The sequence below is a fragment of the Cyanistes caeruleus genome, chromosome 26 (genome assembly GCF_971803275.1).
Source record: "Cyanistes caeruleus chromosome 26, bCyaCae1.hap1.1, whole genome shotgun sequence".
NCBI classification, from domain to species: Eukaryota; Metazoa; Chordata; class Aves; order Passeriformes; family Paridae; genus Cyanistes; species Cyanistes caeruleus.
This window is the reverse complement of record NC_141726.1, coordinates 5,298,266-5,359,213: the sequence shown is the minus strand read 5'-3', so window position 1 is coordinate 5,359,213 and position 60,948 is coordinate 5,298,266. Positions and strand designations below refer to the sequence as shown.

At 46.6% G+C, this 60,948-nt stretch overlaps 5 protein-coding genes across 12 annotated transcripts; 2 read left to right on the top strand and 3 right to left on the bottom strand.

Moving 5' to 3' along the window:
• Positions 1 to 1,610: 1,610 nt before the first annotated feature.
• MACO1 (macoilin 1) lies at positions 1,611 to 26,617 on the bottom strand. Its single transcript, XM_086863613.1, has 11 exons — positions 26,285 to 26,617; positions 19,637 to 19,778; positions 18,138 to 18,264; positions 16,861 to 16,984; positions 16,319 to 16,497; positions 15,337 to 15,835; positions 8,120 to 8,278; positions 6,235 to 6,417; positions 5,061 to 5,181; positions 4,059 to 4,233; positions 1,611 to 2,418 (listed from the first exon to the last, which is right to left on the bottom strand). Exons 1-11 carry the CDS (start codon positions 26,362 to 26,364, stop codon positions 2,216 to 2,218), a joined length of 1,992 nt encoding a protein of 663 aa, XP_086719739.1. The 5' UTR covers positions 26,365 to 26,617; the 3' UTR covers positions 1,611 to 2,215.
• A 226-nt stretch (positions 26,618 to 26,843) lies between these two features.
• On the top strand, positions 26,844 to 36,148 carry RHCE (Rh blood group CcEe antigens). 6 transcript variants are annotated; one of them, XM_086863618.1, is made up of 11 exons: positions 26,844 to 26,983; positions 29,793 to 29,831; positions 30,254 to 30,440; positions 30,628 to 30,778; positions 30,912 to 31,053; positions 32,485 to 32,642; positions 33,088 to 33,225; positions 33,450 to 33,595; positions 33,898 to 33,977; positions 34,968 to 35,041; positions 35,328 to 36,148. In XM_086863618.1, exons 3-11 carry the CDS (start codon positions 30,274 to 30,276, stop codon positions 35,352 to 35,354), a joined length of 1,083 nt encoding a protein of 360 aa, XP_086719744.1. In that variant the 5' UTR covers positions 26,844 to 26,983; positions 29,793 to 29,831; positions 30,254 to 30,273; the 3' UTR covers positions 35,355 to 36,148. The 6 variants fall into 6 exon arrangements, with proteins under 6 accessions (XP_086719744.1, XP_086719743.1, XP_023796931.1 ...); XM_086863617.1 differs by having other exon boundaries at positions 26,878 to 27,056; XM_023941163.2 differs by lacking the exon at positions 26,844 to 26,983 and adding an exon at positions 27,341 to 28,078.
• A 346-nt stretch (positions 36,149 to 36,494) lies between these two features.
• TMEM50A (transmembrane protein 50A) lies at positions 36,495 to 39,430 on the bottom strand. 2 transcript variants are annotated; one of them, XM_086863622.1, is made up of 7 exons: positions 39,339 to 39,430; positions 38,780 to 38,891; positions 38,078 to 38,190; positions 37,918 to 37,985; positions 37,745 to 37,837; positions 37,171 to 37,231; positions 36,495 to 36,941 (listed from the first exon to the last, which is right to left on the bottom strand). In XM_086863622.1, the coding sequence occupies exons 2-7, from the start codon at positions 38,870 to 38,872 to the stop codon at positions 36,896 to 36,898; spliced, it is 474 nt and encodes a 157-aa protein (XP_086719748.1). In that variant the 5' UTR covers positions 38,873 to 38,891; positions 39,339 to 39,430; the 3' UTR covers positions 36,495 to 36,895. The 2 variants fall into 2 exon arrangements, with proteins under 2 accessions (XP_086719748.1, XP_086719747.1); XM_086863621.1 differs by having other exon boundaries at positions 39,302 to 39,403.
• RSRP1 (arginine and serine rich protein 1) lies at positions 39,423 to 44,444 on the top strand. Of its 2 annotated transcripts, XM_086863614.1 has the most exons (6): positions 39,423 to 39,713; positions 39,837 to 39,892; positions 40,899 to 41,489; positions 41,788 to 41,942; positions 43,040 to 43,123; positions 43,921 to 44,444. In XM_086863614.1, exons 1-6 carry the CDS (start codon positions 39,457 to 39,459, stop codon positions 44,107 to 44,109), a joined length of 1,332 nt encoding a protein of 443 aa, XP_086719740.1. In that variant the 5' UTR covers positions 39,423 to 39,456; the 3' UTR covers positions 44,110 to 44,444. The 2 variants fall into 2 exon arrangements, with proteins under 2 accessions (XP_086719740.1, XP_086719741.1); XM_086863615.1 differs by lacking the exon at positions 43,040 to 43,123.
• Positions 44,445 to 45,064: 620 nt separating this feature from the next.
• On the bottom strand, positions 45,065 to 47,446 carry SYF2 (SYF2 pre-mRNA splicing factor). Its single transcript, XM_086863620.1, has 7 exons — positions 47,353 to 47,446; positions 47,160 to 47,273; positions 46,930 to 47,055; positions 46,610 to 46,727; positions 46,426 to 46,516; positions 45,656 to 45,754; positions 45,065 to 45,576 (listed from the first exon to the last, which is right to left on the bottom strand). Exons 1-7 carry the CDS (start codon positions 47,407 to 47,409, stop codon positions 45,411 to 45,413), a joined length of 771 nt encoding a protein of 256 aa, XP_086719746.1. The 5' UTR covers positions 47,410 to 47,446; the 3' UTR covers positions 45,065 to 45,410.
• Between the last annotated feature and the right edge of the window lie 13,502 nt (positions 47,447 to 60,948).

Genomic DNA, 60,948 nt, shown 5'->3' with positions numbered 1-60,948 from the left:
AATAATAAATATAATCATATAGATAATCATAAAGATAATTATTAAATAATTAATAATATATAAAGATAATTAATAATGCATATAATAGGAATATAATAAATAATAAAGAGAATAAATATTAATAAAGATAATAAATATAATAATAAATATAATAATAAATATAATAATATAATAAAAATAAAGATAATAAATATATTAATAAATATGAAAATAAATATAATTAATAATAAATATAATAAATATATTAATAGTAAGTATAATAATGAATATAATAAATATATTAATAGTAAATAAAATAAATAATAAAGATAACAATAAATATAATTAATAATAAAGATTCCTCAGGGAAGTTTTGGCAGGATCCTGGGGCAGAGGAGGTTGGAATTTCCTGGTACCTGAAGGATTTTACCTGCAGGCCCAAAATCCCAGGAGCCAAGGCCAGGAGGGAAATCCCAGATCTTTCACCCCAAATCCAACTGCAGAATTCCCAAGAAATGATTTTATAACAGAGAATTGGGCAGAAACACAAAACCAGGGAGAAGCTGCTCCTCCTTTGTGTTTGGAAAAGGACAAAGGCCAAACTTAGAGAGTTCTGCAAGTCCCAAGAAATTTAAATTTACCTTTTTTCCCCATTTTTCCAGCCCACAGACAGGGGAAATTGCTAATTTTATACAGGACCCCCCCCCAGAAAGCTGCTCCTCCTTCTGCTTCACAAGATAAAACTTACCTGGGCATTTAAAAAGGCAAAAAAAAACCAAATTAAAAAAAAATTAAAATTATTTCTTTTATCTGCAAGAAAATGTTTTATTCTTTCTAAACCCCACAGAAAAAAAGAAAAATAAAGATGCAGCCAAAACCAAGCAATTTGGATTTTTCTATTGACTAATAGCCCTACTCCTTTTTGTTGGTGTTGTTACATGTCAATTAACATTATAATTAGAAAAAAACCCCAAAATTATTTCTTTTTTTCAGGTTTTCCAGAGTCCACTGCAGGTTTGTAAAATCCTAAAGCTGGGGTTGGATTTTTTTCTTGGCCTCCCACCCTTCCCAAATCCCAACCCACTGCAGAAATTACCAGTTCAAACACATTTTCTACCTGTGTAAAAATGTGTTAAAAACCCATTTTTAACTTTGTGCAATTGCTGAAACTCCTTAATAAAATAAAAACCAACCCAAACTCGTTGGCAGCGGGGCTGGGAGACATCAGAGGAGATAAAAAAATGTAAAAATCACAGCTGAATAAAATAAAATAATAAAAAAAACCACCCCAGAACTGCAGCTTTTATTAGGCAGCTTTACAGTCTCTGGTGTACAGAACATTTTTTCGCTCTCCTGGAGGGATCTGCTGCAGAACCACCGAGCACAGAACAACTGCTGAGCTTGGACCAAAAGAAACAAGAGGTTGGAGAGACCCAAATTACCACGATTTGCAGCAGGCTCTGTCGTGAGTTTTGATACAGAAGCTGACAGTGAAGTGTGGGGGGGATAAAAATAATTTATAAACCAAGTTTCCTCTTGAAATGTCTTTTCCCAAGGCACTGTGAACAAGACTGTTTAGCAGTTAAAAAAAACACCAATGGGGATAGAAATATTTCACACAACAACCACCATCACATCATCAGCTATTCTTTATTCCTTCCCTTAAACAACGCCCCTGGAATTTGTTTGGTCCTTTGAAAAGGGGGGGAAAAAAAAAAATAAATCAAATTATCTTCTGCAACATACCACGTGTTTGTATTTAATACATCCAGAAATCAAAGCTTTGTTGGATTGTTTAACCCTTTCACTGGGAAAACTCCAGGGTTTTCCTCACTGGATGAATCTGCAAATCCAATTTGATCATTAAATAAAAAAACTGAAGGAGAAAGGGTTTAAAACCAAGCAAAGCCCTGTGGTTTGTTTTGTTTGTTTGTTTTTCAAGAGGAAACCATGCAAGAGTACATAAAAAGGCAAAATTGGCTACTTGAAAACCAAGAATCGTTTTTAATGCGTTGGCCGAGGAAAATAAATCGCAAAGTTCCGTGAGGTTTCTCGAAAAATTTACAAGAAAAAAAAAACCCAAAAAACCTGATGGGCAGCTCTAGTCAACGCTCTTTTCTCCTGCTGGAAATGACAACAAACACAGTCCCACACGAAACAATTTCATCTTGACTGCAAGAGACCCCCCCTGGGAGCTCGTGCAGCCCCCAGGGCAGAGGGAAACCTTGGCATTTATTCATTTCTTCAGGGGTTGGTAGACAGAGGCGTTGGGGTCGAGTCCAGAGGGGCTGGGCTCCACGAATTTGGAAGAATAATGTGGGGACACGGGGCTCAGAGTGCTGGTGGCTGCGGTGTAGGTGATGCTGGGCATCACTGCCATCACCTCTGCGATCTTCTGTTTGAGCTCCTTGATTTCCTGATCCTTCTGCAGGATCTGCCCTGTGAACAGCAAAGGACAGAGCTCAGGAGGGGTTTGGGTTCAAAATCTTCCCTTCTGCAGGCTGAAATCAGCACTTGGTTCGTTGGCAGAGCTGTCTCCAATTGCCAGAGAACAAAACTCAGGGCTCCTGTTATCATTTTGAATTATTTGGAGTCACAGCTGCAGCAGCCCCAGAGATTATTTCTATTTAATCTCATTTTTCTGCCCTTTTCCATTCCCCTGCTCCAAACCCCTCACAAAAGCCAAAGTATTTTGGTCGTAAAATCTGTTAATTTTCCAAATTGTCCCATTCCCATCATTTCTTCTCAGCAATTCCTGAAACCAGGTGCCAAAAAAACCCCAAACCAAAACAGTTTCTCCCTCTAATTAAGTATTCCTGCAATCAAAGAACCCTCTGCAGGGAAATTCAACTGGTGTTAAATTCAAACTTATTGAATTTTGTTTTTGCACAGCTGCACCAAGCCTGGGCTGGGTTTTATGTTGGTTTTCTGCTCCCTCTGGTGGCATCACACTCCCCTCACCTGCTGAGGGTTAAAACAGGTTGGGTTCTACCCAAATGTAGCTTTTATTTACTTCAGGAGCAATAAATAATAATAATAATAATAATAATAATAATAATAATAATAATAATAATAATAATAATAATAATATAATCATCATCATCATCATCATCATCATTATCATTACCATTATTATTATTACCATTATTTATTATTATTATTATTATTATTATTACTACTATTATTACTATTATTATTATTATTAGACAGCAGCTAAGTAACAGGCTTAATTTAATTAATTAATATATTTTAAAAAAAAGAGTTTTTTCAGAGCTTTAAAAGACCTCCAGCTCCTTGTAATAGTTTATAAAATAAATAAATAAAATGTATAAAAAATAATTTTTATAAATTTATTAAGTTTATTGATTTAGATAATATTATTTATATAATATTGGTTTATATTTATATATATTATTAATATGGTTTATTGGTTTATATCATAATATAATATATTGATTTATATAATTTTATATATTGATTTTATATTGCTTTCTCTATTATTTATATATTGATTTATATATTATTTATATTATTTATATATTAATTTATTGATTTATATTATTATAATATATTGATTTATATAATTTTATATGTTGATTTTATATAGATTTATATATTATTTATAATATATTGATTTATATGTTCTTATTTAGAAATATTAAGTTGTCTTTTTATATTATTTATATAATTCATATATTAATTTATTGATTTATATTATGATATAACATATGGATTTATATAATTTTATGTATTGATTTTATATTTATTTATATATATACATATATATACACATATATATACACATATATATATACACATATGTACACATATGTACACATATATACACACATATATATATAAATACAATTATTTCTATAAAATAAATTATCCAGAAAACAATCCTGAATTAATTTAAACACCTATTTTAATGTTTATTTTCAGTCTGATGGGCTGGGAAGGTGAGACCAGACGATTCAACCTCCACACTCCCAGAGCCAGAAACACCAAATTCCCTCTGAGAACCACAAAATTCCAGGATTTTCCCCCTCAGTGGAGGTGGAATGGGAGCTCTTGGTTACCTTGGGCAATCTCCAGCTGCCTTTTTGCATCTCCCAGGGCAGAGAACAGGTCCAGCTTGATCCTGGTCTCTGCACTCAGGCTGTTCTCCAGGTGTTGTGTCTTGTCCTGCATGGCTGACAGCGCTGACATCAACACCTCCGTGTCCTTCTCGTTCTCCTTGTACTTCCTCAGCTCCTGCAGGGAAAATCGGGATGAGGATGCCTCCAGGAACATGCTGGGGGGTGGAAAATGTCAGCCTGGGTGGGGGGAATGGCATCTTGGGGTGGAAAAATGGCATCTCTGGGGACAAAAATGGCATCCTGAGGGGCAAAAATCCCACCCTGGGGGAAAAAATGGAATCATGGGAGATAAAAATACCATCCTAAGGACAAAAATGGCATCCCTGGGGACAAAAATGGTACCCTAAGGACAAAAATGCATGGAATGGTTTGGATGGAGCCCCTGGATGTTCCTGAGGATGGAATGGTTTGGATGGAGGCTCTTGATGTTGGTTTGGAATGGTTTGGATGGTTTGGAATGGTCTGGAATGGTTTGGAATGGTTTGGATGGTTTGGATGGTTTGGATGGAGCCCCTGGATGTTGGTTTGGAATGGTTTGGAATGGTCTGGAATGGGTTGGATGGTTTAGAATGGTCTGGATTGTTTGGAATGGTTTGGATGGTTTGGAATGGTCTGGAATGGTTTGGAATGGTTTGGATGGAGCCCCTGGACGTTGGTTTGGAATGTTTTGAATGGTTTGGAATGGTCTGGAATGGTCTGGAATGGTCTGGATGGAGCCCCTGGATGTTGGTTTGGAATGGTTTGGAATGTTTTGAATGGTTTGGAATGGTCTGGATGGTTTGGAATGGTTTGGAATGTTTTGAATGGTTTGGAATGGTTTGGAATGGTCTGGAATGGTCTGGATGGAGCCCCTGGATGTCCCTCCTGCCCAGGCTGTGCTCCCTGGGTGTTGTTCTCCCACAGATCCAGGGATTTGGAGCTCTCCTGGAGCTCTGGCCTTACCTGAACTTTCATTTCCAGCTCTCTGATCTGATCCTCTTTCAGTTTGATGTCGATTGTTAATTTCTTGCACTCTGTCTCCAGCTCCCGGATGCGATTCCGAAGGCTTTCGGTGCATTCCCCCCTGCAGGGAAACAGCACAAGGAGAAAATAAAAATTAAAATAAAAATGAAAGAAATTAAAAGGAATTAAATTAAAAATTGAAAATAAGAAATTGAAATAAAAAATCGAGATAATAAAAAATAAACCAAAAATATTAAAATAAAGAAATTTTTAAAAATTACAATAAAGAAATTAAAATAAAAATTGAAAATAAGAAATTGAAATAAAAAATAAAAAATAAAACCAAAAATATTAAAATAAAGAAATTTTTAAAAATTACAATAAAGAAATTAAAATAAAAATTGAAAATAAGAAATTGAAATAAAAAATAAAAAATAAACCAAAAATATTAAAATAAAGAAATTTTTAAAAATTACAATAAAGAAATTAAAATAAAAATTGAAAATAAGAAATTGAAATAAAAAATAAAAAATAAACCAAAAAGATTAAAATAAAGAAATTTTTAAAAATTACAATAAAGAAATTAAAATAAAAATTGAAAATAAGAAATTGAAATAAAAAATAAAAAATAAAACAAAAAGATTAAAATAAAGAAATGAAAAGAAATTACAATAAAGAAATTAAAATAAAAATTGAAAATAAGAAATTGAAATAAAAAATAAAAAATAAAACAAAAAGATTAAAATAAAGAAATGAAAAGAAATTACAATAAAGAAATTAAAAGAATAAAAGAATAAAAAATAATAAAATAATAAAATAATAAAAGAATTAAATTAAAAATTGAAAATAAGAAATTGAAATAAAAAATCGAAATAATAAAAAATAAAACAAAAAGATTAAAATAAAGTAAAATAAAGAAATTAAAGAAATTAAAAGAAAAATTAAAAGAAAGAAATTAAAAGAAAGAAATTAAAAGAAAGAAATTAAAAGAAAGAAATTAAAATAAATAAAAATTAAAATAAAAATATTAAAATAAAATATTAAAATAAATTAATTAAAACAATGAATTAAAACAATAAATTAAAATAAAAATAAATAAATATTTTTTTTTAAAAAAAAAAATAAAAGCACAGGCTCCTCCCTCCTGCCCCAAAGGCTCCCCAGGGCAGAGCACCTGGTGGCAGCAGCAAAGGCCACAGCTCGTGCAGCAGTTGCTTCTTCCAACTTCTTCCTTTTCTTCTCCTCCATTAATTGCTTTTCTACAAAGGTCCGTGCCTCCTGCTCTGCCTTCAGCTTCTTCTCCAGCTGGCTGATGGTCTGTTTGTCCTTCTGCTTCATCTGTACAGCGTTGTGCAACCTGCAGGGGACAGCGGGCACTGAGCGTCCCTGATTTAACACAGCAACCCCCCCTGCAGCCCCCAGGACAGGTAGGGTTATTGATAAAAAATGCACAGAAAAATATAGATATCAATCAGGAGAAATGAAGATGGAAAATTGATAGAAATGACAATGTGGCTGGTTCATTTATATGTATATAAGTAAATAATTGATAGCAATATTGATAGCAATTGGATAGAAAAATGTAAATATCAGTAGAAATTAATATGGAAAATTGATAGAAATCAGTAGAAATTAATATGAAAAATTGATAGAAATGACAATGTGGCTGGTTCATTTATATATATATAAGTAAATAATTGATAGCAATTTGATATAAAAATGTAAATATCAATCAGTAGAAATGAATATGAAAAATTGATAGAAATGACAATGTGGCTGGTTCATTTATATGTATATAAGTAAATAATTGATAGCAATATTGATAGCAATTGGATAGAAAAATGTAAATATCAGTAGAAATGAAGATGGAAAATTGATGTAAATGACATTGATAGCAATATTGATAGCAATTGAACAGAAAAATGTAAATATCAGTAGAAATTAATATGAAAAATTGATAGAAATGACAATGTAGCTGGTTCATTTATATGTATATAAGTAAATAATTGATAGCAATATTGATAGCAATTGGATAGAAAAATGTAAATATCAGTAGAAATGAAGATGGAAAATTGATGTAAATGACATTGATAGCAATATTGATAGCAATTGAACAGAAAAATGTAAATATCAGTAGAAATTAATATGAAAAATTGATAGAAATCAGTAGAAATTAATATGAAAAACTGATAGAAATCAGTAGAAATTAATATGAAAAATTAATAGAAATGACAATGTAGCTGGTTCATTTATATGTATATAAGTAAATAATTGATAGCAATATTGATAGCAATTGGATAGAAATATGTAAATATCAGGAGAAATGAATACGGAAAACTGATGTAAATGACAATGTGGTTGGTTCATTTATATGTATATAAGTAAATAATTAAAAAGGCAAATAATAAATGGCAAATAAGAAATAAAAAATACCAAAGAAATAAGCAAGAAGAAATAAGAAAAAAAAGAAAATAAGAAGAAATAAGAAGAAATAAGAAAGAAATAAGAAAGAAATAAGTAGTAAGGAATAAGTTAGAAATAAGTATGAAATAAATACGAAATAAATACGAAATAAGTTAGAAATAAGTAAGAAATAAGTAAGAAAAAAGTAAGAAAAAAGTAAGAAATAAATATAAAATAAATACGAAATAAATCATCCATAAATCATCGACAAATCATCGATAAATCATCGACAAATCATCGATAAATCACCGATAAATCAGCAACAAATCAGCAACAAATCAGCAACAAATCAGCAACAAATCAGCAATAAATCAGCAATAAATCACCAATAAATCACCAATAAATCACCAATAAATCAGCAATAAATCATCAATAAGTCAGCAATAAGTAAGCAATAAATCACTAATAAATCACCAATAAATCACCAATAAATCACCAATAGATCACCAATAGATCACCAATAAATCACCAATAAATCACCAATAAATCAGCAATAAATCAGCAATAAATCAGCAATAAATCAGCAATAAATCAGCAATAAATCAGCAATAAATCAGCAATAAATCAGCCATAAGCAGCTGTGTGCTGGGACGTACTTGTTCTGCAGCAGCTCGTTCTCCTGCCGGAGCTGGCCCATCTCGGCGCGGCTGCCGCGCTCGGCGGAGCTCAGCGAGCTCACCTGGCTGCGCAGCTCCTGCTCCACCTGCCTGCTGGCCTGCAGGTCAGCCTTTAGCTTCTTGATGTCCTGCTCCAACCTGCAAACGACAATTCCAGAGGGCACCTTCAGCTTCCAAAAACCAGCAATGACCTCGTGCCACCAGCCAGAACCTCAGAGCTTCAGCCTCACCTCTGAATGGGTCCTAAATTGAGTTTTAATTGCTCTTTGTTATAAATTGATACCATATTTTATTGGCTTTTTGTAAATGTTATAATGAATGTTATGTGTATAAGATTAGAAAATTTACCTGTATTAATATAGTTTATTTCTGTTATTGATGAAACTTAGAAATAGTGGTATAATATATATATATATATATATATATATATATATATATATATATATATGTGTGTGTTAATCTATGGCATAGTATGAAAATAAAAACTGCTTTTGAGACTGAAAAAGATATTTAGAGACCCCCCTGCATTCATAAATTCTCTTATCCAGATAAAGACAGCAGTGACCAGAGTTCTGGGGAAGGAATTTATTGGGATGGGAAATCTCAATGGCACCAAGAGGATTGATCTATTGGAAAGGGGGCAAGAGAAAATTAAACAGAAGAACCCCAAAAATCTTAAGAATGTCTGAATATGTGTGAGAATTTATGGATATGTAGTAGGATTCTGTTTTTAAGAGACAATCCTTTCTCAGTGAGGTGAATGCAGAGACACCCAGCTGTATCTGGATATTTTTTATCTCCTAATTGTCTTTTTATTAAACTTTTAAATTCTGTAAGAAAAACATGTGAACCTCGTTTTTCACGCTCTTGAACAGAGCCCATCTGCTCCACGCTTCAAACTGCAGCTTTGGAAAGTTAATGAAGATTTGTGTAATCTTATTAATTAAAGTATTGTTAAATAAAACACACTTTTCAGATGAGAGGCTCTCAGCTCACTTTGATTTCGCTCCCCACAAATAAAGTTATTGATTTTTTAGAATAAAAATACATCACAGGTGAATAATCAACCTTTCTAAACTCTGTTACACACTTATTTAAAGCAAATACACCCCAGCCATTCTCACACAATCTTCCTTTGCTCTGCCAGCTATTGATTTGAGAGTTTTTAAATGCCCATAAAAGTGGTTTTATTTCCTAGGGCTGCATTCTGAATTAGTGGGACACTGAGATGAGGAGAACAAATCACAAAAAGCCAGAAAGAGCTTTTGCAGCAGATGAATGGCTGGAGCTTTCCTCATTCCTTAATGGAACATTTTTGGGCTTCAGTGCAGGGAAATCTCAGCCTAAAAGGCACTGAGAGATGAGCAGTGAGAACATCCTGTGCCACTGGATCCAGAGGGGAAGGGAATCTGTGCAAATCCATGGAATTGAGAGGATGAGAGGGTGGATGAAGAGCCAGGAGCAGCCTCTAAAGGAGCTGTGGATGGGCTGGGACACCTCCCACAACTCCAGCCTCAGCCCCCTCCTGCCTCTCCAACCCTCCTGGGAAGATGAATTCCTTCAGTGCACTAGAAATGCTCAAAAACACCCTTAAACAGGAAAAAAAAATAAATCAATTTACAGGCAAATAGTAACAGCACAAAGCAAATACCCACCTCAAAGGGAAGTGCACAAATCACTTCAACGCCTGGGGCTCTGCTGAGGGAAAGAATTTACAAACCTGACCAAATATCCCAAATATCAGCCCCAAAATAGCAACACCAGGAGCTGGTGGTGCCACCAATGCAGCGTTAAATGATGGTCAGGGCAGCTGTTGGGCAAAGAAATCAGAGTTTTGTTTCATCTGCCAAAAAAAAGCAGCAGCCCAGCGTTGGAGATGTTTTAATTAAAGAGAGTAAGAAGCTGTAGGAGCCACTACCAGACTGGGGTGTGCCAAGAGCTGATTGGTTTTATTCCATGCTTTCAAAAATAGGTGGAAAAATGCTGTTTCAACAGAGAAACACACCTGAATCCCACTGTACACATAAATAATTTCCATATCCGTGGCTCCAGTGAAGTGATAACTGAAGTGCTGTAAATAGCTTTTACCTATGCCAAACTAAGATAGTCCAGGATTTATTTTTGGGTGTTGAGTATTCCAGGAAAAGAAGCCCTGAGCACACAGAGCCTCAACAGCTCAGAGGTGCTGGCACAGGATGGGCTGAATTTGTGTTTTTTGGCAAGGGGGAACTGATGTGAGTTCAGGGTTGTGGAGCCATTCCTGCACCTGAGTGTTCCCAGGGCTGCTCCAGGAAAACTGCTTTTTCCTTCTGTGTGGATGGAATTGGTGGGATCTGGGCTCAGGGAGGGTGGAAAATCCATGAGACATTGCTCCAAAGGGGCCAGAAAAAAAATGAACAGAGAAAATTCCTCTCCTTCCAGTCAATGCCACACAAAACCACTGGAAATTGGGAATGGGCTTGTTTGGAATGAGGAAGATTTCAGCAGGTTTTAATCAGCCCTTTCCATTACATTGAAGGTTTTGCTCCAGCTTTAAACACCTGAATTTTCTGCCAATTATGGAGCAAATCCAGGCTCCTGTCTCTCTAAAACCAGTGAGGAAGATCAAGATCATCATCATCATCATAATCCAAAGGTTTCCTGTGTGGTTTCTGTCCCAGACCTGCCCCAATTAGGCAGAGACACAACTTCATTAAGGAGAAAACCAGAAGGGAGTTACCCCTTAGAGCCAGGCTTGCACTGTCACACAAGGACATCTACACTGCTCCAAAATAAAATCACATCAAGGTAAATCAATAAAAAGCCATAAAAATATCCCTGCTGCAAGCAGGGAGCTGGGCCTCCTCCCCTCTGGAGCAGGCTGCACTGCTGGGACCATGATAAATGACCCCCAAAACCGGCATTTTTCAGATTATTTTTATTCTTATTCTGATTTCATTTGCTGCTTAAGTCTCTTATTTCCAAGTTTATTGGAGAAAATTATTTCCAGAGGAGGGGGAACAAAGAAAAGTTCTGGAAGATGTTTTTCCCTGCACACAGCAGCACTCACTGTGACACAAAACTGCTTTTTAAATGAGGCTTTAGTTGCAGATTATGTTGTGCTGTTTATACAAGAGAGGTCAATTCCTTGGGTTTGTCATTGCTCTAGCTGCAGATTTACCCATTTCCTCTGCTGAGCACCACCTCCTGTCACTCCTGGTAAGGAGAATTCATCAGGGATCATCTCTGAGAGGGACAATTCTCCCAAATGCCTCGGGGGAGACTGATGGAGGAACTTAAAGACAACTCAATTCCGCTTTAATGTTCACCAGTATTGACATCCAGGTGCTCAGTTTACTCCATCCCATAATCACCTCGTGATTGCACTCAAGTGAAACACAGTTTATATCAAAATTATCACTTTGAAGCACCCACAAGGCCCTGAGGTGCTGTGGAAGAGCCCCAGCTCTGCCTTTGTCCTGCTCTGGGCACAAGCAGCCCCTGCAGTGGAGCTGCTCCTGTGCTCCTGCAGCCCTGAGCTGCTCCTGCTGGAGCTCAGAGGCTCTGAGGAGCATCCTGCATTCCCAGAGAATTCCAGGATCCACAGAAAGCCAGGATCCACAGAAAGCCAGGATCCTCTCCTTTGCAGCATCCTGCATTCCCAAACAGCCAGGATCCACAGAAATCCAAGATCCACAGAAATCCAGGATCCACAGAAAGCCAGGATCCACAGAAAGCCAGGATCCACAGAAAGCCAGAATCCTGCTTTGCAGCATCCTGCATTCCCAAACAGCCAGGATCCACAGAAATCCAAGATCCACAGAAATCCAGGATCCACAGAAAGCCAGGATCCACAGAAAGCCAGGATCCTGCTTTGCAGCATCCTGCATTCCCAAACAGCCAGGGATCCACAGAAAGCCAGGATCCTCCTTTCCCTGCTGGAACTCACAGGCCCTGAGGAACAACCTGCATTCTCAAACAGCCAGGATCCACAGAAATCCAAGATCCACAGAAATCCAGGATCCACAGAAATCCAGGATCCTCCTCTCCCTGCTCAGCACTGCTCCAAGCAGCTGCCAGCTCCAAAGGTCGCTCAGTTTCGAGCATTCTGCTGCCTGGGGAAGGAGGGATTGGCTCCCACATTCCTCATTTCCATTCCCAATCCTGATTTTCTGTTCTGTGCTTGCTTTCCTAGGGCAGGAAAGCCTGGCCATCACCTCCCTGCAGCTGACACAGGAAACCTTCTGCTGCTTTAACGCCACTCCAGGCAGGGGGTGAACAGGAGGCACCAACCCCTCTCTGCCCATCAGTGAGGCCACCAAATTTTATGATAATAGCACCAAATAGGCCATAAATTCATAAATTCACATTAAAACCTTCCAGTCTGTCTCTGCAGGTAAAGCCATTTTAGGAAAGCGAAATAAGCTGTGGCAGAGCAGCTTTTGCTTCAGCAAGAATTTTCCCAGCTCGACTGCCAGAAGATGTCCTCGTTATCTGTGGGAATAATTAGTACAGGAGACAGCTTGTTCATCACCTCGTGTGCCAAAGGCAGGACCTCTATGGATACAGAGAGTTCTGCCAAGCTGCACTGCCAGGTTTTTTTTGTGCGGTTTTAGTGCAGGGACTTTAAGGGTGCTAAAAGCCAGGGGCAGGTCATGGGTTTTGCCACGTAATGTGCAATAAACAGCCACAAAGTAATAATTCTGCAGCAATTACAGCTTGGAATTGTTCCATATATTGAGGCTCTAAATCTGTTTCACCTCAGGAAAGAGTGAAATGGTAAAAAATGAATTTTCTCTGTGCCTCCTGACAAACAGCAAAGTGCAAAGGGACTGATCCCAAATGGATCTGGAGACCAGAGAGCTGGGAAAGCGCTCAGAGCACAGAGATTCAGTGATGAAGGGTTTGACAAGCACCAGCAGACGTCTCAGGAAAGCCCAAAGGTTCCTGAACCTCTGGGATCCCTCAGCTCTGGCCAGCAAGAATGGAACAATTCCCAGGAATGGGCATCAGGAAGCTCCTCACCACAAAACCAAGCAGTCAGGCCCTGATGTTCCACCAGACAGAGCAAAAAGAAAAGCTTAGCTCCAAATAACAGCAGTATTTTATGCATAAAATAGATATATAAACCTTAACAAGCAGATTCCAGATAGATCATGTCAAGTGTTTCAAAGTAAAACTCCTGGCCTCCAAATCCTCCTGATCTTGACTGTCTCCAGCCCTGTTAACCCCAAGTCCCCAGCAGCAGAAGGAATATTTCACATTTATTTCTGCTTACTCAGGGCCATCATGTGTGGACACAAAAGGAAAGCAGCTCGGGGCTGCCACCCTGCAGCTGGACACCGAGTAGGAAAAAACAGCTTTATTTGGAAGCTGAGCAGATCTGACCTGAGTCTGAACAAATGCAGGACTTCACTCAGCCCTTTCCAGGCTCCAGCAGCAATGCAGACTGAAAGTTTAATAACAGGAATGAGTAACACTCCTGGAAGTGGAAAAGATGATGAACAAATGCCTGGCACTCCAGGGATGGGATAATTGACAAGGTTAAAATAAAAAAAAGCACCATGAATTTTTAAATTTAAGTGCATCCATCTAATCCAATTTGTCAGGTGAGTTTATGCTCCCACTGGTGTGGGAGCTACACGGGCAGGCTGAGCAGAAACGAGATTTCATGAATGATTTCAGGCAGAATTCTGGGCTCTGGTGTTCCCCTGCTCCTGGGCTGCCTGCACAGGGACATCACGGACAAGAAACAGCTCCAGGGATTTGTAGCACAACTCCACACCCACACATCCCAAAAAATACTTGCTTGAAGAAGTTCAACTCCCTCTCAGGGCAGAGTCAGGCATTTTCAGAGTGGAGCTGTGTCCTCTGTCCTTCCCCAGCGAGCTGGAATTCCCTAATCTGGAATTCCTGATCTGTTTTGCTGCAAGATTCATTTCTGTTATCCAAAACTCACCCTGGGCAATTGATGACCCCTGCTCTAAGCTCCCACATGAGGATTTCAACATGGAATTTAAGCTTTAAACACACCAGGATGACAGTCCCTGTCACAGCCACACAATTCTCAGGCTGGCAGGTCATTCCTAAAGGCTTTCCCTCTTCTCAAGGCTTAGGAATGTTTGGAATTGCAGCAAACTGAGCTGACCCTTCTCTCCCAACCTTAAAAAGAGTGCAGAGCTGCCAGCTGAGGATGGGAACCCCCAGGTTTTTGCTGAAGGCAGAGCCATCAATCCTGGATTCACAGATCAGATTGATTGCTGCTTTCTCATTTGCCTCACACAAGCTCTCTACAGACATTAGGTATCAATTAGTCCGGGTGTTTAATTGGCAGGGCTATGTCAATCAGGGGCAGAGCGATTATCAGAGGTGAAAAATAGTATTTCCACTGAAGTAATTGTGTTGCCACAGCACAAATCCTCAGAGACAAAAGCCCAATTATCAAAGGTACCTGCAGGGAAAACAAGCTTGATCTGCCAATTAAGTTAGCCAACAGTGATTTGGTGGAATAAGGAAGAAAAGAGGCATGAGCCAGGTGGAAAATGCTGGAGGAGAATTGTGGAACAGTTTTTGTTCCTGACATCTCTCCGTGCACAGTCACACCGCTTTCCTCACTGCTGCACATGACAACACCATCTGTCTTGGGGTGAGCTGCTGCACCTCACAAATCCATCTCCCTCTCCACTTCCCAGGAGCAGATGGATTTTTCCATGGGGCTTTTCCATGCTGACAGGTTCCCAAACCAATCCCTGTGAGCTGTGGCTGAACTCAGCTCTCTGCACTCGCTGCCTCCACACTGGGAATTACGGATTAAAGCAGAAGCTGAACACACAAAAGGAAAAACAAAACCTGCTCAGGCACCAAGAAACCCCAGTGAACCCCCAGAGAGGCAAAGGTCGCTCCACAGAAGAGCTGGCAAGGACAGATGAGCTGATTTTCTCCATGTTTCTCTTGCTTTCTAGCAGAGCATTGATGGTGCCTCACAAGAGCCCTGTGAGGTAGGGGAGCAGCAGATCCTGAGCCAGAAATGATCTGCTCCAGGCTGCACATCAAACAAAAACCAGGAATTGGATCTCCTGGAGATCTTACCCCACACACCCCTACACAATTCTGTCTTCTCCACGTGATCAGAAATGACATTTTTGATAATAAAAAGCAAACCCCCCTGAGTCCTGATGGACCAAGGGAGGATGAGACAAGGCTCAGGCCCAACTTACCTTACCAGTGCATCTGGTTTGCTTAGCTGGTTATTAGGAATACAATTTTCCATTAAGTCCTTATGTGTGCTCGGGCTCTTGCTGGCACATTTCTGTTTTTTCTCATTTTTTGAGGATGAGGAAGGGATGCTCCCGTTGGTTGCACTGTGGCTGCGGGGTGAGGAGTTCACAACCCCACTGACATTTTTGTAATTTTTGGACGAGGCAGTGCATGAGTCCTCTTTTAAGAGGTTTTCTGTACTTCCTACAAGATCATTATTTAATCTTTTACTATTGATATGGTTTTCCATATATTCAATTTCTTGTATTTTAGAGTCTACAGGTTGCAAAATGTTGTTGTTTATTCCAAGGTTGTGTTTCTTTGCATCCTTGTCCTTTTCTTTCCCTTTTTCTCGATATTCCAGCTCTGGCAACGTTGCAGAGATTTTTTTATTGGCTGGAATGCCTCCATTGTGCTGCAGGAGCATTGAGGAATCCATATCAGATAATCCTTTGGCTGCTGCAACACCAAAGTGAAAACAAAAAACCCAACTTAGTTCATTAAATCCATCAATACCGTGCCACAGAAAGAAAAGTCATTATGGACACATCCATCATTCCTGCAGGAAACAATCAGTATTGGAGACTCTCTAGAAAAGAGAACCTTTTTCTCCAAAGTCACCTATTTTAAGGCATTTTTGCCTCATTCCAGGCAGGAAACAGGAATTTAATAAGATAGTATTTATTATTATTGTTAATATAGTATTTATTTGTTTTTTTATTTATTATTATTGAGCTTCACCCAACTCTGACTGACCAGATGGATGCAACTGCTAATGAAGAACTGAGCAGATAATTCACTTTTCCTGTCACATTAACCACTCCAAACTGATTTCATTTCTGCCCCTCTGAGCTCACCACCAAACCAAGCTGGGCTGAAACAGCTCCTGAGGGTCTGGGGCTGGTTTTTCCTTGGAAAACAACACAAGAAGGAATAACTTGCCTTCCTCTGCCTCCCTCTCTTGCCTTTGCAGCATCTGCTGCTCTGGGGGCAGTGCCTGCTGCAGGAGCTGCATGTAGAACTCGTTCTCCTTCTGCACCTCTTTCTGCTTCCTCAAACGCATCTTGTAGCTGACGTAACTTTTAAAGCCAAAGCCCAAAGTCACAACAGGGTAGCCAATGCTAAGGAGAAAATAAAATAAAATAAAAAAAAGCAGTGTTATTAATCAAATTATAGCCTTGATAGAGAGTTAATCAAGTGTGTACACCTGGGAACAACTTCCATAGAAGATGATCTATAAAGTGGTTTTTGCTGCTCCACAGGAGGTTTCCAGCAATGTTTGGAATATCCACACTCCAAATTCCTCACAGCACACACAGGTGGGACTTGTTTACACTCATTTCTCGTGGAATATTGGAATATTTCATGGCAGAAGTGTGAGGGAAAAACTGAACAGCCGAGCCCTGAACCCAAATAAAAAGGCCTGATTGTTCATTTTCCTGGTGAAATGAAGGTTAACAGGGAAAGGACAGAGAAGAACTCACCAGTGCGCTGCAAACGGACGACAAAGGTCCACGTGGAAGTTTTTTAAATCTTTAAATCTAATGGCTGCTTCAATATAAACAAAAAGTATCCACAGTGATACTGTTGGTAAGCACACACCTCTTTCTGTGGAGAGAAGGGAAACAGAGGCACCTCAGGGGCAGAGTACAGGCAGCAAGGATTTGAAAGTTCTTTTTAGAACATTTCAGGAGTCTAAGGAAAGGTTTCACCCCAAAAAGATCATAACTTAGAAAAAAAAAAGCAAGTTCCCATCAACTTGGATGAGCACTGAAAATGAGTAAGTCCTGAGGTTGCCATGAATTAAAATATTAAATCAGCTCAATAGCTACAGCTAAAACTGGCCCATCAGGTTCCTCCTTCTAAGCACCAACCCTGAACAACTTCAGATAAGGCTTTAACATATTAATACAGCTCTAAAAATAACCCCAGATTCTGCAGGTATTTGAAATTGGGCAGCAAGTGGCTCACAGCATCTGCCATCAGCTCCCACACTGCTGCTATTAGCAATGACTAAGTTGTCACAGAGCTGAGTGAGGGATGATCAAACCCCTGGGATCACAAAATGTTCCACAAATCCCAAGAATCTGGGGAGCAAAAGATCACCACTAAAAAAAACCAAAACAACTTAAATCAAATTTTAATCCTAAAATGTTTTGATTGAGGGAAGGAACTAAATCATCTCTCCCCAGCTCCGCTGCTTCATCCAAACCCAGGGATTTATGAGAACAAACCCAAACAACTCGGGGAGAAAAGGGCAGCAGAGGGGGACAAAAATTCTCCATATAAGTCTCAAACTGTCAGGAAAACCTCTGGTATCACCAGCTCAGAAACTGGATCCAGCTTTGCTAAAACAGAATTTAACTCTGCCCACTGAAATAACTGAAATCTGAATATTATTATCTAAATTTGAGTGGGGAAGAACAGAGCACTGTCACAAACTTTTCCTGTGCGCTCTGTATTTGTTGAATTGCTGCAGGAGAGTTTTAAAGTCAGGAAATTAATCTTCTTTTTACTACTCTGGAATTCCTGTTTATTCCCCTCCAGTTCCTGCTTACTTGAGATGCACCCCAAGTGCAAAACCAAAAAACAAACCAACATTTTTAGCTCGAAAAAAATTGCATTAAGTGAGGTAACAGCAGGGGGGTTTTATTCCTAAAAGATGTGAGAGAAATTCTGAGCCCTGGAAGCTGTCAATAAAGAAGAGTTGTAAATAAAGAAGTAATAAATGAGTCTTTGCAAATAAAGAATAATGCCCCACCTGTGTGCCACACATACTGTACCCACACGTAGGTGCTGGCAGCAAAGAACAGCCACTGGATTGGGATGAAGAGCAGACAGATGATGTTGGAGGTAAATGCTACACACACAAAAAATACTGAGAAGGCCTGAAAGAAAGGAGGCAGGGGGATAAAGAAGAGAAAAAATAACCAAAATAGTTTTTTATATATATTAAAATATGTATAATACATTTTAGATAAAAAATCTAATAGCTATACTTTTATAACACACCAATATTTATAATATTCCATGATTATTTAATTTTAATCTAACATATTAGAAATATTTTTCTACAAGCTATTTATTTATATTTATATATAATCTATTTATAAATAAAAATTTTATATTTATATAATTTTATATAAAATATTTATCTATTTATATATAAAATTTTAATATAAAATTATATTTATATATTTATATTTATATATATTTATAGATATTTATATCTATTTATCTACATTTATCTATCTATATAATAGATATTTAAATCTATTTACATATAGATAGCATATGCCTATATACACACATACTTATATAAATATAAAAACTCTATATAACAGGGTTTTCATTAAAATAATAAAGTCTTGCCTGTTTACATATATATATAAGGTTATACACATATAATAATATATTATTAATAAATATAAATATAAATATAAATATAAAATTATAAATATGTATATATAAAATATAATTCTGTTTAATTCAAACCCAGCTCAGCAATTGAAACAATATTTTTCCTGTGGTGAAATTTGGATAAATCTTTATTTCATTTTCACTCGCCACAGATAAAATATCCATTAGAGAGAAGAAATAAATCAGAGAAAAGCTCTCCTGGTTGAGGAGGCTCTGAGTGCTATTGTAATATGGAATATTATATATATAATAATGTAGTAAATAATAATAGTGATAGTAATAATAATAGTAATAGTAATAATAATAATAATAAATAGTAAATAATAATAATAATAATAGCAAATAATAAAAATAATTATGATAATGATAATAATGATGAAAATGATAATGATGATGATGATAATCATGATAATAATGATGATAATAATGATAACAATAATAATAATAATAATGATAATAATAGTAAATAATAATGATAATGATAATAACGATAATTATAATAATGATAATAAAGATGATAATGATAATTATGATGATGATAATGATAATAATAACAGTGATAATGATGATAATGATAATAATAATAAATAATAGTAAATAATAATAGCAAATAATAATAATAATAAAAAAATAATGATGATAATAATGATGATAATAATGATGATAATGATGATGATTGATAATGATGATGATAATGATGATGATAATGATGATGATAATAATAATAATAATAATAATAATAATAATAATAATAATAATAATATAATTGCTGTGTAATATGGAATATTCCCTGGAGTGCAGGATTTCCTGGAAAGGCTCAGGGCTCCTGAGCACACTCACCAAGCCCTGGTATCGGAAGGAATCGTAAACGCTCCTGATGAAGAGCCAGAAGGGCCACAGGTACTCAAACCTGAACTCCAGCACAAAATCTGCCAGCAGCACCAGGGCCCACACCACCAGGAACTTCAGGTACAGGAAGGTGCTGGGGGGAAAGAAGAAGGAAATTTCAGGTCAGGATTTCCAATAGATAAACTCAGTTTTTGGGTTTTTTTTTGGTTTTTTTGGGTTTTTTAATTAAAATATTCAGAATTACAACTGTAATACAGAGAAGGAAATGTCAGCCAAAATAATTTTATAAAATAAGTTCAGGGTTTTTTTTTTTTATTATTATTATTCCATTACAGCAGGCCTGGTCTAATGAAGCTGATACTGAACTGCATTTATTTCTCCTGATAAACAGCAGGACACACATGACATCAGCACCCATTTGCATTTTCACACAGTGAAATCCTGCCAAAGGTAACTTCTCCAAGCTGCAATCTTCCTTTTCCAGTCCTCTCCTGCCCCTGGAGCTCAGGAATTTCAGTGTTGCCCCTCCTCAGCAGGCTGCAGATGTTCCCTCATTTAACACAGACTGTAACACCGATAAACTGAGATGTATTTAGAGCCCACAGCAATTTAAAGATTGTTTTGATACTGAGTTACCAGTGTTAGATTTGAAAACGTTTCTATGAAGGCAAAGGGGTCCCTTAAAAACAAACAAACAAAAGCCCAGAAAAATGGAAGCACACGAGGCTTGAGAGCAGCCTAACTTCTATTTTTTAATTCTTTCTGAGCCACATTCCCATGTTCTGAGTCCTGCATTTTGAACCACTGATGATCCTTCTTGGCAACAGAGCTTAAAAACATTTTCAGCTCATACCCAAGGAACACTTGAGGCATCATTCCTCCAAAAAAGAACCCAAATCCCTTTTTCCCCCCCAAACCCACCACCCCCAGATCTGGCACTCCAGCTCCCCAATACCTCGCTGCACTCTATTGGGTTACAGACAAAAAAAAGTGGGGTTAAAAATACATTTTTCTCTTTTAAATCAAGTGCCAATTTTCCTTTTAGTCACTTGTTTTCCCTCCTCTAGCACAACCAGCAGAACTTTGCCCTGGAATGTTTTGTGGGATGTGCCAAGGGTTTGCACCCAGAGCCAGGCAGGGTCGAGTTCCTGCTCAGGGCCACGGGGCTTTTTTAGGAACTTGTTCAGAATTTTGGGGAAGAGACAAAACACAACATTTCCAGAGAAAAAGGAAAACCAAAAAAGCAGGAGAGGTTTGGAAACAACTGAATTTGTGCCATTCTCACTCGCTTGTCACACAAATCCAGGTCCAAAGCTCCAAGGCTGGGGAAAAACCACTTGGATTTGGTGGGAATCAGAGGTGAATGGGATGTGCTTGAGAATCAACAGAATGGGGTGAGGAAAAAAACACAGCAAAAGGCTCCAGGAAACCCTTTAATGGAATGGAAACAAAATTAACTGCACACACTTGGAAAAATTAAAGAAATTCGATTTTCAGTTCTGATGGACCCAGCCCCAGTCACAAATTACTGTTTGAGAAGAATGAAACTATAATGTATTAAAAAAAAAAAACAAACTCAAACCCAACAAAATATCCCACAGCAAAACCCAGCCAACCAAAAGTCACCACAACCCCTTAAATGGTCACATTGTCCTGGTGAATTATGCTTCCACAGACTGCCTTTCCCTGTTTATTTAAAGTTTAGATCCTCACCAGGAATCTGTAAAAAAAGCAGCTGCATTCAGAGAACATTTGACACTAAAGGTGACATTTGGGCCCAGACTCTGGAATTATACCTGGAATTGTATCAGATCTGAGGGATTCTAGAAAATCATCCTAGCCAGAAATTCCTTGCTCTGCTCAGTTGTGTTGTGGAGCTTTTTCCTGGGTTACACTCATGGCTTTTGTTTATTTTCCACGAGGAAACCCCATTTTTCCCAGCAAATTAGGGCTGTCAGGCCTAATGCTGCTCAACTGTGAAGTGCCACTCCAAGTGAAAGCATTTGCAGAACAAGAGATCTGTACCAGAACCATTAAAGTGATTTCTGATATTAAATTCATATCAATCCAAGGGCCCTGCTGACACTTAGCACTTTCTAAAGTGGAATTGGAACAATGCAACACTTGTAAGGAGGTTTTGCCAACAGTATTAAAGAGCCTATTTCTCATTGTCTGAAGGGCTCCAAAGCCATTCAGAATTCCAGGGGTACAGGAAAAGTTTAAAAGCCTCAAGCCTGGTGTTGGCCCCAGCAGGGAAGGAGCCCAAATCTCAGTTCCTGCTCCCCCTGAGCTGCTGCACAGCCAGGTTTGTGTTCAGACAAGCCCCCAGCCCAGCAGGATGAGCTGACAGCTCCCCATGGAATCAGGGAGAGCTGAAACACATCCCCAGGAATTAAACCCCCTGGAAAACCTCGTTATTGTTATATCAAATATATCCCACGAGACCAACTGGAATTCTGAAGTGGATCCCAAAATGGGGGGGGGGGGAAAGATTCTTGCAGATGAAAACCTAAAAATCTGGGTTATCCAATTTCCTGACACATGTCAAAAAAATCTGCCCTGGGTGGCCTGGCAGAGGTTTAAGGACAGGGCTTTTCCCATGAAACAGCATATGGCATCTAATCCTGGAGGGTGATAAAGGAAAAGGAGGAGCAGGGCACAGGGCAGGGAGGAGCAGTGATTACAGTGCTGCAATTTCTCTGAAAGGTCAATTGATGGCTAATGTACACTGAATAGAAAGATTTATTCATAACCCTGTAGTGACTGTGCTCCCCCTTTGAATTTGCAAACAAATAATTTTCCTCCTTATTCTTCCTCCCCCTGCAAGTGCCAGATGCCATTTCCTTCTTTTTTTTTTTTTCCCCTCTCTCTTGTTCTTTGTTCTCCTTTTACTGCCCCACAGCAGCAAATCCTCTGCTGGCTCTAAGGTAAAAACATTGCCAAAAATCCCTAGAAAAAGACCCAGTTCTGTACCCCAAACCCAAAGTGGGGGTCGATGAAGCTTTAATTCTCTCCCCACTATTATTAGCAATGGCCAAAGGCTGGAAAGGAAATCCTGGCATGTTCCATTTGGCAGCCTGACTCATCCAAGACAATGGAGCAGGAGGCATCCCGAGGCTGGCAGGGTGCCAAGGGCACAGGTGAGCTTTAAAAAAGGTGAATTTGAACATTTGGGTGAAATTCCCAAATAATCAACAACCCTCCCCCACCTCAGGGGTTACCCAGCAGCCACAACACTGGGGATGCTGAGTGGAGATTAGCAAATAGAAAAGCTTGATATAAATAAACACACCAACAGATATCAAGTGGGCAGGAGAAGTGGAACAGATCGAGCACAGCGAGTCTGAAAAGCAGAAAACATCACTGCTGGCACTGGCCACGTGAAACACTTGCCAGCTACAGGTTTGAAAAGGAAAAGAAATGTAAAGAATCCCAGGAAAGCTCCCTGACTCCTGATTCTTGTCAGGACGGATCCATCCCTGAGCTGGGGCAGGTAAGAAAAGGCAGCCCCGAGGGAAAATCCTGGCAGTGTTGGAAGCCAGGCAGCACCCAGCCCGTGGGGCTGGGACAGGAGGCACTGGGAATTCAGCTACAAACACCAAAATCCAGCCACAGGAGCTGCAGGGAGAGTCAGGGGCTGATACTCCCTGTGCCACCGGGGCTGGCACAGTGGAACACATTAAATGTAGGCGAAATTACACTGGAGCTCAAGTGAGAAAAGGCAGCTCTGCTGCTTTGTTCCAGACCTCCGGGGCAGCTCCAGCAGAAAATGCTTTACCCTCTATAGGGAAGCTGGTAAAGAAGTGTCAGAATAAATTAGGAGGAGAAATCATTATAGATTTTCAAGAAAAGCCTAAAAAAGGCCACATTCCTGGAGGTAGCGCTGATGTTTTCCTTCCAGTTTATTTGGCTGACAAAAATCCAGTCCTTGGAATTCAGCCCTGTCAGGATTTGGGTGGCAGAGGGAACCAGGAATATTTTAGGGGTGGTGGCACCCAGGAATCCTGTCCTGTGCCACCAGGGCCAGGTGGAGATGAGACACCCTCCCCTGCCAGCCCACGGAGCGCCTGGATAAAGGGCAATTTACATCCTGAGCTAAAAAAACCCTGGCTCTGAAGGAACGGGGAGTATTTCAGGACTATTGTCAGGGAATCCACGAGACAGCATCCACCAGCTGATGTGACAGCACAAGTTAAAGGAATTCATCTTGAAAATTCCTCAGCTAAAAAAGCAGGGCCAAGCAGAACCAAATATCAGCAATGCAGCTGAAGGATCCTCACCAGATTTCAACCAGATCCAAGATGAGGACCAGGAAGACTTAGGGACGAGTAAACTTTAATTGCTTGACTGATGACAAGCTGCAATTAATACTTTAATTAACAATTAAGGGTTTAATGGATGCACACTGCCAAAAAGTAGATGTTAAATCGCTTTAGCATTTTTAAACTGTTGCCATTGTTTTACGTGGGAAAAGGCAGAATTTGGAATATAAGCTATGGAAATAAGAGATCCTCCAATTACAATCTGGAGATCTGTTGAAATCAGTTATTTTAAATTATAATAAAGTTCTTTCCATAGATCCTTCTAGAAAGCACAAGTCACTACAAAAATCAACATTCAAGAAACAGATCATCCATATCTTTCAGTGCAGCTCAGGATTTTATAATTCTAATTCTGTTTTACTATCACTTCTTATAATCTGCTGCAGTTTTACACATGCAAACTCTGCCACTAGAGCTTCCCTGCAGGACAATCCCTTCCTTGCTCCACCTGCTCTAAAACTTCTCATTTTCCCAGCTCTCCCCCACCCCACGTGTCTCAGTGACAGCTGTGTCTCGCTCACACACCCGAGCTGGACAGGAGCCTTAATTTAACATCAGGCTTAATTTAAAAAGCAAACAAAACAAAGAGTTAAGTATCCAAATCCCACTGTTTGTTCAGCCTGGCTGCTCTGCCCATAAACCCAGGATGCTTCCTCCTGATAACTGCATTTACTGGGTCTGTCTAAGCTGATGGGGACAATTAAGATAAGCTGAGTAAATAACTGCAGTAATTACAAGAATTTAGACAACTGTAGTTCTGTGAGAAGTTACATGTATGTAATCACTGAATTATGGAGTGGAGAGAGAAAAAAGTTTGAAAAAAAAAAAAAAAGAAGAAAGAAAAATATCCCAGTCCTGTAGGAGAACATCCCTGCTCAGATTTCCAGAGGGAAAAGCCTTCCCAATATTTCTCCTTTCTGTGGGACAGCATTCTAAGGATGCTGATTGTTTCTGTTTAGCAAAACACCATGTGAAGCAAAGGCTAAAAATCCCATTCCTGAGCCAAAGCATGCCAGGAGAATCAAAGGCAGAGGTGCTCACACGACACCAGCAGCTCTTCCTGCTGTACACACTCAGCTCCTGGAGTTCCTCTGAGCTTTCCCTGATTTTCCCTCCTTCTCTCACCCCATTTTCCCTGCCAGTCACCTCAAGGGCAAAGCATTTGGATTGACTTCTGAAATAAGCAATTCCTTATATATTTAAATTATTCTTCACCTTGAATAATAATTTCTACACAAGGGATGTTTTTCTTTACCATTCCAGGCAGCGTTTTCCCAAAACCTGAAAGTCTAAAGCAGACAGCTCTCTGCTCTCACAGATTCACTACAAGTGGGATAAGCAGCACGCTGGGACAATTTTATTCCTGTCACAGCTCCCCAGCAGCTGCTTCCCTCATGCAAAGTTTAACATCTGAATTGTATGAGCTCGCTCAGGTTTCCAGGCACTGCATTCATCAACCCCACTGAACTAGAAACAGAAATGGGACAGCAGCACTTTTACTACAGCTCTCACAAACTCCTGCTGTTTGAGAAACACAGAATTACTGCGTTCCACACAAAATCCGACGCACTCGGGAGAGCAGAGCTCTAAAGGACTCTTTAAACAGGCTCACAACAACGGTGTTGGGACACAAATCAGCGTTTTGGTGCGTTCTGCCTGTGGACACCTGGAAAACACATCCCAATTCCCAGGGTGAGGCACATCCCAAGGGAATCTCGGTTCATCGCTGTTTGTTTCCTCATTCCCCAGGTCAGAGGTGAGTCGGGCACCTGCTCTGTCCCCACCACACCAGGCCATCCATCCCTGCTCCGGGAATTCCCAAAACACCTCCTGCTCCCACGGCTCGGGAAAAAACAACTTCGTGAAACCCTGCAGGAAGAGCGGAGCAACATCCCAGCTGTTCACCGCTGCTGAGTGCAGCCTCTGGCAATGTGCAGCCGGGAAAACCTCCCCGGGTAGCTCCGCTACCCCCGGCAATGTCCAGCTGCGAGACCCCGCCGGGAAAAACTCCCCAGGGAGAGCCGGGAGAGGCTCGGGGAGCCGCAGCGGAGCCCCCCGGGGGTGACACAGGGGGAAGGCCCCGGTGCTGGGTGCTCAGCCCAGGCCGGCTCCGGCCGCTCCCTCACGGCGGTGCCGGCAGCACCTTGGCCAGCAGCTGCCCCCGGCGCGGCGGAGCCCCGGGAGCGCGGAGGGCCCGGGGCGGGGCAGCGCCTGAGGGGAGCCGGGGCGCCATGACGGTGACAGGGCCGGGGGGCTACCGGGGAGAGCCCGGGGCCGCGAACCGCCCGCTCCCGGCGCCGCGGCGGCCGCTCGGTACCTGCCGTAGATGCCCTCGGTGATGCGGTTCCGCTTGAGCGGCCGCCGCAGTTTGCTGCAGTCCGCGCTCCGCCGCTTCATCCCGCCGGCCCGGCCCGGCCCGGCCCGCCCCGCTCACGGCAGCACCATCCGCCCCCGCGGGGGGTTCCCGAGCGCGGGGCCTTTTTTTTTCGTTTATTTTTCTTTTTTTCCCTTTTTTTTTCTATTTTTTTTCCCCGGGAAACAAAGAAATAAAAATAATTCCTGGTCCGTCCCTCCCCGCCGTGTCCCCCCGCGCAGCCGCCGCGCAGCGCCCCGCCTCCCCGGCGCTGACCAATCAAACTATTTGCTCTATGTGAGTGACAGCATGTGAGACCAATCAGCAGCGAAAAAAGTCAGACAGACGGTAGAATAGACCAATCGCAGTGCCAGAAAGTTGAGCCCGCCTCGTGCCGTCGCGTGGCACGCCCACCACTGTGATTGACGGCTGTACAACCCAATCAGAGGTGGTAAATTGTGATTGACGGGTCTGTCAACCAATTATTATATAGATTTGGGTCTCCTCCCGCCTACTGCGCTGCGGGCTTGTTCCCGCCCCTTGCGGTGACCGACAGCAAAACTGCCCAATGGAAGAGAAACAGAAAAATAAAAGGACAGCTCAGCCATCCACTCGGAAACGGAAGAAGGAGGGCTCAATTTCCTCTGTCACCGTAGCACAGAGGTGCCACCTCTCCCGCTTGAATGACAACCTCGCTGGCAAATGGGCAGTTGGGGAAGGGGATGTAATGTTTCAGGTGCAAAGACAAGCAGTGACAGTTTGCGACTCCCGGCGCCGCCCCCACAGCGCGGCCTACCCTGCCGGCTCACCGGAGGGCAAAATAACCCCCGCGGAGAATGACGGGCCGCGCCAGCCAATAAATAGCGCGCGTATCTGAGTGACAAGCGAGCGAACCAATCGCAGTGCAGGACGCGCAGCCCAAAGACGGCCGGTGCTGGGGATAGGCCAATCAGAGGCCAGGAGGAGCTGAGCTCGGCCAATGGGAGGGCAGTCCCTATGGGCGGCGTGTGGGGAGGGGGCGGGCGTTGAGGGAGGGGCGGGGCCGGGCGGGTGCCGCCGCTGCCGCCAGCGGGGGCTGCCGAGTCACCGCCGGGCAGCGGCAGCGCTGTGGGGCCGGGCTCTGGGCCTACGCTCCGGGCTCTGCTCGCCAGGGCTGCCCGGCTGCGCCCCTCGCCCTGGGCCCGCGGCTGGGGTCTCCGTGGAGCCCCCTTTCTGAGTCCTCTGCGGCCTGTGGGAGCCGTGAGGGGAGCTATGGCGGCGCCGCTCCTGAGGGAGCCGGAGCGCGGTGTGGGCCCCGCCTGGGTGCAGGGTGGCGGTGCCCGCGGTCTGGGCTGCTCCGGGGCTGGGCTGGGCCTGCCGGGGGATGATGGATCACCCAGAGCAAGGCTGAGTGTGAGGAGTGCGGGTCCCAGAACGGCGTTAAAACTGTCCCAGGAGGGTGCTGGGCTGAGTCATGAGGATGTTTTCCTGGCAGTAGAGTTATAATTTAGAATCGGGGCATCATGGATTTGTTTGGGCTGGAAGAGACCTTGAAGATCATCTTGTTCCATACCCTGCCATGGGCAGGGACACCTTCCACTGTCCCAAACTGCTCCAAGCTCCATCCAGCCTGCCCTTGGACACTTCCAGGGATCCAGGGACAGCCACAGCTGCCTCCCCACCCTCGTGGGGGAGAACTTTTTCCTAATATAAAAGTCAATTTGTGCTTCATCCTGGCAGAGATCACCGACCTTTGATCTGTGTTTGGAAGTATAAGTTGTGAGTCCGAGCATCACCTTTCCGATGTGTCATCCTGAGGGAAAATGGGTGAATTCCTCACATTTGGGATGTTTTCCCTGGGTGTTAACACTGAGGGGATTTACTAGCAGGTAGCAAAGAGGCTACATCGTGTTAGCTAAATTAATTCCTAATTTATTAATATTTTATTAATATTTTATTAATTGCTGCTTGAACTGTTATTCTGTTCAGAGAAAGTTCACCAGGTGTTCTGGTTCTGAGTTACCCATGGGCTCAGAGAATTCCCAGAAAAAGAACCTGAATTACTGCATCAGGATTTTCCTGAAGCCAGGGCAGTGCCTTGCATGCCTAGGAAAGTTTTTGATGTCATTTAGAAGTTTCTGAAATGTGTGTAGGGATATTTAACTTTGTTAGGCCTAAACAAAAACTGGGAGAGGGCTTTGGGATTGAAGTGATACACTGTTAAAGCAGTTTGATGTTGGATGGGAGGAAGGTTCAAGCTGTCACCACAAATCCAAACCTTGCACAGGTGCTTTGAACACTATTATTGTGCCCTACAGCCTGGGTTGGCAGGAGGGAGTCCTAAAATTTAAGTGAGCTGTGAGTTTTCCGTGTATATTTTTGCCTGATAAATGTCCATGTCACCAGCAGGTGGCTTTATCCCTATTTCTGAGCACGTTTCTCCCCATTTCTGTGCTGTGCCAGCTCAGCTCTGGCTTTGTGACAGCCTCAGAGCAGAGTCTGGGGTGTAATTACAGTGCTTTAATCTGAATTTCCTGCACAGAGGGCTCACTTCACAGGCACAGGGAATACTGAGGGGGGACAAATGTTCCTCTAGTGCCTAAAGGGGGCACATAAAGGGAGGAGAGGGATTTTTATATGGCAGGACAAGGGAGAATGGCTTTGAACTGCCAGAAGGCAGGGTTGGGATGGATATTAAGAGGAAATTCTTTATTCAGAGGAGGTGAGGCCCTGGCACAGAGCAGCTGGAGCTGCCCCTGGATCCCAAGGCCAGGTTGGACGGGGCTTGGGGCAGCCTGAGGCAGAGGAAGGTGTCCCTGCCGTGGCAGGGTGGCTACTGGATGGATATTAAGGTCCCTTCCCACCCAAACCACCCCATGATTTGTATTACGGATCCATAAAGCGTCCCTGGAGCTGTTCTGTGAACAACAGACTGATCCTCCAGTAGTAGAGGAGGTGCTGCATCTCCAGAGGTCCCTGATTCCCTGGATCCATCCATCCAGAGTTTGCTGTGGGATGTGTCTACAGGGCTGTGGAATCCCACTGGGGGTCTCAGCAGGACCCTCCCCACCTTCCTGTGACAGCACCAAAGCCCACAAATAATGATTCTGCTCAGGGAGTGTGTGTTCTCCTTGCCCTTTGGGGAGCTGCCAGGCCCCAGGAGGTGTCCTGGGGGTGCTGGCAGCCGCCTGTGCCTGTGTCCAGGGGCTCTCGCTGAGCTGGGCTGAGCTCCTGCCACAGCACAGATAAGGAGCTGCTCACGCCTCTTTTATCTCTCTCTGAGTTCTCCCTGCTGGCCTCCCACACCTCCTTTGCCATTGGTGTGAGGACAGCAGGGCATTTTTACAGGGAGAAGGAATAATTCACGTGTTGGTGCTTCATGTAGCCGAGCACACGATGCCTTCCCGTTACCTCAACTTCCGCTGCAGCGTGCCCTGGCTGATCCTGTCTCTGCAAACTCTCTTCCTCATCCGCTCTTTCTTTGTCTTCCCAGGTGCTGGTGACATCTACTCCCCATCCAATTTCTACCCAGGTAAGCCTGGAACCTGCTGGGAGAGGAGGGATGATGCTCCTGCTGTGCCCTGCAGAATGGTTTTATTGCTCTTTGAACTTGCCAGCAGTGGTGGGGGTTCCTTTATACCCCAGGTGTGATGGGGATCAAAGACTAAATTGTATTTTTGGTCAGTTTTCTGTTGGGTCTTTTGACCTCTCAGCCCCCATCCTGTGGCATCCATTCAGATCACGGTGTAAAAATCAGCATTAAGAGTATTTTTTTCTCTGATTATAGATTGGAAAGAAAGCTCTGGAATTCTTTGCAAGCTCTAAACAGTAGTGGCACTTAATTTTTTATCTGTAGGCTTCTTAGTTAATTGTAATTTCTTAATTGGTGCTTTTTTTTAACCAGAAATCTGCATTAATCTTTTCACTGCTGTCTTGTTCTTTTCTGTCCTGCAGAATTTCAAGATGTCAACCACATGGTCATTTTTGGATTTGGCTTCTTCCTGATAGTTCTGAGAAGATATGGCTTTAGCAGCACTGGATTCAACCTCCTGCTGATTGTTCTTGGTGTCCAGTGCTCTGTGCTGGTAGATGATTTATTAGTTTTCCTTAGCCTACAGCAAAGTGAAATTGGCATGAGAAGGTAACAAGTTCGTGTTAGAGCTTTTCCAGAATTGCTGATTGCTCCTTGTGCTTCTAGGGATGAGCAGAGTCACTTTTACAGGCATTTTAGAGGGTTTTTGGTTTTTAAGTACATTGTTCTGTTCCTTTTTATCGGCCCTGGTGTCACCCTGAGACTGAGTTGTTTTTCTCTCCTTTCTTTCTTGCAGTCTGGCAAAGGCTGTGGTGAGCATGACTGCTGTGGCCATCTCCTCTGGGGCTGTGCTGGGGAAGGCCAGTCCTGTGCAGTTAATTGTGATGACCCTGGTGGAATTAATCATTTTCTATGTGAGCAGATGCATCAACAGGATACTCCTGCAGGTACCCTGGTGGGATTCTCAGATGTGTGAGGGGAAATGTCACTGGAGCTTTGGAACAGCTCTGTCAGGAGCTGCAGCAAAGGCTTTGTGTGGCCTGAATCAGCCCACAGACGGTGAATATTCTGTTGCTGCAGGTCCCAGAGCACCTCACCCTGATGCACGTGCACCTCTTCGGAGCTTACTTTGGTCTGGCAGTCACCTCCCGCTTCCCTGAGCCTGCCCCAGGGCTGGACAAGCACAGGAGCACCCCAAAGTCAGACCTGTTCTCCATGCTGGGTGAGTCCTGGGCTGCTGTGCCTCAGCTGGATAAGGGATTGCAGGGATTGCTGGGTGAGGGTTGGGGGTTGAAATGCACAGAAACTGCTGCTGTGCTCTGGTTTGTGACATTCCTACCTGGCCCCAGCTGGGGCTCAGTTTGCTTTTGTCACCTCAGCATAAAGGCTACTCCAGGTTAGCAGTTCTTTCTCCAGCTTCAGCACTCCCTTTCCTGGCCAGGTTGTCCCCTCTGGCTTGCCCAGGCCTGCTGGTGAGGGGCTGTGGGCCAGAGCTGAGCTCATAACTTGTATTTCAGCAGAGCTCAGGCTGCTTCTCCAGGTGGTGCACAGAGATAGAAAGGGGCAGTCCCTGCTGGTAACATAAATAAAAAGATAAAGCCTGGGGAAGGGTGGGGAGTGGCCCACCAGAGAGGATCTGGTGTCTGGGACTTTCATTCCTTTTCTTATTATCACAACTTTTATAGTTCTGGTCGTGCCACCAGCTGAACCCAGAGCTTCCTGCAGGAATCCACAGAGTCTCATCCTCAGTCAGTCTTTGCCCAGCTTAGGGAATACAAAATTGAAGTGCTGCTCTTTTGTGTCCCTGGAGTTCTTGTTTGCTGTTCATTTCCAGAGCTAAGCAGATTCTCATAAGAATACTTCAGCAGATTTTATATCTATATTTATGACTGACTGCCTAATCAATGGGAACAGGGTAAATCATCTCACAAGTCCTCAGTGTAGGTTTAGAGTGGCTGAAATGGCCTCTCCTGTCTGAGGCAGGGTTATCTCTGCCTTGGTGCACTGACACTGTGGATTTTAGCAATGGGAGCTGGATTTCAGAGCCCAGACAAGCTGGTGCATAATCACCAGGGCTGCTGGAAACTGCATTTGTGCCTCACAGTGACAACGCCTGTGTCACTTGTTGGGGGTCTTGGACAAGAACAAACCAAATGTCAGGTGGATTGCACAAAGGTCTGGTGCCTCTGTGGGGTGGGAACACAACATCAGTGATGGCAGTGGGCTGGAAACTTTGTCCCAGCTGGGCAGGGTTTGTGTCTGTGCTCAGGGCTGAGCCTGAGGCGCTCTGAGGCCACCACATCCCTCTGCTGGCTGCAATTCCATCTGTGCACGTGCATCCCCTGGCACGCAGGGAGTCATGCATCCTGCCAGGCAGGACTGGGCTCCAGGGAGCCTGGGCTTCCCCAGTGCTGACCATTAAGGGCACAGAAGCAGGAGAACCTGTTTTCATTCCTGTTGGAGAAGCCTGGGTGGCCATGGAGGTGTGACAGCAGCAGTTCCTCGCTGGGACTGCTCTTAGAGGAGGCTCTGCTTTGGGAATGGTTTGGGAATTACAGTGAATGCACAGTGTGGGCTGTGTCCAGAGATAGGCAGTGATGGGTTCCCTGTGCCTCAGAGCAGCTCCTGAGGGTCTCTTGTCCTTGTCCCCAAGGCACTGTGTTTGTCTGGGTGTTCTGGCCAAGCTTCAATTCTATCCTGGCTGACTCCAAGAACCAAGCAGTTCTCAACACTTACTTGGCCCTCGCAGTGAGTGCTGTGGCTGCCTTCATGTTGTCTGCTCTGACCTCCAAGGATGGCAAATTCAGAATGGTAAGGGTGAGGAAGCATCCCTGCACGGGTTTTTTTCTGTTCAAAGGGATTTTCTGGTACCCTCAGGAGCACGCTGGCAATACAACAGCTGTTAACTGAAACCAAGTCCAGGGTCTGACAGTCACAGACTCACAGACAGGTTTGGATGGCAAGGAGCATCAGAGATCACCTCATTCCACCCCTGCCATGGCCAGGGACACCTTCCACTGTCCCAGACTGCTCCAAACCCTGTCCAACCTGGCCTTGGACACTCTCAGGGCTCCAGGGGCAGCCCCAGCTTCTCTGGGCACCCTGTGCCAGGGCCTCCCCATGCCCACAGGCAACAATTCCTTCCTAATATTTAATCTGCACCTTCCCTCTTTCAGTTTAAGGCCATTGCCCCTTGTTCTATCACTACAACCCCTTGTAAAAAGTCCCTTAACTCCCCGTTCTTGTTCTTGTACAGACTCACATCCACAGTGCAGTCCTGGCTGGAGGGGTCACCATCAGTTACACAGCATCCAGAATCCTGCACCCTTGGATTGCCATGATTCTGGGGCTGCTTGGCAGTGTCATCACCATCCTGGGATCTCACTGTTTGCAGGTAATGCTCAAACCTCAAAATGGTTCTTGGATAAGCTAAGATTCTTTTTCAATGCAGGATAACCCCAAGGGAAACCTCTTTTCCAAGCTAGGAAACCTGAAATGTTCTGAACAGAGTGCAGGATTTGCTCCTGAGAGCAAATTCATCCTCTAGCTCTGCAACAGCTGATCTGCAATTCCCAACTTGTGTTTCTGGGTGCCAATTAAACCTTTTCTTCTTCCCAGAGGTGCTTTAATCGTGCTTTGAAGATTCAGGATACTTGTGGAGTTCATTTCACTTTTGGTTTGCCTGCTGTGCTTGGAGCTGTGGCTGCTGTTGTTCTCGTTGTCATAGAAAATGGGATTCATAAACAATGGAGTAATTTATCCAGGTACATAAATTGTTGCATTAAATAACGAAGATAAATAATTAGGGAGAGAGAAATCAGGGTGCAGCATGAAGGCCTGACACTTCTCGTTATGTTCTCAACAAAACAAATTTAATTAAGTTTTAATACCAAAAAGTTGGATAAAATAAATCCTCTGAAATCTGCATTAGTTTTCTGGTATGCTCCAAAAACATCTCACTGCAACTGCAGGTTTGAGAATTACAGTTTCTGTGGGAGATTTTGATAGATGCAGATTCATCCACAGTGTTAAATGCTAAGTGAAACACTTTTTTTTTGCTTTTCAGTCTGGGCTATTTGATCTTTGTTGACATTGGTGCCTTCTGCCAGACCATCAGCACTGCCTTGATAACAGGTCTGATCACAGGTCAGTACTGAAACATCCCAGGAATTCCTTTATTTCCTCCGAGCAGGTTTCTATGGGTGAATCACTCGTGCAGTAAATGCAAATATTAATGCCAGGGACTCATCCCAGCCAGGCTTTTGAAGGAGAAGAGCTATTTTGCACAGAAATAACCCAGCAGCACCATTCTTTCAGTGCTGAAGTTTTATTTTAACCAAGCTGCCTTCAACCTGCAGACAGGAAAGGTGTGAAGATGAAAATAACTTCCACTTTTGGGTGTTGTCTTAGTGACAGAAGATGCCCCAATCTGGGGCTTGTCACTTTTTAGTCCATTTGGAGCAAATGTGCAAAGTCTCAATGACATCAGGGTGTGGCACAGCCCAATTTGATCAAGAGATTTTGGGATTTTGGGGACTTTTTGCTGCTTTGGGAGCAGCAGCACTCACGTGGCTGCCACAGGATGCTCTGCTTTGTGGCAGCTGCTGCTTTTCCCCAGCCCCTAATTCTGTCTGGAGTAACAGAGAAATCACCAATGAAAATTGCTGGGAAACACACCCAAAAATGATTTTTTTTTTGAGTATTTTAATTTATTTAAACCTTTGCATTACTTGAAGTGTAATGAAGAAGGGATCTTTTAGAAAACATCCATCTGAAAGAACCATTCAGTGTTTAACCAATTGTTTAAAAATCCAGAGATTCCCATCAGAAATCCCAAACTAAGTGCTGAGAAGCCAGATTGTTTTAAATACACAGGCACTTCTCATTATTTTGATGTATTTTCATAATCTAGCAGCTGTTTAATGGGGTTTTATCAAAAGTAATTAATTTTAGAATCCCAAGCCTTGATCCTGGCAAGCCTCTTTTTGTATTTGGGCTCCAGTCAGGGGGCTCTGCTGGAGGATTTAGGTCCAAATTTGTGTTTTGATCTGATACATTTGGATAAATGTTACCAAGAAACTCCTGTAACACCTCCCCTTGACCTGGTGTTTATTTTGTATCTCTTTTTACCCACAGGTTTAATCTTAAACATCAAACTCCTTAAAACTGTGCATGTCTCAAAGTACTTCGATGACCAATTTTACTGGGAGGTGAGTTTCAAAATGATTTCAGATTCCCTGTGGGGGAGTTCATTTAGCACCTTGATGAAGAGCTCCAGATATTTGAATTTAAAAAATGAGGGGAAAAAAGGGTTATTCCTTTTCCCAGCACATTTTGCTGCACAAACAATCCTTGGGCACCTTTAGGTGCTGATGTGAGGCTGTATTTGATAAGCAAATGGGTGAAAATAAGCTTTTAATCAGTTTTTCCATTTGTTTTGGGTTTTTTTTTTCTGTGATTTGATATGTTCTGATACAAGAATGTTTGTGTTGACAGTTTCCTCACTTGTCTGTTGGATTTTGAGTGGAGGATCCCAGCTGACTGACAGGACCAAGATAAGATTTTCCTCTTTATCACCAGAAAAACTCAACAGCTACAATGGGTTCAAAGAGCACTGAAATATCAATTCTGAGGCCCACAAAAGCCACTCCAAATGGACACTCAAAAATCAAACTGTTCCAGTTATTCCTGAAAGATAAAATGTAAATTCACAGATGCAAACTTCAGATGCATTCAGCTTTTCTACTTTGTTTGCCTCAAATATTTTTTTTGTAAGATATGTACAAAAAAAGTTGGCTGCATTCTTGGCTTATCAATCCAAATGGAAACACTGAACTGTGTTTAAGCTCCCTAAGTTTAAAACTCTCTAAGTTTAAAAGGCAAAATGATGGATTTCAAAGTGTAATTTCTCAAGGAGCACTTCTTCTCCAGCAAAATACTCAGGTTTTTAAGCTGAATTCATTCTGCTGACAAGCCAGGATTTGATGAGTGAGCTGGAGCAGGCCCAGAGCTCTGCATCCTGCCAGACTGGAACTCCTGGAAAAATCTGGGATTACTTGGCTGGGGGCTGGATGTTGGGAGGTTGTGATGGCAAAAAGTTCAGCTGTGGATGGTGCTGCTGATGTAAAACACAAACAGAGCTCAGGCAGGGTCTGGGAGGGGAGAGCCTGGCCCCAGCACCCAGTTTTGGAAGTGCAGAGGATTTTCTGCCAGTGAACCCTGCTTTTTGAAGTGATCCTCAGTGCTTCTTACTCTCAAAAATAGTTGACACAGAAAATCTCCCAGCAGTGCTTACCTAATAAAGGAGTGAAAACGTGGCTGTTTTCTGTTCCTTCAGCAGCCCTGTGAGGAATGAAGGAGGGAGCTCGTGACAAGGCTGAGTCCTTTGATGAGGCTCAGTGGCCTCATTCACTCCCTGGGATGAGCAGATCAGCTCCCAAGGAATGCAGGATTGCAGGGGAAGAGCCACTTTTCCTCCTTCCCAGCTCCCACAGAACCAGCAGGAGTTCAGCCCAAACCTACACACAACTGTGAGTTGCTACTTCCCAAAAACTTCCTCTTTATCACCACAGGATAAATGAAATATTCAGGGGGGGAAAAAGGAAAAAAAGCCCAAACCACCACAGTTCTGAATTACACAAGAAAAGCCACACACCAGCAAAGTTTTGAAATTGAAGAAATGGTTATATTGCCCAGATATAGGAAATATTTAATAAATACCTGTTAAAAGGTTGTTTTAATGAAGTTTTTAGTAAGTCCTGCGTTGTAAATAACATCATAGAAACAGCTGGTTAAATACATCCATATTCCACTCTCCTTTTATTTGTAACAAACAGCATTTTAGAAAAGTGACTCCACTGTTGTTTGTAGCAATTTTGCATTTCTCAAAAACACCACAACATTGAAGTGGACGTACAAGAGTAAAAAAAATAAACAGAATAGAGCTGGATTTAGTGCTTTCAGCTTTCCTTGATTCCTCTTTAGACACGATGGAAGGTTTACAAAATGGTTTTACAAAAACTTTTTGGGGTGCAGTTAAAGCCCAGGGCACTCCAGGCTGGGGTTCACTGCCACAAATCCTCCGTGCGACCGAACTTGAACACCAGGCCCCTGTAAAAACACAGCAAAAGGGACACCAGAAATCAAATCCCTCTGGTTTTAAACACAGGATTTCAAGGGGAATTTGTTAATCCAGCTCCTGTGCAGGCAGATCCCAGTTTATTCACACAGGTCTGGTCACTAAACAGGACTTGAGGACCAAACAGATTGCAGCAAGTTGCAGTTTTTTAATCATTAAAAACCAATTAAATGGGAAATAAATAAAAGAGGACAGTCTTACCCAAAAAAGATGAATGCATTCTGGAAAAACACAGCTATTCCTGGGTACACCACTGGCTTTTCTAAGAGGGGAAAAAAAAAATCCCCATCAACTTTTTTGGAAGCAATTTTCAAGCACATCCCATTTCTGACACATCATTTCCCTTGTGGTAATTTAGCAGAGAGGTTTTGGGAGCAATTTGCAGGAACTCAGTCATTTGTAGTCTGGGAATAAATGTTCACTCAGGGAATTATTCCCTTAAAACTGCAGCAGTTTAATTATATCCATGGAGTTCCCAGTTGGGTAAGAGCTGGGTTTGTAGAGGAAGTTTGTACTTAGATCAAATCCACCCCAAAATAAGTATAATTTTATAGTATATGTTTTTATAGTATTATATGTATTATATATATTATAGTAGTATATATATTATATAACACATATATTAGTAATTATATATTAGTAATTATATGGGATATTGGTGTGTAGGGCAAAATATTCAAACTAGGCCTGCCTAAAAACCCTCTAAATACCAGTTCTAAAATTCAGGAGTCATTTAAAACCCCTTAAAACTTCCAAAACCAGGGTCAGGTCTTACCTTTAACCACGTAGCCCCCAAAAAGGATCCACATGGAAGCAATGAGGGATCCAAAAGCCATCATGAAGCCGATGAAGAGCCAGATCCGAGCCCCTAGGATGGGATTTGGGGATATCCTGTGGCCGTGGGACCCCCAGGAACCCCCCCTGGCACAGCTGGGGACCCCCTGGTACCTGTCTGGCCCAGGCAGCCCTCGCTGTAGCTGTCCCCCCGAACCTGCCCGTTGGACACGGCGTTGATCCTGGGGAAAAACAGGACAAAAACGGGACGAAAAGGGACGTGAAAATCTCCTTTTCACGGTGAAGCCACAAAGGGGCTGGGCTGTGTGCTCACATCAGGAATGCGATGGTGGCTATCACCCCGCAGGCGTGGTAGGAATGGTTGAAGTCTTCCACCTGCGGGTATTTCACAGCGGCATCGATGATGATCCACCAGCCCGTGAAAAACTGGGGGGAAAAGAAGAGTTTGGGATTAGACACAGCCTTTCCTCAGCCTGTGAGATTGCTCCAGAGAAAACATCATTGCTGTTTAATTGTCTCCGAGCCACTGGTAACACCATTAGTTCTGATTTGGGATCAAGCTGACTGCAAAGCTCACTCCAGCAGTCACTTCCTGGGTAAAACTGAAATTCAAACAAAAAATGGATGGGAGAAACCGGGCCAGATTGTGTCAGTAACTCTACTGCTCCACACAGGGACAATTTATCCCTGTTCTTTCTTTCCCTGGAGTTGCTTAGGTTGGAGCAGCCCTCTAAAATCAACTCCAGCCCACCGTGGTCAGCACTAAAGCGTGTCCCCAAATGCCACATCCGTGTATTTCCTAAACATTCCCGGGGCAGCGACTCCACCTCTGCCTGCCCATCCTTTCAGCGGGGAAATTTCCCCTTTTCTCCCACCTAAGCCTCCAACTTGAGGCCGTTTCCTCTCATCCTCCCACTCGTAACGCGGGAGACCCCCCCCCAAACTGCTCCTAATTTTTATCTTAGGGCAGAAAAGCCAAAAGAATCCCAAAATCCCGAGCAGGGCGGGGCCGTACCAGCACCCCCGCGGCCACCGAGGCGATGGTGTTGCGCTTCTCGCCCCAGTCCACGCACTCCGAGCACCGCAGGCTCTCCAGGAAGCCGGACATGGTTCAGCGCTGCCAACAACTGCGGGAGGAAAAGCGAGCTCGGTCCGCACGGGAAAGGGGCGGGAGCGGAGCGCGGGGACCGCCCGGGGCCGGGGCCGCCCGCCGGGACCCGCCGCTGGTCCCGGGCACCGCCGGCACCCCCCGGGCCGCGGCCCCGACCCGCGCATCCCCCGCGCATCCCCCGCTCCTGCACCCCGCGCATCCCCCGCGCATCCCCCGCTCCTGCACCCCGCGCATCCCCCGCGCATCCCCCACTCCTGCACCCCGCGCATCCCCCGCGCATCCCCCGCTCCTGCACCCCGAGCATCCCCCGCGCATCCCGAGCCCGCACCCCGAGCAACCCCCGCGCATCCCCCGCCCTCCCGATCCTGCACCCCGCACACCCCCCCCGGTCCCCCGAGCCCGCGCATCCCCCGCGCGTGCCCGCACCGTGCGCGCCCCTTGGCCCCGCGCATCCCCCGCGCACCGTCACGGGACGCGGCGCCGGCGGCCGCGCGCAGGCGCAGCGCGCGCGCGCAGGGGCGGGGGCGCGTCCCGAGCGCCGGGGGCGGGGCCTGCGCTCGGCGGGGGGGCGGGGCCGGCGCATGCGCCGCGAGCGCGCGGGTTGCGTAACGGGAGGGACGTTCTGGAAGGTTCTGGGCCGGCCCTCAGTTGCTGGCGGGCGGCGGCAGCGGGCAGAGGCGGCTGAGGGCTGCGCTTCTATCGCGGTTCTATCGCTGTTCTATCGCGCTTCTGTCGCCGATCGCGGCTGGCGCAGCGGGCCCGGCGCTATGGGGGTGACTCAGGAAGCGGGGCTCTCCCCTCAGGACCCGTGCGGGGGCAGCCCGGCGGGCTGGAGCCGGTGAGGCGGCGGGCCGGGGGGGGGAATGATGCGGGTGAGGCCGATCGCGGTGGCCCCTGCCGTGCGAGGGCCGTGGATCCCTCCCGGGTGGATTTTTACGGGTTTTTATTGATTTTATTCCAGGAGCGCCCAGGTGCCTCAGGGAAACCAGCGCGGGGCGTGCCCGGCGGCGCCCAGCGGTGAGTGAGGGACTCTTGAGGGCTCGGGTGGTCCGGTACCGGCCATGGGCCCCGATGGACCGGGCTGGACACGGGCCGGCATGGGGTTGGCGATGGCAAGCGGCACTTGGGGATTTATCTTAATTACCGTCCCAGCCGTGTGACCTTGGCCCTGGCGTAGAGGTGAAGCAGTGAAACTTTACCTGGAGTAGTAGCGAGAGAAGTGCGTCTGACAACTCTCACGCAACTTAAATTACACATTTCAGTGCGGGGGTTGGATTTGTTGCCTAACGTCGCTTTGCGCTGAGCTCTAAATAGAAATTCGGTGTCAAAGCAAGCTTCCCTAAAGTGTAAACTGGTTACGTAACTCAGGGCTTAAGTCTTGTGATAAGATCCTTACCCCGAGTAACCTTTGTAGCCATAAAATGGCTGCCACTCCAGGGACAGCCATTTTAATTATTAATATAGAGCCATAAAGCGTCGCTGAATCATCACCCGGGCTCTGCGCTGTTTATGTAGAATGTTTTGAACAGCTGCTTGTTGCATTCACTGCTGGGATGTGTGGATGCTGTTATGGCATGATACAGGCAAGATCTCAGTTGATTTGTACTTAAAAGATACTTTTGTTTTCCCTTGTTGGAGTAAAAACCTCAGTGGAATTGTAGCAGAAAACTCAGTTTGTACAGAGCTGGAAGGCAAACGGTTATTTTGTTTTGTAGATACAGTGGGCTGTTTTTAGGGTAGATGGAAGATAAAATACCTTGAAAATTTATTTTCAAGAATGTCAAGATGGAGGGAAAAAAGGTATTGCAAAAGGAATTACTTAAAACCCACATGGAGTTCTCTCAAACTCCACACAGAACATGGTTTAAACTGAAGCCTTCTTTGATACAGCCTTGTGTTTGAGTTCTGTGGCTGCAGGAGAGGGAATTGCAGAGCTCAGTTGTTACTGGGAGGTTGTTGGGGAATTTCTTTATCCCTGCTGAGGCGATGCAGAAACGCCGAGCTTCGTCTCTGCACCCCACAGGAACAGAGACCGGGCACTGCAGAGCAGCAGCCAAGCCCGAGGCGGGCGCTGAGGGCGCGCAGAAATCCGGCAAAGCGGACGACATGACGGATATCATGGACGAGCTGAGCCTCAGCTCGCCCCAGCAGAGGGAATCACCGCGGAGCTCCAGGCGGAGCTGCGCCCGCTCCTCCAGCCGCTCCTCCAGCCGTTCCTCGTGCAGCTCCCGCTCCAGCTCCAGCAGCTCCTCCAGCCGCTCCTCGCGCAGCTGGAGCCGCTCCCGGTCCCGCTCTCGCTCCCGCGCGCGGCGCTCGCGGCGTTCCCGGCGCTACTCCCGCTCCTGCTCGCGCAGCCGCTCGCGCTCCCGTGGCTGCCGGCGCTACCGCAGCCGCTACCCGGCCCGGCACTACCGGCACCGCTACCCCCGGCCGCGCTCCCGCTCCCGCGGCAGGGCCTACTACCGGCGCTCCTACTCGCGGAGCCGCTCGCGCTCCCGCGGCCGCAGGTACTACGGCTTCGGCAGAACCGTCTACCCCGAGGCCTACAGGAGCTGGAGGAGCCGCTCCCGGACGCGCTCTCGGAGCAGGTCACCTCTGCACCTCAGTGAAAAAGGTACTTGAGGGGGGTTTTTGGGGTTTCTTTATGTGGGAGCCCACAAACAGGTGTTGTTTGGATGAGGCAGATGCTCCTTTGCTTGATTGGTTTGTAAAGCCCAAGTGAGGGAAAGCCTCAGTGTGGTTGGACAGATGTATTTAATAAAAATTGTTCTTCAGAACATTATGTTCTGAAGGCTGTGATGAGCTCAGTCCCAGCTGATGCTTGAATCAAACCTGAACGATTTAGGCTTGAGTAGATGCACACGGATTTTAACGTGACACAAAGCACTTTTTTTCATTCCTTCCTCTTCTAGACAAGAGGGAACTCCTGGAAATTGCAAAAGCCAATGCTGCCAAAGCTCTGGGAACAGACAACATTGTCCTGCCAGCCAGCCTGAAGATCTCTGCTCCTGCCAAAGAGGTCAAAGCTGAGAAGCAGGAGCGTGCGGAAGCCACGGAGTCAGCTGAGGTAAGTATGGAATGTTCTCCCTGGAAAGGTAAACACCTCTTAGACTTGTCTGCATGGCTCTGTTGTAGTTCAACTGTGGAGGTTGTGCTTATGAGTTCAAGCTCTTGAACAAAAACTTGTCCAGAAACCTCGAGGCTTTGCCTTAAGCTGGAAGCACAGAAGCTCTCTCAGAGGTGTTTGATCCCCTGAGTGTCCAGTAGGGACAGCTGGGGAAGGAGAGGAGACTTGTTCCTTTGACTTGTTCTCCTAATGGGATGTTTCCCATCAATTCCACTAGTTTATGTCTTCCTGACCTAAAACCAGGACTCTCCTTGCCAAACCTAGTCAATAGTGTGGGGTTATTTTATTTTTTTTTTTAAGATTAAATCTTTCTGCCTTTTTTTTAACTGTTAAAAGCTTTTCATGTGCAACAAACTGTTTCCCAGAAATTCCATACCCAAGCACACAATGCATTTTACATACTTTATTTCTGTCTTATAGAAATCATGACTATGGTTCCAGACATGAGGAAGAAAATCTGGTGGTAATTAAGGGACTTGTGGGCTGTAGCTGCTGTGAACTGAAGGGAGGGAGAAACTCGAGCAGCTTAAAGTGAATTTTAGTTTGGTTCTGTCGTGGTGTGTTACCCTGAGTCACAGTAAATACAAACCTGCAGCAACTGCCTGGCTCAGCTGCTGCTGCTGGAAAGGGAATTTGCTGAGGGTTTGACACAAATGGTCCAGGCATCCCTTTCATAAACATATGCAATATATTCCAGATGTTGAGAGAGTACAGAAGAAGAGGCCTGCATCCCTTGCAGATAAGTTTATTGTTGTTCTCCCGAGCTCTGCAGGATGGGTGTGCAGAACTGCTGCCACTGTCACTGCTCTGCTGTGGCAGCTTGTGCTGTGACTCTGAGTCCTCTCTGAGCTGGGGCTGGAGCTGCCCCCACTCCCACGGGAATTGGCACAGCTGCCTTGGGCAGGCTCAGTGGGCTCAGCCCTGCTGGGCTGTAGCTTTACAGCTACTTTAGATAAATCCTGAAATGTTGCAGTTGTGCTGTGCAGTGCCTACCCTGCCCCAGGGATCCCACCTCAGCTGTGTCTGCTCTTCTTTAGCAACCTGGGAGTGCGGCTGAGGACGTGACCAAGGGTGGCATGGAGAGAACAACCATCCAGAGGAGCATTTCCTTCAGCCCTAAAGTGAGTGAGAGCATTTCCTTCAGCCCTAAAGTGAGTGAGAGCATTTCCTTCAGCCCTAAAGTGAGTGAGGGCATTTCCTTCAGCCCTGATGTGGGTGAGGGCATTTCCTTCAGCCTTAAAGTGAGGGAGAGCATTTCCTTCAGCCCTAAAGTGAGGGAGATGCCATTTCCTTCAGCCCTAAAGTGAGTGAGGGCATTTCCTTCAGCCCTAAAGTGAGTGAGGGCATTTCCTTCAGCCCTAAAGTGAGTGAGAGCATTTCCTTCAGCCCTGATGTGGGTGAGGGCATTTCCTTCAGCCCTAAAGGGAGTGAGGGCATTTCCTTCAGCCCTAAAGTGAGTGAGGGCATTTCCTTCAGCCCTGATGTGAGTGAGGGCATTTCCTTCAGCCCTGATATGAGTGAGGGCATTTCCTTCAGCCCTAAAGTGGGTGAGAGCATTTCCTTCAGCCCTGATGTGAGTGAGGGCATCCCAGTGCCTCAGCCCTCCTGCCTCAGACTTTCCCCATATAAAGATCTCAGTAACAAAAGGAAATTCATGTTTGATAATGAATTCTCTGGAGTTCTTCGAGTGCCCTAAATACTCCTCAGCAGTGTGTTTGAAATAAGTATTTACCCTCAACTTGAACAGTTTAAAACTAAAACTGGTTTAAAACACACCTTACACATTTTAGTAATGCAAGCTTAGCACTCAGGGATTGACACCCAGAGAACACATTTCTGTGATTTATATGATGAGCACAGATAAACCCCTTGGCTTTAGCACCTTTTCTCAGATGAAATCTCTTTTTTTTCCCCACAGAACACAATGGCCAAGCCTGCCCTGCAGAAGCCAGTGAGCCATGCTGTGGTTAAGGAGCCAGTGGTTTCTCCAGCCAGGGAGGATGACAGGAAGGGAAGCCCCTATGGGCAGTGGGTTCCTGTCAAGAAGGAGGAGAAGAAAACATTCCTGAACTTCTCACCCAAAAGCTCCCTGTTCCGAGCACGCTGATGGGATTCCCTGTCAGACTGCAGCACTTCACACCCCTCAGTAGAGAGACAGAGATTTCTCGTGGGCTTGAAGTTTTGTTAATACTGAGTATTTATTTTGAGGTCTTAATTTTTGGAATCTTAGGTTTCTCTTTCAGATAGAGAGCACACAGATCCAGAAGCCACAGATGGGAATCTTGTGTATATTTGTAAATATTTTGTATTGCTTTATTGGACTAGAACTTGCAGGTGGGTAACTTTTTCTAAACCATAGTTCAGTAGCTGTTCTTTGAACACCTGGATTTACATTGTGTAACTGTTTACTTGAAGTGAATAAAGTTTTAGTTTTGCACTGGCTGCGTGTGGCAGGTGTCAGCGTTTGTGTGGTTATTTCTGGCTGTACCCAGCTCCTCTCACCCGCTGCAGCACCGGGGACTGAGAGAGGATCCTGCCTCATCCTCCCGTGGATTTCCCTCTGGAAGTGGGGGTTGTGTAGGATTGCAGCTGCCTGCCACACAAATCACGGCTGTTCCCAATCCCGTTATCCCTTCTGACGCTGAACTCGAGTTGCTACAGCATTTTATTTATTTGGTTTGCTTCAAAATTTTCTCCCTGAGGAAGGAAAAGGTGCAGGGAGGGGCAGGAGGGTTCTGGAGCTCTGCTCCAGCAGAAAGGAGTTCAGGAAGACAAGGAGCTGGGAATAACCAGTAAAACCTGGGTTTTGTGTAAATAATGAGTAAAAGAAATGGAATTTTCTGCTCCTGTCTGGGAGTTCTTTAAGGAACCCTGGAATGGGTGGGAGGAGCCCATGTTTATCCTGTCCTGTGGCTGGGGCTGGACAGCCCAGGGGGAAATTCCACCCTTGGAATTGCTGCCAGGGGGGAAAATTCCACTTTGGGAATTGCTGAGGGCCAGCTGGCACGATGCTCTTCATCCTGCTGCCAAGCAAACCCCAGGAACAGACACCAACTCCCAAATTACAGCAAAGAGTTTATTTAGAGCACAAGCGGCAGAACCTGGCTACAACTGAACAAAAATTCACAGCTGGACTACACAAATTCCTCCAGCACACCCGGAGAGCAACAGCTGCACTCGGATACAATTTAAAATAGGGCTGAAAACGGCAACAGGAGAGAGCTGGGCTGGGCTGGGTGGGCTCACAGGGCCGTGCCCCTCTCCAGGTTCTGTTTGGGCTCACACAGCCCTGCCCCTCTCCAGGTTCTGTAGGAGCTGGGTGGGCTCACACAGCCCTGCCCCTCTCCAGGTTCTGTTTGGGCTGGGTGAGCTCACACAGCCCTGCCCCTCTCCAGGTTCTGTTTGGGCTCACACGGCCGTGCCCCTCTCCAGGTTCTGTTTGATCTCAGCCGTGTATTTCCCGTAGAACCTCTCGGCCTTCTGGTTGAACTTGGCGTTCCTCTCATTGATGTAGTCGATGTCGGCGTCGTCGTTGTAGGGCCGTCTCCGGCTGTACTTCTCCCTCTTCTCGATCCTGGGAGGCAGCGGGGGCTGAGCCCTGGGGCTGCAGCACCCCCAGCCCTCCCTGCCTGCCCTCTCCCCCCGTTACTCACTGCTTCTCCAGGTCTGCCACCATCCTGTCCACCCCTTCCTTGGAGGGCACGTGGGTGCCGTGCAGGAGGCTGTCCGAGCTGGGGTACAGGGCCTCCCCGCTGCAGGGCACAGCAGTGGGGCCGCACTCACACACCTGACGCTGCTGGGGCTTGCTCACAGCCCCAGAAGGGTCCTTACAGCCCACCCAGTGCCACCCCTGCACCTCCCACCATCCCAGGCTGCTCCAGCCCCATCTCGGACCCACAGCTTCCCTGGGAAACCTGTGCCAGGGCCTCACCCCCTCACAGGGAAGGATTTATTCCCAATATCCAACCTAAATTTCCCCTCTCTCCCTCTGAACCCCTCACCCCTTGTCCCATCCCTCGTGTCCTTGCAGCCCCGGTGTTTTTCCCTCACTCAGCCGTGGGAATCCCAGACTCAGGTGACAAATGTCAACACTAAACCCAAGCTCTCAATTCTTTTGAGAGGTGAAAGACACAGAACTCCCTGGAAATGCTGAATCCACCTCAACACAAACTGGGCAAGTCTCAGCCCTTAAAGCTGGGCTGCTCAAAAACCCCAAACCCCGCTCCAGGCAGCGATTTCACACTGACAATATTTCTTCCAACTCAGCAGTGCCAAGTTTGAAGAAATGAACCTCCTTAATTACCCCACTACCCCTCCCTGAAGCTCAGAGAACACCCCAGAGCACGGGAGAACAGGGTGGGAGGGTCCTGCTGATCCCTCAGAGACCCCACAGATGGTTCCAAGGACTGAAATCAGGACTCACTACTGCTCCTTGAGCTTCTCGTACTGCTCCAGGTCGGGTTTGATCTGCCGGGTCAGCCTCTGGTACTGGCGCAGCTGCGCCGCCGCGTAATCTGCGCCACAATTTGTGCTTTGAGCTCGCTCTTCCAGCCCAAACACCACCCCAGGAGCTCCCCAGCAGCGCAGCCCCACGGCCCAGCCCTCACCTGAGAATCCCAGGTCGGGATTTTTCTTCTTCTTCTTCCTCTCCCACCTCTCGGCGTCCTCGGCGCTGATCTCCAGCAGCTTCACCCGCTCGTAGTCCTCCCCCCTGGCTGCACATTCCTGCCCGGCACAGAGAACTCCCCAATTCCAGCAGAAATCCTGGATCCACCCCGGATCCGCCCCATTTCCATCCCCCCAGCCCTGCCCAGCCCTGCCCCCAAGCAGGACAGGGAGCGAAGCAATGGGGAGTTCATGAGGACCCGAATTTGGGGTTTGGGGTGAGCCCCGTGTAAGGCTAGCCGTGTCCCCGGGGGTTCTTTACCTTCTTCTTCTCCTGCACCTGCAGCTCCCACTCCAGACGAGCTTTTTTAGCTTCCCAGTTTGGGGGCAGTTTCAGCCTTTTGTCCTCCTCCACCACCTCCTGGCTGTTCAGCTTGCAGGCCTCATACTGCAACCAAGCAGGGCAGCGCTCGAGCACCGAGAGAACACCCCCAAACCCGCCCCGGGGCACGGAACAATCCCACAATAATCCGATCTGGAGATCCCCCGTACCCGCTTCATGTGGAGCTCCCGGAACCGGCGCAGCCGCTCCTCCCGCCTCTGCTCCGCCGCCGCCGCCGCGGCCGGGCCGGGCTCCGCCTCCTCCTCCTCCTCCTCTTCCTCGCTCTTCAACGACCCGTACTCAGCCAGGAGCCTCGGCAGAGTGCCGGGACCCCCGCCCCGCCCCATCCCGTCCCCGCCTCACCCCAACATCGGCCTCGGGCACCCCCAAACTGCTGAGGGCCGACACCGCCGCCGCCATCGCTCCCGCTGCTTCCGGCACTTCCGTCACTCCCGACACTTCCGGTGCTCCAGGCACTTCCGGCTTCCGGCGCGTCCCGCAGGGCGCCCCCCAGCGGGCCGGAGGTGCCGTCGCCTCCACCTGGAATTTTCCCGAAATCCTCAAAATAAAATCCCCCAGGTGTCCCAAAACCGGGGCAATTACCACAAAATAATAATAATAATTAAAAAAAAAATAAGGTTTTGTTGCAACTTCTGGGCCAAGAAAGAATTAGTCGGAATTTCCCCGGCGTTGCTGCAGCCGGGGAATGCAGATTTATTACAAATTATGATTGCAAATGTGGAAAATGTGGAAATAAAACGTGTGAAAGGCTTTGTGTGAGCACAGGGGAGGCAGCAGGGCTGGGCAGTTTGGGGTTCTGTGGAGGAAAGCTGTGGGTGAAGCTGATTTCCAGCAGAGGGAAGCGCAGCCCCAGCCGTGAGGGAAAAGGATTTGAGGGGGCCAAAATCCTCCCAAACACCCAAAATCACCCAAAATCCCCAAATTCCCCCAATTTGGGTGTGCAGGGCTGTGATTTGGGTGTGCAATTCCACATTTGGGGTGCACAATTCCACATTTGGGGTGCACAATTCCACATTTTGTGTGCGCAATTCCACATTTTGTGTGTGCAGTTCCATGTTTGGGGTGTGCAATTCCACATTTTGTGTGTGCATTTTCACATTTTGGGTGCACAATTCCACATTTGGGGTGCACAATTCCACATTTGGGGTGTGCAATTCCATGTTTGGGGTGTGTAATTCCACGTTTGGGTGCACAATTCCACATTTGGGGTGCACAATTCCACATTTAGGTGCACAATTCCACATTTGGGGTGTGCAATTCCACGTTTGGGGTGTGCAATTCCACAATCCAGACCCGCAGTGTCACAGTTTGGACCTGCACCACAGCAGGTCACACTCTGTGTTCCTGTGATGGTCACTCCATGTCCCCTGAACTGTGATGGTCACTCTGTGTCCCCTCAGCTCTGGGATGGTCACTCTGTGTCCCTGTGATGGTCACTCTGTGTCCCCTCACGTGCCAGGGGAGCTGCAGGAGCCGCTGGCACTTCCTGGCCCTGCTCCGGGCTGTTCCCAGCTGCATCCCAAATCCTGCTGCGTCCCAAATTCTGCCCATCCCAAATTCTCCTCATCCCAAATCCTGCTCATCCCAAATCCTGCTCATCCCAAATCCTACTGCATCCCAAATTCTGCCCATCCCAAATCCTGCTCATCCCAAATCCTGCTCATCCCAACTCCTGCTCATCCCAAATCCTTCTGTATCCCAAATCCTGCTCATCCCAAATCCTGCTCATCCCAAATCCTGCCCATCCCGAATCCTGCTCATCCCAAATCCTGCTGCATCCCAAATCCTGCTCATCCCAAATCCTTCTGTATCCCAAATCCTGCCCATCCCAAATCCTGCTCATCCCAAATCCTGCCCATCCCAAATCCTACTGCATCCCAAATCCTGCTCATCCCAAATTCTGCTGTATCCCAAATCCTGCCCATCCCAAATCCTGCTCATCCCAAATCCTGCTGCATCCCAAATCCTGCTGCATCCCAAATTCTCCTCATCCCAAATCCTGCCCATCCCAAATCCTGCTCATCCCAAATCCTGCTCATCCCAAATCCTGCCCATCCCAAATCCTGCTCATCCCAAATCCTGCTGCATCCCAACTCCTGCTCATCCCAAATCCTGCTGCATCCCAAATCCTGCTGCATCCCAAATTCCCACATGCCTGGGAACTCTGGGACTGGGATCCCTGGGAAGCACCAGCACAGATCCCAGTCAAGAAGAAGCAAACTGGGCCTGAAACTTGCACAGGACCCAATAAAACTCAAATTAAAATGTAATACCAACATTAATCCAGCCAAACGGGGCATCTGAACCGCTGGGGAATTAATTAGGGACGGCTGTAATTGCGTGTGGTCATTAACCACGGGGAAATTTGGAGGGAAGCGTGAAGAGGGTTTGGTTTTTCAGGGGGAGAGAAGCAGGTTCTGTGTCAGGCCAGTTCCTCTCCCTCACAGGCTCCTGCTCGTGTCCTCTTGGGTTGCAATTCCAATCGTTCAGCTCAGACACAAAATCATTGGGCTGGAGAGCCAAAAGTAGCTGGCTAATGGGATTAACAGAAATTAACCTGGTTAGGGGGGGACTCCATCGAAAATGAGAAAGTGCTGATGGCCAAAATCAATTCCTCCCCAGCCAAATGACTGCAGGCCTGGCTTAGGGTTTCAGTTTAATGCTCAGCCCTCCAGCAATGAGCAGGATGGGATTGAATTAGGTCCTGAGCGAGGAGTTCAGATGATGGCAGTGGTTTGTCTTTAATGCCAGCGGCGAGCTGGGGGGGGGGAAAATGGGAATTTCTCCCTGATTTTCCCCCCTGGAATCACAGGGAGGGTCCTGCTGGGGTCCCTGGTGCCCTCAGGAGGGGCTCGGGATCAGAGCTGGAACTGGGGCTGAGGAGTGGGGTGGGATGGTTTGGGATCCAAAATGGGCTGGGGGAGCAGGGTGGGATGGTTTGAGATTCACAGTGGATTGGGGGAGCAGATTGGGATGGTTTGGGATCCAAAATGGGATGGGGAATGGGGTGGGATGTTTTAGGATGCACAGTGGATTGGGAGAACAGATTGGGATGGTTTGGGATCCAAAATGGGCTGGGGGAGCAGGGTGGGATGGTTTGGGATCCAAAATGGGATGGGGAATGGGGTGGGATGTTTTAGGATGCACAGTGGATTGGGAGAACAGATTGGGATGGTTTGGGATCCAAAATGGGCTGGGGGAGCAGGATAGGATGTTCTAGGATGCACAGTGGGCTGGAGGAGCACGGTGGGATGTTTTAGGGTGCACAGTGGACTGGGGGAGCAGGGTGGGATATTTTGGGATCCAAAACGGGCTGGAGGAGCAGGGTGGGATGGTTTGGGATCCAAAATTGCCTGGGGACAGCAGGATGGGATGGCTTAGGATCCAAAATGGGCTGGGGGAGCAGGGTGGGATGTTTTAGGATGCACAGTGGGCTGGGGGAGCAGGATAAGATGTTTTAGGATGCACAGTGGGCTGGGGGAGCAGGATAAGATGTTTTAGGGTGCACAGTGGATTGGAGGAACAGATTGGGATATTTTAGAGTGCACAGTGGGCTGGGGGAGCAGATTGGGATGTTTTAGGGTGCACAGTGGGCTGGGGGAGCAGGGTGGGATGTTTTAGGGTGCACAGTGGATTGGGGGAGCAGGATAAGATGTTTTAGGGTGCACAGCCCCCCGAGCTGATAAATCCCAGCTCTCCCAGCCAGGGCTGCTCCCTTCGGAACCTCCCCAGCCTGCAGCTCCCGCCCGGCCTCATCTTTTCCCTTAAAAGCCGGAACCTGGCGGAGTTTCCTGCATGAGAGCAGCTCGGTCACTGCGGCGCATTGGAAATGAGGCAGATCTGCGGGGCTTGAGCGCACGGAGCCCGGGACTGCGACAGTGACAACCCATGGACTGTCCCCAGAGAGGGGAGGAGGGACCTGGGGTCCTGCTGGAGCTGCCGGGAGGGAGGAGGAGGAGGCTGAAGGGAGAGCCGGGAGGGTGCCCGGGGAGCTCGGGATTTGTTAATGTCCCTGCTCTGGAGCATCCCGAGGATGGAACCATCCCTGGAGGGATCATCCCTGGATGGAAACATCCCTGGATGGAGCATCCCGAGGGTGGAAACATCCCTGGAGGGCAAATCCCGAGGATGGAGCCATCCCTGGAGGGATCATCCCTGGATGGAGCATCCCGAGGATGGAGCCATCCCTGGAGAGCACATCCCGAGGGTGGAAACATCCCTGGAGAGCACATCCCGAGGGTGGAAACATCCCTGGAGGGCACATCCCGAGGGTGGAGCCATCCCTGGATGGAGCCATCCCTGGAGGGATCATCCCTGGATGGAGCCATCCCCGGAGGGATCATCCCGAGGATGGAACCATCCCTGGAGGGCACATCCCAAGGATGGAGCCATCCCTGGAGAGCACATCCCAAGGATGGAGCCATCCCTGGAGAGCACATCCCGAGGGTGGAAACATCCCTGGAGGAGGGAGCATCCCGAGGATGGAGCCATCCCTGGAGGAGGGAGCATCCCGAGGATGGAGCCATCCCTGGAGGGCACATCCCAAGGATGGAGCCATCCCTGGATGGAGCATCCCTGGATGGAGCCATCCCTGGAGAGCACATCCCGAGGGTGGAAACATCCCTGGAGGGATCATCCCTGGATGGAGCCATCCCTGGAGGGATCATCCCTGGATGGAGCCATCCCCGGAGGGCAGCAGCCTCGCCGGGGGCTCGGGGAAGGAGGATAACGTCACGTTTCCCCCGGATCAATGAAGATTTTGGTTCGGCAGTTATTAGCCCGGTGTCATAAACTATCTGAAAACCACAAAAGTAAAATAATAAATCTCCCTGTTTGCCTCCTGCGCGGGGTTTTTAAGTACCCGAGTCCCTCCAGGCAGCGGTTCGATATCTCAGAGAACACAAATCACCGAGACAGAGCCGGATTTTGGGGAATATCGCTCAGGCTTTGCTGCTTTCCAGCACTCGGCTGTGGCCAGGGAAGCTCCCCGGGCTCCTTGGGCAGGGCTGGGGGGCTCAGGGGGCTCAGGGGGCGGCCGGGGATGTGTCCCTGTCCCACAGAGGAACAATTCGGGATGATTCTCGCATGGCAAACACCCTTCAGGCATCGTTCGATGATTAAAACAAAGCTGGGGCTGCTAAAGCAGCAGCACCGAGCCCCCAAAGTGGGGTTCAGCGGCTGGGGGGGACAGGGGACCCCCAGTGCCCCTCCCCTGGGTGCCCTGCTGGGATTCCGGGGCTGTCCCTGGAGCCCGGAGGTCTCGGGGTGTCCCCTGAGCCCTCCCAGCCACAGGTTTGCTGTTTAAAGCTCTTTCTGGTGGCTTCTCCCGGTGTTTTTGTCTCGGGGCCGCGGCTGCCGCATCCTCCCTCCCTCCCTCGTTGTTTCCAGCCTGCTGAGAGCTGCTCTTTGGTTTGTCCCATCCCGGTGGGCTCCCCCTCGAAACCCACCGGGATAAACCCCTTAAAAAGGAAAAATAACCCCGACAAAATAATCCCCGTCAGAATAAAACCCGACAAAATAAACCCCCACAAAAATAATTCCGACAAAATAAAACCCGAAAAAATAAAACCCCACAAAATAAAACCCGAAAGAGTAAAACCCCACTAAATAAACCCCGACAAAGGGGGTTTGGGGCCGGCGCAGAAGGGGAGAACTTCCATCGGTAAAGGGAAGGAGAAGGAGAAGGAGAAGGAGAAGGAGAAGGAGAAGGAGAAGGAGAAGGAGAAGGAGAAGGAGAAGGAGAAGGAGAAGGAGAAGGAGAAGGAGAAGGAGAAGGAGAAGGAGAAGGAGAAGGAGAAGGAGAAGGAGAAGGAGAAGGAGAAGGAGAAGGAGAAGGAGAAGGAGAAGGAGAAGGAGAAGGAGAAGGAGAAGGAGAAGGAGAAGGATCGGGGGTCCGGCTGCATTCCAGGGCTGGGGTAATTAGCGCCCCCAGTTAATGAGGAGCTCAGAGGGAAGGGCCGGGGCTGCGCTGTCGCTTTTCAGGGTGGCGGATCCCTGGAGCTCATCCCAGCCCCGGGAAGGCTCCGGGGACCGGGCAGACCCCTCGGGACACCCCGAGCCCGCCCCCCACTCTCCGGGCAGGGCCGGGAACGGCGCTTCCCGTCCGGACACCTGGAATTGAGGAACCCCCAGGCTGTTCAAAGGCACGGAGCCTCTTCCCTGTCCGCGGGGAGCGGGTCCTGCTCCCTTGGTGCCCCCGGGCTGGGCGGGACCGGGGCTGGGAGAGGCTGCAGGAGCCTCGGGGGAGCGCAGATCCCGCTCCCCATGCGCTCCCCAGCCGCCCGAGCAGGATGCGAGCCCCGAGTTCGTGCCTCAAACACCATTTCCCAGCTCTTTGCGGCTCTGGAGCGGGATCGTGCCGGGATGGAAACAGGTGCAGCTTCCTGGGTTTCTGCTGAGGCCCGATTTTGGCTCCTTAAGTGTTAAGTGAGTGCTAAGCCCTATAAAATTGCCCTTTCAGCTACTATTTCTGCACAAAAGGCTCTCTGCGAAGAGATATGCCAAAGCATCTGATGAAGTAATACGTCTATTCTCTTTTGTGACATTTATTATTAACAGCGAAAAGCGAAAAAAAAAAACCCAAAAACCAACCCAACAAATCCCAGTCAGAAAGAAACTCTTAATTGAAGCACCATTGTGCCGTGGTAACTGCTATTAAATTAATCTGCTGCATTCCTTTCCACCCACACACTTTAAAACTTCCTGGTTATAATTAGAACCATTTCAAACCAATTTGACACTCCTCGGATGATGCTGTTCAGCTGCTGAATATGGTGAGGTTTTGGCGAAAGAAGAGGAGAAGGGATGCGAGCAAGCTGGGGCTGCTCGGGGAGGAGCAGAGCCGGGAGCTGCCGCTCCAGCCCGGGGATCTCAGCTCCAAATTCCGCTTCAGCTCTGCCCTGAGCCCACGGGAGATGCTCCTGCCCACAGCATCCCTCACCCGGAGCCCCCCACGCTGCTGGGCAGGGGGATTTGGGAGGTTCTTGTTTTGTTTTGGGAGCCCCTCGAGCTCTCCCCGTCCTTTTTGCCAGCTGGGAAAGGCACCCAAGCCGATAATTCCCCCGTGGAAAAGCGTTTGGGTGTTTTTCAGTGCGGGAAAGCTGAAAAATCCCCCCGAGTGCGGGGCTGAGAGGTGATTTTGTGGGAACGGGGCGATTTGGAGGTGTGGGGGGGATGCCACCCCACAAGGCTCTGCCTGCCCGGGGTTAGGATGCTCCTCCAGAGCTGCCGCTGGGGAATGTGCTGGGGGGACCTGAGCTGTAGCTGTTCCCTGGGAGAGCAAACACAGAAACCACCGAGCCGAGAGCCGGTGTCACTTCTGCAAACGTGTTCCTGCTGGCCGCCTTTATCTGTCATCCTCGGAACCACCTGGGTGGCATTTGATGCTATCGGGGGGCCAGGCCGAGCTCCCAGCACATCCCCGGCAGCCTCAAGGCACCGCCGGTTCCCCCGCAGCCCTGGAAGATCCCGTTAGTCACGGTATCTCCTCTGTCACCTTCTGCTTCCTTCTGCATTTGGCTTTCGCTCTGGGGCCATGTGTTAACCAGGGCTCCGCCGCTTCCTCAGCCTCCGCTGGGGCCGTTTCCTCCCTGCGCCCACCTCGGGATGTCCCCGGGGCCGGGATGGCTCCGGAGCTTCGGGTTCTGTGTCTCTCCTGTCCCTCGGGATGTCCCCGGGGCCGGGATGGCCCCAAAGCTTTGGGTTTTGTGTCTCTCCTGTCCCTCGGGATGTCCCCGGGTCCAGGGCTTTGGGTTCTGTGTCTCTCCTGTCCCTCGGGATGTCCCCGGGGCCGGGATGGCCCCAAAGCTTTGGGTTTTGTCCCTTTCTTGTCCCTCGGGATGTCCCTGGGGCCGGGATGGCTCCGGAGCTTTGGGTTCTGTGTCTCTCCTGTCCCTCGGGATGTCCCTGGGGCCGGGATGGCTCCGGGGCTTCGGGTTCTGTGTCTCTCCTGTCCCTTGGGATGTCCCTGGGGCCGGGATGGCCCCAAAGCTTTGGGTTTTGTCCCTTTCTTGTCCCTCGGGACGTCCCCAGGGTCGGGATGGCTGCAGAGCTCCGGGCTCTGTGTCTCTCCTGTCCCTCGGGATGTCCCTGGGGTTGGGATGGCTCCAGGGCTTTGGGTTCTGTCCCTCTCTTGTCCCTCGGGCTGTCCCCGGCTCGGGAGCTTCGGGCTCCGTCCCCTTCTTGTCCCTCGGGATGTCGCCGGGGTCGGGATGGCCCCAAAGCTTTGGGTTCTGTCCCTCTCTTGTCCCTGGTGATGTCCCCGGGGCCGGGATGTCCCCAAAGCTTTGGGTTTTGTCCCTTTCTTGTCCCTCAGGATGTCCCCGGGGCCAGGATGTCCCCAAAGCTTTGGGTTCTGTCCCTCTCTTGTCCCTGGGGATGTCCCCAGGGTCGGGATGTCCCCAAAGCTTTGTGTTCTGTCCCTCTCGTGTCCCTCGGGGCTGTCCTGATCCCCCCGGCTCCGCTTCCCCCTGCCGGGGCTGGGCCCTGGGGATGGGAAAGGCAGAAATTCGGGGCTGCTGCGAGCCCGGGGGCTCCTGGATGTGATTCTGAACCCCTGGGACAGCTCCTGGTGCTGCTGGGAGGTGTCACCAGCTCCAGCTCCAGCTCCAGCTCCAGCTCCAGCTCCAGCTCCAGCTCCAGCTCCAGCTCCAGCTCCAGCTCCAGCTCCAGCTCCAGCTCCAGCTCCAGCTCCAGCCGCTCCCTTCGCCTCTTTCAGGGCCAGCTCCTTCTTCTTCCTCCCTCCTTCCTCTTCCTCGCTCCTTCCTTTTCCTCCCTCCCTCCTTTTCCCTGCTCTCCCTCGTTTTCCACCTCTCCCAGAGGTCCCTGACCCCCTTGAGCTCATCCCCATGTCCCTCCCTGACTCCGAGCTCTCCTCCCAGCAGGGCCAAGAAGAAGGAAATTGTGGATTTTCCCCCCAAACCAGGACCCCCAGTTGGGGCTGGGCAGCTGCAGCCTCCAGCTCGTCTTGGGCACATTTTCCTTGTTTTGGATTTTACATTTTGATTTTTTCCCCCCTTTTTCCGCCCTGGAGCACGATCAACCCCCCAAGAGCCCAGAGATTATTTATAATTTTATCTTATCTCTGTTGCTTGGCTTTGAGTTGGGCCGTTATTTTTATTTTTATTTTTATTTTTATTTTTATTTTTATTTTTATTTTTATTTTTATTTTTATTTTTATTTTTATTTTTATTTTTATTGTTATTTTTATTTTTATTTATATTTTTATTTTTATTTTTATTTTTATTTTTATTTTTATTATTATTTTTATTTTTAATTTTTAATTTTTATTTTTATTTTTATTTTTATTTTTATTTTTATTTTTATTTTTATTTTTATTTTTATTTTTATTTTTATTTTTAATTTTAATTTTAATTTTAATTTTAATTTTATTTATTTTTTATTTTCATTTTTATTTTTATTTTTATTTCTATTTTTTTTCTATTTCTATTACTATTTCTATTTCTATTTCTATTTCTATTTCTATTTCTATTTTCAATTTCAATTTCAATTTCTATTTCTATTTCTATTTCTATTTCTATTTCTATTTTCTATTTCTATTTCTATTTCTATTTCTATTTCTATTTCTATTTCTATTTCTATTTCTATTTCTATATTTCTATTTCTATTTCTATTTCTATTTCTATTTCTATTTCTATTTTCAATTTCAATTTCTATTTCTATTTTCAATTTCTATTTCTATTTTCAATTTCTATTTCTATTTCTATTTCTATTTCTATTTCTATTTCTATTTCTATTTCTATTTCTATTTCTATTTCTATTTCTATTTTCAATTTTAATTTTTATTTTCATTTTTATTTTCATTTTCATCTTCATTTTTCCACTTCATTTCATTTCCCCCTCCTTTTTCTACTCCATAATTTTTTCCCCAACTTTGGAAGTGCAATTTTGGAGTGACCAAAGGCAAAACCAAACCGAGGATATTTCTGCTGCCCCGTTAACTTTCCAAAAACGCTGCGTGCCTGCAGCTCTTCGCGGAGGTAACGAGAACCAGGGGCTGCGAGCTCTGGCCAGAGCGGGTAAAATTAGCCCGGGGGGCGGAGAAGGGGAAACGGCTCCATCCTGGATCCTCCCGGCACAGATGGGATTTGGGATTCTCCCTTCTGGGTGTTCAGCCCGGTTTGCTTCGCTCCTTCCCCTCTAAAATCGGGATTTGTGCTTTGTTTCCTTCCCCGAGCTGTGATGTTTTCCCTCATGAGGGTTGGGATCGGTCCCAGAGTGGTTGGAGGAGACGCCTGTCCCTGTCCCCAACCCCGCGGGGACAGCGCGGGCCCCGGGAGGTTATTCCAGAGTTAGTCCAGAGTTTATTCCAGGGTTATTCCAGAGTTTATTCCAGAGTTAGTCCAGAGTTATTCCAGAGTTTATTCCAGAGTTAGTCCAGAGTTAGTCCAGAGTTAGTCCAGAGTTATTCCAGAGTTTATTCCAGAGTTAGTCCAGAGTTAGTCCAGAGTTTATTCCAGAGTTAGTCCAGAGTTTATCCCAAGGTTAGTCCAGAGTTATTCCAGAGTTTATTCCAGAGTTAGTCCAGAGTTTATCCCAGGGTTAGTCCGGAGTTAGTCCAGAGTTATTCCAGAGTTAGTCCAGAGTTATTCCAGAGTTAGTCCAGAGTTTATTCCAGAGTTAGTCCAGAGTTTATTCCAGAGTTTATCCCAGGGTTATCCCAGGGTTATCCCAGAGTTATCCCAAAGTTTATCCCAGGGTTAGTCCAGGGTTTGTCCAGGGTTAGTCCAGCATTATCCCAGGGTTATCCCAGAGTTGTCCCAGGGTTATTCCAGGGTTATTCCTGATTTATTCCAGAGTTATTCCAGTTGTTTGCAAGCCTATGCAGGGAGGCACCAGCTCGGTGCTGTGGCTCTGCCAGTGCTTGTCCCCACGGCCAGGACTTGTCCCCATGGCCAGGACTTGTCCCCATGGCTGTGATTTGTCCCCATGGCCGGGATTTGTCCCCAGGGCCACCCCTCTGTGTCCCCACGGTCACCCAGCCCCGGGGCCGCAGCAGAGCCGGGCTCTGTCACCTGTAGAATGTCCTGGTGTCACCTGGATTTGGGGTTGCAGGGATGAAAATGGCATTAAAGATGATCCAGGCTGTGGATTTTCAGGCTCCCCGATGTCCTGGTGTCTGGATCTGGAACTGATCCATTCATGGATCATGTTCTGAGGGGTTTTTTGGGTGTTCCTGGGGAGCACCACGGGCTGTGCCGTCATTTATCCACAGAAATAAATAAAAAATTTAAATAAAGCTGGAGATCAGGCCCTGAGCAAATGGGAATTGGGAATTAACGCTGGACTGGGTTGAGAATTCTGCTGGAGCTGCTCTGGGCACCGCAGAGGGTGAGAGAAGGGGGTAATTAAGGGGACAATTTGCGTTAATTAACAGCAGGATGGAGCGTGGCTGAGCAGGGAGAGGATGAGGATGAGGATGAGGATGAGGATGAAGACGGGGATGGGGATGGGGATGGGGATGAGGATGAGGATGGGGATGGGGATGGGGATGAAGATGAGGATGAGGATGAGGATGAAGATGAGGATGAAGATGAGGATGAGGATGAGGATGAGGATGAGGATGAGGATGAAGATGAGGATGGGGATGAGGATGAGGATGAGGATGAGGATGAGGATGAGGATGAAGATGAGGATGGGGATGAGGATGAGGATGAGGATGAGGATGAAGATGAGGATGGGGATGGGGATGGGGATGGGGATGAGGATGGGGATGAGGATGAGGATGAGGATGAGGATGAAGATGAGGATGAGGATGAGGATGGGGATGGGGATGAGGATGAGGATGAGGATGAGGATGAGGATGAAGATGAGGATGGGGATGGGGATGGGGATGGGGATGGGGATGGGGATGGGGATGAGGATGAGGATGAGGATGAGGATGGGGATGAGGATGAGGATGAGGATGAGGATGAGGATGAGGATGAGGATGGGGATGAGGAGGGGATGAGGATGAGGATGAGGATGAGGATGAGGATGAGGATGAGGATGGGGATGAGGATGAGGATGAGGATGAGGATGGGGATGAGGATGGGGATGGGGATGGGGATGAGGATGAGGATGAGGATGAGGATGAGGGTGAGGATGAGGATGAGGATGAGGATGAGGGTGAGGATGAGGATGAGGATGAGGATGAGGATGAGGACGAGAGGCACCCAGCTCTGGCCATGCCAGAGCACAGAGGGGTTTTTGGGGGGGTTTAAAAAGAAAAAGATAAAAGATAAAAGAGGAAGGAGCAGCGACTGAAGCACGAAGGAGCCGGGGAAGGGCTGGCCCTGCTCCCGTGCTGCTGGCAAACACCACCCTGAGGAAGCTGCTGCTCCCTGGAGCTGCTGCGATGCTGAAACAGCTCCAAAACTCCCCCAAATCCTCTCCTGACGGAGCCCTGGGAGAAGCAAAGCAGCAAAAAGGGGGAATTTGGGGAGCAGAGCAGGAGCAGGGGAGCCTCTGTGGCCCAGCAGATTTTGGGGTCTGTGCAGGGGTGGGAGAGCAGGAGCTGAGCTCTGGCTCCTGACCGTGCCTGCACAACCTTTGAGCTGCATTTGGGATTTCCCTCAGCCTGGCTGGAGCTTTCTGGGGGGTTTCTCACCAAAAAAGCAGAGCCTGTTCCATCAGAAGGTGAGAAACCTTCTCTCAAACCCTGCCAGAGCAGCTCTGGAGAGAGCTCGGGGAAAGGCGAGACCCCCACGGAGAATTTGGGGTCCCCGTGGGGCTCCCCCAGGTGTTCTGAGCCTCCAGGGATGGAGGGATGGGAATATCAGGGAATATCAGGGAATATCAGGGAATGGGAATATCAGGGAATATCAGGAAATATCAGGGAATATCAGGGAATGGGAATATCAGGGAATATCAGGGAATATCAGGGAATGGGAATATCAGGGAATATCAGGGAATATCAGGGAATGGGAATGGGAATATCAAGGAATGGGAATGGGAATATCAGGGAATGGGAATATCAGGGAATGGGAATATCAAGGAATGGGAATGGGAATATCAGGGAATGGGAATATCAGGGAATGGGAATATCAGGAAATACCAGGGAATATCAGGGAATATCAGGGAATATCAGGGAATATCAGGGAATGGGAATATCAGGGAATATCAGGGAATATCAGGGAATGGGAATATCAGGGAATGGGAATGGGAATATCAGGGAATATCAGGGAATATTAGGGAATATCAGGGAATGGGAATATCAGGGAATGGGAATGGGAATATCAGGGAATGGGAATATCAGGGAATATCAGGGAATGGGAATATCAGGGAATATCAGGGAACCATTTCTTTGTGTGCTCAGGGAGCAGCCCCAGGGGTTTGGGGAAACTTTGCCCCCCCAAAAGCTGCTCCCAGCGGTGTCACCCAGCGCGGTGACACCGCAGCACTTAGCAGCCCCCAGATGGATTCCAGACTTTTCTTGAGTCCAATTCTCTCCATTTGCTCTATTGATTTGAATTTTAAAGTGAGGGGGGGGATAATGCTGGTTTTAATGCTGTTTTTATTGTGCACCGAGGGATAAATGGGATTTTTTTGCCGTGTTTTTGGTGGGGCTGAAGCTGCTGTGAAGGGGATTTGGGGGTTTCCTCGTGGCATTTTTGGGATGAGCTCATCCCTGGTGGGCTCCCAGTCCATGCTGGGCATCCACAAACCCAACCTGCACACCTTGGGCGGCTCCCACATTAAATATAAATGGGGAGAAAATTACCTTAATCAAGTCTAAGCAGAATTGATTAATATTTTAGTAAAAACCTCACGCTGGAGTTTAACAGACTGGTTAAATCTCAGCTGGAAAAAAAAAAACCACTGTGGTTCCCCACCAGCTTATTTTTTATTTTTTATTTATTTTTTTTTTTACCCCTTAAAGCCTGATTTCCACAGCCCCTCTCTGCCTGTGGGGCCTTCACTGGGGTTGCTGGGGAGTAT

Excerpts from the sequence above, each read along its gene's own strand:
- MACO1 (XM_086863613.1), bottom strand. The coding sequence starts at position 26,364 with ATGAAGCGGCGGAGCGCGGACTGCAGCAAACTGCGGCGGCCGCTCAAG. Across the intron at positions 6,418-8,119 it reads AACGAGCTGCTGCAGAACAA|GTTGCACAACGCTGTACAGA; the intron begins GTACGTCCCAGC and ends TGTCCCCTGCAG. Across the intron at positions 2,419-4,058 it reads GCAGCTGGAGATTGCCCAAG|GGCAGATCCTGCAGAAGGAT; the intron begins GTAACCAAGAGC and ends TGCTGTTCACAG.
- RHCE (XM_086863616.1), top strand. The coding sequence starts at position 27,572 with ATGGCGGCGCCGCTCCTGAGGGAGCCGGAGCGCGGTGTGGGCCCCGCC. Across the intron at positions 32,643-33,087 it reads AGGATGGCAAATTCAGAATG|ACTCACATCCACAGTGCAGT; the intron begins GTAAGGGTGAGG and ends GTTCTTGTACAG. Across the intron at positions 35,042-35,327 it reads ATGACCAATTTTACTGGGAG|TTTCCTCACTTGTCTGTTGG; the intron begins GTGAGTTTCAAA and ends TTGTGTTGACAG.
- TMEM50A (XM_086863622.1), bottom strand. The coding sequence starts at position 38,872 with ATGTCCGGCTTCCTGGAGAGCCTGCGGTGCTCGGAGTGCGTGGACTGG. Across the intron at positions 38,191-38,779 it reads CGGTGGCCGCGGGGGTGCTG|TTTTTCACGGGCTGGTGGAT; the intron begins GTACGGCCCCGC and ends TTTTCCCCCCAG. Across the intron at positions 37,838-37,917 it reads GGGCTGCCTGGGCCAGACAG|GGGCTCGGATCTGGCTCTTC; the intron begins GTACCAGGGGGT and ends ATCCCATCCTAG.
- RSRP1 (XM_086863614.1), top strand. The coding sequence starts at position 39,457 with ATGCGCCGCGAGCGCGCGGGTTGCGTAACGGGAGGGACGTTCTGGAAG. Across the intron at positions 39,893-40,898 it reads GTGCCCGGCGGCGCCCAGCG|GAACAGAGACCGGGCACTGC; the intron begins GTGAGTGAGGGA and ends TGCACCCCACAG. Across the intron at positions 41,943-43,039 it reads AAGCCACGGAGTCAGCTGAG|CAACCTGGGAGTGCGGCTGA; the intron begins GTAAGTATGGAA and ends GCTCTTCTTTAG.
- SYF2 (XM_086863620.1), bottom strand. The coding sequence starts at position 47,409 with ATGGCGGCGGCGGTGTCGGCCCTCAGCAGTTTGGGGGTGCCCGAGGCC. Across the intron at positions 46,517-46,609 it reads TCCCGACCTGGGATTCTCAG|ATTACGCGGCGGCGCAGCTG; the intron begins GTGAGGGCTGGG and ends ATTGTGGCGCAG. Across the intron at positions 45,755-46,425 it reads GAGAAGCTCAAGGAGCAGTA|CGGGGAGGCCCTGTACCCCA; the intron begins GTGAGTCCTGAT and ends TGTGCCCTGCAG.